Genomic DNA, 60,948 nt, shown 5'->3' on the forward strand with positions numbered 1-60,948 from the left:
GCAGTAAGCAGAGCGCTATCGATTTAAGAATAGCCCTGCCTAATAGAAAGGTACTATGAGCCACATGTATTTAAGAGTTTTTTTGGGGGGAGGAGGTACCAGGAATTGAACTCAGGGGCACTCGACCACTGAGCCCCATCCCCAGCCCTATTTTGTATTTTATTTAGAGACAGGGTCCCACTGAGTTGCTTAGCACTTCACTGTTGCTGAGGCTGGCTTTGAACTCACGATCCTCCTGCCTCAGCCTCCCAAGTCACTGGGATTACAGGCGTGGGCCACCACCCCCAGCTTGATTTACTTTTAATACAATTATAAATCACTTAGATTGTCTGTGAATCTTATAAGGAAGTCCTAGGTCCTCATGCTGGGGACGGAACCCAGGGCCTCATACACGCCAGGGAAGTGCTGTACACTGAGCTGCTCCCAACCCAGGAGCTCTCTTAACGCATGATACAGCTGGTGGGGATGAAGCAGCGGCTCTGTGTGGTGTGGCTTGGCCAGTGTGAGCAGATCCAAGTTCTTATTGGGCAGCCGGCACAGGCTCGGAACATTGCTGCGTTCTAATTGGATGAACAGCTGGGGATCTGGACACTGACAGGTTCTGATTGGGTAACAGCTACAAAGTAGGAAATTGGAGAGCTCTGATTAGGTGACAAGCACAGATCCACCCAGTGCTGAGCTTTTATTGGATGGCCTGTACAGGAACAGCCCATGGCTAAATTCTGATTGGCTAACTGGACTTCTGTCCAGACATCCTAGAAGCAGTTCAGGAGGTGCCTGTGCAGAGCAGCCTGCTGCAGAGACCCATCTAACAGCCACCGGAGGCTCTTGCTGGGTATATTTCCTCATGATATGTTCCAGTTTTATTGGTCTGATGAATGATTTGCCACAGCTAGAAAAATTAATTTGAGAAATGACAAGTCCAAAACCCGTATTCCTAAAAAAAAGAAAGAAAAAAAAAGGTTGAAAATAACTGCCTGCCCCTTGCTGACAGGAGCTATCACTTGTGGGCCAATCAGTTACCACAGGACAGGTGTGGAACTTCACAGGCCTTACCTCACTTAATTCCCACAGCAATCCTGTGGGGTGAGCATCCTAGTTGTCCCCGTTTTACAGATGAGGAGACTGAAGTTCAGAGGGGGCCAGAGGCTTGCCCAGAGGCTAGAAAGCATGTGTCTTGGAATCCTCGTTCAGATCGGCCTGATTTCTGATTTCTGAATCCAAGTTCTGATCTTTCCGCTAGGCCGATTTTCAGTTTGTAGATGAAACCAAAATGTGATCCTGGTCAGTCCCCAGCCCTCGGCTCCTCCGCCCACACCCCCAGTGGGCAGAACAGATGTCATTGGGGGCTTATATTCAGCGCCCCTGCATCTAAAAGGCCAGCAAAATGCTCAAACCTCTACTCCTCGCTTGGTAAGAAGTTTGCATCCTAACCCCCCCCCAGGGGCTCTCTCACCAACCTCCTTGACACCCAAGGTTCCAATCCCCAATTCTCAATTCTTCTAAGCTTCCCCAAAAGCCAGTGACTAAAGGGCAACACCTGGCCCTCTGGGGGACCTTGGCTGGTGCCATATGGCAGATTAGCTACTCTGTCACTCTGGGTGATGCAAGATCCATACTTGGCAGGCTGTGGAGAATCAGCTCCCCCACGGGACCTGGGCATCCTTCCTTCCTTCCCGTTTTAAGAATTTGCAGAGATCTGGCATGAAAGTCTGCTGTAGAACAAGCCCTCAATCCATAGAAGTATGTGACGTTGTTTTAAGTCTAAGCTGGATCTGTCCTTTCCAGAATATTCTGTATCCCAGCATTTCTCAAAGATGCTCAATAGCACTCTATGGAAAAAAAGAGAAAGAAAGAAAGAAGGAAGGAAGGAAGGAAGGAAGGAAGGAAGGAAGGAAGGAAGGAAGGAAGGAAAGAAAACCTGAAGTCAAGTTCATCTGGGAAACTGCAAATGCTTGGATATCTACGACGTCCATCAACTCTTCAGGGATCCAGGAAGGTCTGCCATGAAGAAGTTGAATGAGCATTGGTGAAGCCCTAAATCCTGCGGTGCCAAAGCTCTTTGACCCAGGGTTCCCTTGTGCTGGTGGGTCGGTTCTGGGCTGGGTAAACATGGATGGACGTCCTCCAAAAACATCTATTGCTAGCCAAATCCAAGACAGGGACATCAAGTAATGGTAGAGGCACGCACGTGTGTGTGTGTGTGTGTGTGTGCATGCACGCCTGTGTGAGGGTGCGTGTGTTTCACGTTTCACCTGCAAACTGGCTCCAGGGTGATTTCCAAGAGGGTCCCGAGCCCGGGGAGGAAGGGAGCTTCCGCTCTGCGTTTCCTGGGTGACTCTACCCTGCTTGGTCTCCCGCCCTCCCTTGAAAGGGGCTGGAAAGTGGTGACAGCCGCCGTGAGGGTGCGGTCAACCCGAGAAGGCTTCCTGGAGGGAGAGTGTGATGCCAGCTTAAGAGGAAGGTGGGGCCCGATGGCAACGCGGAGGTTGGGATGACACGCCCCACCCGGGACACTTGGCACGGCCACCCCGTGCCTGTCAATGCCAGCTGTTGGCTCTGCGCCCTGGCTTCTAGCTCCCCTGGCTCCCGGCTCCTCCCCCCCAGGTCTAGAACCATCTGCTGAGTCAGCCCAAAGCCTCCTGCTGAAAGGGAGAGGGTCGCCCTCTTGTGCGGGGCTGGCTTTAGGGCGGCTCCCTCCCTTGACAGCACTGGCCTCAAGGACACTGCGGCCCAGGGGGACCAGCCTGCAGCCCCGGGGACTTGGTTTGCTCAGTCCTGGGGCTGAAGCCAGGGCTCGGCGCTGCCTCCTGCTACCTCAGGGAAGAGGCAGGAACCTGGCGCTCAGGGCGGAGGGGAGCCCCAGGCTGGGACCTGGCTCGGTTAGAGGCAGGACCCTCCTTTCTCGCCCCTACGAAGGCCCCAGAGCCAGGCCTGGGAGGGAGAGGGGAGCACAGCAGGTGAGGGGCAGGAGGTGGGAGAGGCCGGCCTGGCCGCTCCTCCACCCCGCCCAGGGGAGCGGCCAGGGTCCTCCCTCCCTCCCTGCCCCTCAGCTGACTGGGCAGGGCCCCAAGAACACGCAGAGACCTGGAACCGAAACCGAGAGTGCTCACCTCCGGGACCCTCGCCTAGGCCAACCCCCAGCAAGCCCTGAACTACCCTGGAGCCTGCCCCGCCCAGGGCTGTGCCTCCCGGGAAGGGGGCCACTGTCCCCATCACAGAGCAATCAGTGGTAGAGGGAGAAGCCCATGGGCTAGGCCAGACAGGTTTACTGGGTACCTGTTCATTTCTGGGCCTGAGTTTGGCTGGAGACACACAACAGAGACCCAAATCAGACTTGGCTTCGTACAGGCTGTGTGACCTTAGTCAAGTCACTCCACCTCTCTGAGCCTCAGCTGCCTCTTCTGTAACAGGGGTTCCTAACACTGGGGCCTGGGTTGCGTTGGGAGTTAACTCACCTAAGCCTTGTACTGTAGGGCTGTAGCACCCCGAAAAGAGTAAGTACCTGATAAAGGGTGATTACTAAGGTGACAGACGCTGTGCTGGACAAAGGTCCTTTGGCAGAGGCCGGCTGGGCTCAGGTTTGCCCTCAGATGACTTCTAGATCTTCATCTCTGTGGCCCCAGGGGGACCTGCACCTTTTTGACCCGCAGTTCCCTCCCCTCTGCAAATGGGGTATCAGCTCTGGAGCCGGCTAATTCCCAGGATCAAATGAAAAGCAGACATCGGGCCCATGAGGCCGGGCCTCTCCCTGGGCGGGGTGTAGCTCAGGGGTCAAGCCTGTGCTTGGCGGGGCCCGGGGCCCTGCCCAGCGCCCCCAAGGAAAGGACGGGGGAGTCTCCCCGGCACATTCAGGGAAGGCACCACCCTTCTGCTTCTCAAACTTCAGGTCCCGACCCGTCACGAGTCTGAAGGCAAAGTAGTGGTCACAGCCGGCGTTTACAAAAATCAGCTAGAAAGGACGACAACATGGAGAGACAATCTCGGGCCGGGGCTGGGGCTCAGTGGCAGAGCGCTGGCCTGGCCGAGTGAGGCCCGGGCTTCCATCCTCAGCACCACACAACAAGAAGTAAATAAAACAGGGGCCTCTGTCCAGCCATGAACACACCAGTAAATAACACCCCCCGCAGTAGGACGTGTTTACTTCTTCTAATTTTTATTCCATTTAAATATCGGTGTGCATTTCCCTGGGTCACCATGCAAATGCACTCGCTGTGGACACGGGCACCTGGTGACAGGAGGAACACGGGCCTGCCATGGCTGGAGTGGGGTTAGAGTCCTGGTTCTGCCCCTCGCAGATGGACAGAGTCACGGCAAGTTATTGAGCCCTCTGTGCCTGGGTTTCCTCATCTGTAAAAGGGGACAGAAATAACACCAACCTCATCAGGAGGATTAAATGACGTGCTTAGAACAGGGCCTGGCAGGGGTCCCCCGAGTGTTGGTCACAGCTGCCAGCCTCAGACTGAGGATGAAGGGAGGCCTCAGAGGAGGGAGGCTGCGATCCCCTCCCTGGTGGGCAGAGCTCTTCGACCTCCCCATTTTACAGATGAAAAAGACAAAGGCCCTGAACCAGGGTTGGCTTGTCCAGCCACTGAGGAAGACTGCGGCCTGGCAGTCAGTCACCCAGGTGAGGGGGCTGAAGTTCAGAGAGGGGGCAGGTTAGGGGGCTGCGGATGTAGCTCAGCGGCACGGAGCTTGCCTATCGGCCGAGGTCCTGGGCTTGGTCCCCAGCTCTGCAGAAAAAGCATGCTCTGTGTGCCCCTCCCAAGGTGTCTCGGGATGGCGTCCAGGAGGCTGGTGACAGGCGCACCTTGGCTTCTTGTTTGTTATAATTATTCCACAGCTAACGTGTGTGGCTCTTTCGCGAAGGAAAAAAAGAGACGTTTCTATCAACATCAGAAAGAGCCACTGCCCACCTTGCCTGAGTCATGCGACATCTGCAGGCCAACCTGTGGGCTGACACCAGGCCATCTCCCCCCAAACCACCAGGGGTGTCGCTGTGGTTTGGGGCACTGGGGCACCAGGAGGCTGCTTTTCATCTTCTTTTTCTTCTTTGTTCCCAGTGACAGTAGATGACCTGCTGGTGGCATTATTCTGTAAAACAAACATGCCAAGGATTGCAGATGTCACACACGGGAGGTTGGGCAGGCCGTAAGTCACGCTGGAGTTTATCAGGAGATAAGTCCTGGCGTCTCTCGTCGCCACAACCTGGGCTGAGAGTGGAGGCTGCCAAGGGCCGGGGAGAGGGTTCTCGAGGCTCTGGGTGGCAAACCAGGAGCGGGGTGAAGAGCAGGGTGCGCAGAAGGGGCCCTGGGAGACGGCAAGGAGGAGGCGTCCCCAGCTGAGTCCCCAGGTGACTGGCCCTCTGCCGGGGCTTTCCCTGGAAGAGAGAGATTGGGTCAAGGAAGGAATACCAAGGCTTAGAGGCCGAGGGAGCCCACGCTGAACCCTGGATGTGGAAGATGGACCCTTTTGAAAAGGCACAGGCTTCCTGGTGAGGCTGTGGACTCCCCGGACACCCCAGAGGCCCAGAAGCCCATCTGCTGAGCCACCCTGGCTGCCTGTCCTCTCTCGTAGCACAGATAGAACCAACTAGGCCTCAGCGTGGGTGGCACTGCCTTCCCCCTCCCAAGGGAAGCTCCCTGAGGCCCAGCACGGAGTCCCCCTCCCTCTTGGTCTAGCCCAAGCCCAGTGCTGGGCTAGCCCAGTGCTGAGAAGAGAAAGTGCGTAAGGAACATCAGTGGAGTGCCCGAGCCTGGAGCCCGGCGGGGTCTGATGGTGACAGGCCTGTGTCGGGGACCCGCATTTGGGTTTCCCTTTAGCTTGCCCGTGACCCCAGTGTGGGGGTCTACGGAACACGGACCTCCCTTTAGTTCTGTCCTCACAGCGGACAGCGAGTCACAGCCACCTCCAACTCCAGAGAGGAGGAATGGGGGAAAGACACCACTGAGTAGAGGAAGAAGAGGCAGGACGCAGGGGCCAGCGTCCCAACAGGCACCACCTATCGAGGGAAGGTCGACCACACATGCCCGGTCACTGTGGGGAAACTGGCAGCAGCTGGCAGGATGGGGGGTCAGGTTGGCTGGATGCCTGGGGCCAGATCAGGTGGCTTGAGCTTATTAGCAGAAAGAGTGCAATCAAGAGCGGTGTCCAAGGACAGAGGGCCGAGACACTTGCTTGGGAGTCAGGGGTTCAGCTTATTGCACCAGGAAGGGGCCCAGAGGCTGCTACCAGGACACTCATCAGACACTGCGGCAGGAAAAACCGCCTCCCGCTCCCTGGATCTCAGCAGGCAATAGGGAAGTAAGGGCAACAGCACCTCCTGCTGGACACCCTCAGCATTACAATATCTATGTTGGAGAAGTCCAAAACAGCAAGGGAGATAAATTCTAGAATGTTCCATCTGGAATATCACGATTCAACAACTATTATTGCTGCTGTCGCTTTCTTTGATTAAACAATTAGAATATCCCCAGTGCTGTGCTAAGCACCTTTTTTGAATGATCTCATTTAATCTTTGCAACATCCCTATAACCATAATTCCTTTTTTTTAGATAAGGAAACTGAGACGGGGGGATCGTTTTTTGTCACGTCTCAAGTTGTTGGTAGCAAAATTAGCTCTCTAGTCAATGTCTCTGACTCAAGATCCACAGTTTTAAGTACCTTCTTGGCCTCCCTTTGGGTTACTTTCCTTCCTTGTGTGTCACTTTCTCAGGGCTAATGTCACAGCTGCCTAGTGGCCTTGTTACCTGTGCCCCTACCCTGACAGGCCCATCTCAGCCACAGTCATCCTTAGGCTTTCTCAGGATTTCAAAGCACTTTTGCCTAAGCTACTTACACACACACACACACACACACACACACACACACACATACACACATATGTAAAGTGGGACAGAGGATTGTCACTCCCAGTTGACAGATGATAAAATTGAGGCTCAGAAGAGTAATCGATTGACCACAGACACACAGCGTGGAGGCTGCAGCGAAGGCTGTCACCCCAGTGCTGCACATGCACTTTCTCTCCCCAACAAGTGCCTGATTCTCAGGCCCAGAGCTTCCTGTGGGCACATCCGAGGGTCCCCGGGAAAGCCTCAGGAGGTCAGGGCAGCAGAGAGCTGTCTTCTCTGCATTGGAGGGACCCCCAAAGCCGGATCGCCTGGTCCAACATCTCACAGCCTGGGTCACGTTCCTTCGGTGTGTGGCGCCCCCTGGCGTCCAGGCTTAGCAAATGCCGCTCGCTATCTAAGACTTCTTAGATGATGGGCGTTTCCAGTGATGGGGGCGGGGCGGGCTTTCTGACCACCTCCCAGGATCTTGCTCCCAGCCGGGCCCTTCAGCCCCTAGTGACCAGCGTGTGTCCAATAGGTAAGGACCACACTGCTCCTTTCAAAGCTTACCCATCCACCCCTTCTGGTGAAATTCAATTGGGTACAGACTTTCTGGACACAGTCCCCTTAAAAACTAAAATCAAGGCCTGTGGATGGGGCTATAGCTCAGTAGTTCAGCATCCCTGGGTTCAATCCTTAGTATCAAAAATCATATATATTTAGGGATGGTTTATGTCATTGTAACCATGGCCCCTTCACCTTCTGATGGTAGCTCTCATTGCTCTGAGGCTTATTTTTTTAAAAGAACACGTGTTTTCTCTGTTCTCCCCTCTCCCCTCCCTAGCAAGTTAAGGGACACAGTGTTAATTTTCTCCCCTAGTTAATTGCCCTCAACACACCCACTACAGGAAGGAGCTGCCTGCTGAGGATCTGGGAAGTATCTCCCCAATCAATAAGTGAATCCTAACACACCATTGGAGTGTCCTAGGGCCCCCTACCAGAGCCTACCTGGAATGTAACCCTTGAAGACTTCCTTTAAGCCCCCCATTGTTGAGAGCCACAGCCAAAGGGGCCCCAGCAAACTTCCAGCTGCCAGCAAACTTCCAGCTGCTGGCTGATGATTGGCTCACAGCGGCCCCAGCAACATCTAGCTGATTGGCTCCTCGGCCCCAGCAACATCTAGCTGATTGGCTCCTCTGCGGTGATGCTCATTGGACTGTTTCCCTGCCCTTTCAGACCACGGAGCTGCTCATTGGGGGACTTTTTTGGTTCCGCCCACGTGACCCAGCCAATCGGCCTCAAGAGCAGGAGGATTGTGGGAGGTGGAGAGAAGCTTGTGTGGGAGAGAGAGGCTTGGGGAAAGCCGGTGGTGGCAGTTGAGGCTCTGAGGGTTTTTCCTGAGAGACTATTTTGTTTGTCGTGTGTGGTTCTAAAAATAAAGTTAGTTTCTTTTGACAAGTGGCTCCTGATTGTGCCCAGCCAGACTGCGGCATTTGGTGGCTCGCACGGGGAGCGACTGAGGGTAAGTGAAACTGCTCGCCCCTGAGGGCAGGGCGAGAGGATGGGTAGCCATTTTAAGATTCTTCTTTTGTTATTTTGTTTCACTTTTGTTTTAAGTTGCCTGTCCCTGGAGATGAGTGAGACGGAAGAAAAACCGCTCACATCTGAGGAAAAACTATTTACGTCTGAGGAACAGATAGGGAGAAAGGACGGATGCCCATGTCAGGAGGATAGAAAGGCTATAATGACTTTTTGTTGTTCCCTTTTTATTTCATTCTGTCTCGGTTTTGTTTGGCGTCATCTTGTTGGGTTGTATTATAGTAGAAATACGGGATCAGAAATTAGTAAAAAACAAACTGAAAGAGTGTTAAGTAAATTGTTAGAGGAAGGAGGCATCCCAGTAAAATCAAGAGCAGTCAGGGCATACGTTGATACAATACAAAAATGTAGCCCATGGCTTTTTAAGGAGGAGTTGTTAAATATATCACAATGGAACCATCATGGTGAAGATTTAAAAAGAATAGAAAAGAAAAGCCCAGGGACTCTGCCAGTTGGCACATTGCCATTGTGGACGTTCATATCTTGTTTGCTTAGTCCAAAGCCTTCAGTTCAGACAATGGTAGAGGAAGGAGAAGACATAATGATTCAAGTAAAAGAGAAGGTCTCTCAAGTTAATCAGACAGAGAAAGAAAGTGTAAAACAGAAAAAGCCATCAGGGGGAAAGGTACAACAGGAGACTGCTACTAACACCTTTCTATCACCAGAGGGTGTAAGTGTCCAACCAACAGCGCCACCTCCATATGCTGGGAGGCCCCCAACCCCCGCAGTTGATAGTTGGGATCCTCAGACAAGATCTCAAATATTAACATGCCCTGTATTTGAGGCAGGAGGGCAGCGATTTTACCAAGTTTTAAATTTCAAAACAGTGAAGCAGCTAAAAGAGGCTGTAACAACCTATGGTCCTCAAGCACCCTTCACTGTAAGCTTGGTCGAATCCATTAACAACTTGAACATGACGCCAGCAGATTGGGCTAATATGTGTAAAGCTGTGCTAAATGGAGGACAATACCTGTTATGGAAGGTTGCCAATGAGGAATTTTGCAAGGAGACGGCTAGGCGAAATGCAGCAGCTGGTTATCCTCAGAGAAATCTAGATATGTTGTTAGGAAAGGGACCTTATGAGGATCAGCAGCAACAAATTGCATATGATCCTGGCGTATACGCACAAATTGCTGCAGATGCAATTAAGGCATGGAAGACTTTACAAGGACATGGAGGTTTACAAGGTCAATTATCTAAGGTAATACAAGGAGCTAATGAACCTTATGCTGAATTTGTAGATAGGCTTATTCAAACAGCTACCAGAGTTTTTGGGAATACAGAACAAGCAATGCCATTACTAAAACACCTGGCTTATGAGCAAGCGAATCGTTGGTGCAGAGATATCATTAGACCATGGAAACATGAAGATTTAAACACATATATTAAATTATGTAGAGACATTAATGAACAAGAGCAAGTCGTGGCAGCTGCAGTAAAACAGGCTTTAGATGCCAGAGACATTAATGAACAAGGGCAAATTGTGGCAGCTGCAGTAAAACAGGCTTTAGATGCCAGGCCAAGAACATGCTACAATTGTGAACAAACAGGACATTTTAAAAGGAATTGCCCCATTGGAGGAGGGTTTAACAAAACTAGGTATCAAAGGAGTAGAATACCAGGTATTTGCCCACGATGCCGTAGAGGGAGACATTGGGCTAATGAATGCCGTTCTCAAACCACCATAGAGGGTACTCCATTATCAAAAAACGAACAAGGACCAGGTGTTTATCCACGATATCGTGGAGAAAGGCATCGGGCTCCATTGCCAAAAAATGGACAGGGGGGCCCAATGCTCCGGGGCCCCAAACCACAAATATACGGAGCACTGGAGGAACCCAGCAACCCCATCAGGGTAGTGCCCAGGACACATTGTCCATCAGATCCCTCATCAGACAAACCAGAGGGAGCGCAGGGTTGGACATCTGCGCCTCCGCCAGAGCAGTACTAACTCCAGAGATGGGAGTTCAAATCATTCCCACAGGGGTGAAAGGACCTCTTCCCAAAGGAACAGTAGGCTTATTATTGGGACGCAGCTCTTCTACTCTAAAAGGACTTATGATAAGTCCTGGGGTAATTGATCCCGATTATGAAGGTGAAATAAAAATTATAGCCAGTTCTCCAAAGGGTATATCAGTAATTTCACCAGGAGATAGAATAGCACAGTTACTAATAATACCCAGCCTACATGATAAATTTTCCAGTCGTACTGTAGAAAGAGGTTCCAAGGGATTAGGCTCCACAGGTGTAGATTGGGCTATGCTTTCTTTAAATTTAGATTCTCGCCCCATGCTAAAACTAAATATTCAAGGACATGAATTTAATGGGCTACTGGATACAGGTGCAGACCTTAGCATCATCTCTCGTCAAGAATGGCCAAAACATTGGCCATTACAACAAGCCACTCAAACGCTTCGAGGCCTAGGAGTGGCGACTAATCCCCATAGAAGTGCAATGGTATTAGATTGGAAGGATCCTGAAGGATGTGAAGGAACTATACAGCCATATGTATTGGATCATCTTCCCGTAAATTTATGGGGACGAGATGTCCTAGATCAATTAGGTTTGACATTAACAAATAACATCAACCAAAATGCACCCACTATTATGACTAGACAAGGTTTTAGGAAAGGAAAAAGATTAGAAAAACAAGAACAAGGTATAGCAGCACCAATACAAATAGATCAAGGGAGAGACAGACATGGGTTGGATTTTCAGAAAGGGCCACTGAGACAATAAAAATTACTTGGAAATCAGAAAGACCAGTATGGGTTCCTCAGTGGCCCCTGACTAAAGAAAAGATACAAGCAGCCCATGACCTGGTCAAACAACAATTAGCAGAAGGACATATACAACCTTCTGTATCTCCCCATAATACTCCCATTTTTGTCATCAAAAAGAAATCTGGTAAATGGAGATTACTGCAAGATTTAAGAGCCATTAATAATGAGATGGTTATTATGGGACCTGCTCAATCAGGGATTCCTCAGTTATCTGCTTTGCCAAAAACCTGGTATGTTTTAGTTATAGATATTAAAGATTGTTTTTTTTCAATTCCAATTCATCCTGAGGATAGTCCACGTTTTGCATTTACTATCCCTGCACTGAATCATGAAGGTCCTGATCAGAGATATGAATGGAAAGTACTCCCTCAAGGGATGGCTAACAGCCCAACTATGTGTCAAATTTATGTTAACAAAGTAATCCAGCCACTTAGAAATCAAAATCCTGAACTACAAATATTTCACTATATGGATGATGTATTATTAGCACACAAAGATAAAAACACATTGCTAGAATGTTATGCCACACTTACAAACTTATTAAAAAATTATAATCTAGAGATAGCAATAGATAAAGTACAATTAAATTTTCCAATTAATTATTTAGGAGTTCTATTATCCTCAACCATGGTCCGTCCACCAAAAATTCAAATACGAGTAGATCAACTCAAATCACTTAATGACTTTCAAAAGTTATTAGGAGACATAAATTGGATAAGGCCTTATTTAGGTATACCAACAGGAGAGTTGGGACCTTTATTTGATATCCTACAAGGTCCATCAGATCCAAATTCACCCCGAATGTTAACGCCTGAAGCAAGAAAGGCATTAAAAATCATTGAAACATATATGGAAAATATGCATTTGGATAGAATTGATATAAGTTTGCCTTTATTATTTATTGTACTACCAACAAAAAATATTCCTACAGGAGTATTTTGGCAAGAAGGTCCATTATTATGGATACATTTATCTTATTCTCCTAACACTATTCTTACTAGGTATCCTGAGGCTGTAGGACAATTAATACTCAAAGGAATAAAAGCAGCAAAGGGAGTGTTTGGAATTTCTCCCAATAAAATTATTACTCCATATACTATGAATCAAATTGATGAGTTAGCTAATGAGTTAAATACTTGGGCAATAATCATGTGTAAATCTAATGTTTCATTTGATAACCACTTACCATCTAATCCTTTATTGTCTTTTTGGTCATCGCATCCTGTAATTTTTCCAAAAATGACAAGAAAAACACCTATCATGAATGCTCCAAATATATTCACTGATGGGTCAAATAATGGTACAGCAGCAGTAGTTACCCCTGATCAAACTTTTACATTTTTAGTACCCAAACAATCAGCTCAAAAGGTAGAGCTTAATGCAGTTTTACAAGCTTTTGTGATGTTTAAAGATTCTGTATTTAATTTATTTTCTGATAGTCAGTATGTAGTTAATGCTATAGTATCTCTTGAAGATGCTGGTAGGATTTCCCCTTCTTCTACTGTTTTCTCTTTGCTTTCCACTATACAAAGTCTAATCTGGGACAGATAAGATCCATTCTTTATAGGACATATCAGGGCACATACAGGATTGCCTGGAGCCCTTAGTTTGGGCAATGATTTAGCAGATAAAACTACACATGACATACATATTTTCTCTACACTAGAAGAAGCTATAAATTTTCATAAAAAGTTCCATGTCAATGCTAATACTTTACAAAAGCACTTTAAAATAACTAAGGAACAAGCTAGACAAATAATAAAACAATGTCAAAATTGTGTGACCTTTTTACCACAAGTTAATCTTGGAGTCAATCCTAGAGGATTGATACCTAACCATATTTGGCAGATGGACGTCACACACTTGCCAGAATTTGGAAAATTAAAATATTTGCATGTTACAGTTGATACTTCTTCTGGATTTTTGATGGGCTCCCTTCATGCCGGAGAAAAAACTAAAGATGTTATAGCTCATTGCTTACAAAATTTTGCCACTGTGGGTGTTCCAAAACAGTTAAAAACAGATAATGCCCCTGGTTATACTTCTACCTCTTTTAAACAATTTTGCTCAACATTTGGCATTACTCATATAACAGGAATCCCATACAATCCACAGGGACAAGGCATAGTTGAAAGAGCTCATCAAACTATTAAAATGTACTTATTAAAGCAAAAACAAGGAATTGGGAAGGGGTATATATTCCCCAAAGATAAACTTAAAATAACCCTTTTTACTCTAAACTTTTTAAATTTGGATTCATCAGGACTTAGTGCTGCGGAAAGGCATATGTGTCCAAAAAATGTACATAAGCCCAAGGTACTTTGGAAGGATATTCTAACAGGACAATGGAAAGGTCCTGACCCAGTAATTGTCTGGAGTCGAGGGTCTGTTTGTGTGTTTCCACAGGGAGAACAGCAGCCGATTTGGATTCCAGAGAGATTAACCAAGGTCCTGACCCAGTGATTGTCTGGAGTCGGGGGTCTGTTTATGTGTTTCCACAGGGAGAACAGCAGCCGATTTGGATTCCAGAAAGATTAACTAAAGCGATTTCTACAGACCAAAAAGAAGATGATTTGGCTCAAATCCATAACAACTGATATCCAAAACTCCAGTTTGGCTATTCTTACATCTGCAACAGAACCAGGATGCTTTTTTCAATATCTATTTTATTATTGCCCTTTGCCATATCATGAAGTTCTATTTTGTTTTTTGAGCTCATACAGACCTAGGTTAATGTTTTGCTGATCAGTTCTATTTTTTGACTATAGAGTTTTTAAACATTGCAATGGAGATTTCACCTGTAAAAAGTTATAAGGCCTTTACTATAATGTTATGTGTTGTATGTATTATATTATGTGTGCACACTTGTGTTTTGTGTTATATGTTTGAATGTACGTATGTCCATATATCATATATGATGAGCGCTCATGATAAAATGGATCCAAATATTTTTTTTTTCACGTGATTTATATGGTTTAATTTAAATTGGGTAAACAACTGTTGAGGATTGTTTTAATATGTAAACAAAAAAGAAGGTTAACAGATCTGTTTGTTTACTTTTACCTTTCCTTTTCATTATATTTAATAATTCTCTTAAAGATAATGTAAATTGTTAAGAAAATTGTTTTCTTTTAGTGCCTTCTGTAGTGTTACATAATTTTTTCTTTAGCCATTATTGCCAGAATTCCTATCTTCATCCCAGTGCCGGTGAAGACAATGTAAATTGTTAAGAAAATTGTTTTCTTTTAGTGCCTTCTGGAATGTTACATAATTTTTTCTTTAGCCACTATTGCCAGAATTCCTATCTTCATCCCAGTGCTGGTGAAGTGAAAGATAAAATCAATCTACAGCTTCTACAATAGCCATCACTGAACTGCTTGCAGAACTTGCCTGGACACATTGTGAGCTCACCTGTATGCATTGTGAACTATCTGTTGGTGCAGTGACTTGTGGTAGTGCTGGAGTATTTTTGCTGATGGTGTCACCGGTGGTACAATTTAGGAGCCCTCAATTGGCTTAATGTCATGGCATTTTGCATCCTCCTCTACTAGTGATGGTCTAAAATTTGGGGGCCAACAGAGGTGAGGCAAAGAACCTCACCCCCCCACAGGTGCAAAGGCCTATCCACAAGTATGGCTGTATGCTGGACCGGTAGTCAGTGACGGGTATGATCCAATTGCAGTGGTACCAACCTAAGACAGGAGGCTGACGCCTAGAGGTCAGTTCATCTGATGACGGGTAAGGACCATATGTTGAATTGGACTGCCTAACAGGCACGGTCCCTAAGCCACATGCTTGTTGTTTAAACAGAGAGGGGGAGATGTTGAGAGCCACAGCCAAAGGGGCCCCAGCAAACTTCCAGCTGCCAGCAAACTTCCAGCTGCTGGCTGATGATTGGCTCACAGCGGCCCCAGCAACATCTAGCTGATTGGCTCCTCGGCCCCAGCAACATCTAGCTGATTGGCTCCTCTGCGGTGATGCTCATTGGACTGTTTCCCTGCCCTTTCAGACCACGGAGCTGCTCATTGGGGGACTTTTTTGGTTCCGCCCACGTGACCCAGCCAATCGGCCTCAAGAGCAGGAGGATTGTGGGAGGTGGAGAGAAGCTTGTGTGGGAGAGAGAGGCTTGGGGAAAGCCGGTGGTGGCAGTTGAGGCTCTGAGGGTTTTTCCTGAGAGACTATTTTGTTTGTCGTGTGTGGTTCTAAAAATAAAGTTAGTTTCTTTTGACAAGTGGCTCCTGATTGTGCCCAGCCAGACTGCGGCACCCCATGTCCCTCCTGATGGGGAGAGTCACAGCCTCTGGGACAGGAGTCCCCTGTGTTTCTCCTTTGCTAGCAAAGCGATAAACCTTCTTTTCCCTTTTCCTCAAAACTGTGTCCTCGTTATTGGATTGGTACTGGTGACAAGGACCAAGTTTTTCGTTACAAATTTGGTGCCCAACGTGGGGCCCGAGAGCGCCGGAGCCCCTTTTTGTTTGGGGAGCTCCTGCCTGCCTCCCTGAGCAGTTCAGCTGCTCCACCCGGCTCTGCTTCGAGAAAAAGGAAACTGGACTCAGCAAAGTCGCAGCACCCTTGGCCACCTGGTAAGTCCCCCTGAGTGCGCACCGAGACCCTTGACTCCACACATCTTGTCCCTCTTCACAGGGACATCTCTGGGGCCACTGGGGTAAGAGCTCCGGTTCTGCAGGGGACTGGAGGACCCCAGGACGTGACTCCCTTCGCTCTGCTCTAGGTTCTCATCTGTTTGTTGGCCTCGGGTTCAGGAATCCCCTCTGGTCCCCTGTCTCTGTGTATGTTTTGTATCTGTCACCGAGGTCTGCCCAGGGGCCCCTTGGGAAAAGTCCTGGCTGAATGGGCTACACATAGTTATGAGCCTGTGACTAAGAAAAAGAAGGTGTTTTATTGTGACACAGCCTGGCTGACGTCTGTGCTGGAGGGAAGGCGGCCCCTGTGTGGATCCTGCAGCTGGAGCTGTTTGTTGGGTCAGAGGTCGGGAGAAGGAGAGGAAACCCCGGATGTGCAGACTGTCACGTGGCTACATAGCAAGGACTCTGAGGAAGGCACAGCCTCCTGTGCATGGGGACAGCAGAGAGTCCATGGAGAAAGCTGAGAAGATTTCATCAATCTACATAGAACGAACCCTTCCATCCTAATTGTCACTGCTGATTGCCCGGCCAGATGCCTAGCACCCCCTCTGGCCCCTACTGAGTGCCTCAGAGCCTCTCACTGGTGGCATCGCAGGGCTATGACCTGGGGTCAGGGATGGTCTCACCCTCAAAAACCCATCAGGGAAATTCTTTTGGCCCGAGAGCTCCTGTGGCTGGGGCAGGACAATTCCCACCAAGGCAAATACCCCTTTGGCATAAATCCATGGGCATATAGTCCCTTCTCAACCTCTGACCTGATGAATTGAACCCAAATTCTTGGGAAGATTAGCAGAAAATGACTGAGTTGTTTACTACCATTTTTGCCACCTACCACCCACCCCACCTGGGCAGACCCTGCTTGGCTTATTCCTCACGGCTGATGAGCGCCAACTAGTGACGGATCAAACAAGGGAAGAAGCTCAAAGGCTTCCTGATGAGGATCCAAATCAAACTCCTGCCCCCACAGAAGCCATTCCTATTAGGGAACCCAACTGGGACCCAAGTGTGGCAGCAGACAACGCCATGATAAGTCATCACTGGAGATGTCTCTTGGTGGGACTCGGGATAGGAGCACCCCCAACAAGAAGCTTCAATAAGATTCAGGAGTTAGAACAAGCTCCGTAAAGACCCCTCTGAATTTCTAGAGCCGATTTCCCAAGCGTCCAGGAATGACAGATGCAGACCCGGAAGCCCCCGGAAGCCTCCGTATGGTGAATCTGACTTTCATTTGGCAAAGTGTCCCGGGCATGAGGAGAAGACGATGGGCGATGGGCATGAACCCCTCACAGCTGACTATTCCCAGGAGGAACAGAGACAGACGTCAGCGCGTTTGATTGGCAGCCCCTGCGAAGGCGCATTAGGGGGTCCACAGGAAAGCAAAAGGACCGGCGCCCTCCGTGGAGGCAGATCAGTGTGCCTGCTGTGAGGAGGAAGGACACTGGGGACAACCTTGTCCATGGATGGCCTCCCAAATCCAAGGCTCAGATGACGAGTGACGGGGCCCAGGGCTCCAGGCCTTGTTGGAGGCCTCTGTACCAAGAGCCCCCGAGGAGCCCTTACTGGACTGGCCAGGGACCTCCCAGGGGGGATCCCTGACGGCAGTGAGTATTTTTCTGGCTACACTTTATTGCCCTGGTGGGGAATTGGGGCCCATCATTGGGTCCTCCGAAATCTGTCCAAAACTTTGATCACTCGGGCCAATGAGACAGCCTGGTCCCTTTCAAATTTACAAACCTCTCTGAACTCCTTGGCCAAAGTACTTTTAGATAACCAGGTGACTCTCTGTGAGCAGGGTGAGGGGGAGTCTGTGCTCTAGCTGAGCATCCTGCTGGGTTCATTTGGACACTCTTCACAAGTGGAGGCTGGTATCGAAAAGATCAGGCAAACAAGCAAATAACCCCGGTTATTTTGCTGCAACTTTTTTCCTGATAATCCTTCCTCCTCTGAACTTTCTTCTTTCTGACTAGAGTTCCTGGGCTTCCATCAACACATGCCCTAACTGCTCTTGGTTCCACTGGGGTGCCTTCTTCCCTTAGTAATTTACTTAACACCCCTTCCATATTTTCGTCACAAAGACAGTACAACATTTCAAAACAAGACACAAACATACTGTATCAATCTTCTCCATTTTCTCGAAATGGCCATTTTTCCTCTCTCCCTATCTAGGGACAAGCAGATTTGCTCCCGTCCTATCTAGGGTCGGGCAGCTTTTTTTTTCCGTCACTTACCCCCGAGTGTCCCGGGGCTCCCCGTACAGGCCACCATCTGCCGCAGTCCGGCTGCAGCAAAATAACCGGGGGGTGATGAACAACTTGTGTACATTGATACAGCAGGAGTGGGAGCCGTTTATTGTAGGACAGGAGGGGTATATATACATTCCACACAGCTTATCTTAATTCACATAAACTAGATACAGCAGTCAACCAATAAGGAATCTCCACACTTAATGGCTCGCTGGTGTTACTTCACAAACCACTCCCTCTGGCAAAATGCCAGGCGCCATCTTGACTTGTTTACAGACTCTAACACTTTTTTGTTCCTGATTCTCCCTTTGCAACTAAACAACCAACGACAAGAAGGAAGAAGGCAACCAGTGAAACCCTCCCATCATAAAGACCCCCTTCATGGCGCATTCTCAGCAGGAAACAGCTTGGAGATTTCATGGCCCACTTTTCCATAGAAAAAGGTAGAAATCGACGGGGGGGGGGGGGGATATAACCATGGTCCCCTTCACCTTCTCATGGTAGCCCTCATTGCTCTGAGGCTTAGTTTTTAAAAGAATGTGTTTTTTCTCTGTTCTCCCCTGTCCCCTCCCTAGCAAGTTTAGGGACACAGTGTTAATGTTCTCCCCTAGTTAATTTCCCTCAACACACCCACTACAGGAAGGAGCTGCCTGCTGAGGATCTGGGAAGTGAGTATCTCCCCAATCAATAAGTGAATCCTAACACACCATCCGGCATTCTGGGACCCCCTACCAGAGCCCACCTGGAATGTTACCCTTGAAGAGTTCCTCTAACCCCCCCATGTCCCTCCTGATGGCGAGAATCACAGCCTCTGGGACAGGAGTCCTCTGTGTTTCTCCTTTGCTAGCAAAGCAAGAAACCTTCTTTTTTTCCTTTTTCTCAAAATCCTGTCCTTGTTTTTGGATTGGCATCGGGGACAAAGACCAAGCTTTCAGTTACATCACTACAAAAATCATTATTAGAAAGCGATAAACTGGGCAGGTGGTGCACACCTGTAATCCCACAGGCTCCGGCGGCTGAGGCAGGAGAAGGGCAAATTCAAAGCCAGCCTCAGCAGCTTCGCAAGGCTCTAAGCAACTAAGTGAGACCCTGTTTCAAAATTTAAAAAAGGGGAGGGGGAGCTACGGATGCAGCTCAGTGGTTAAGCACCCGGTTTAATCCCCAGGACGAGAGGAAGGAAGGAAGGAAGGGAGGGAGGGAGGGAGGGAGGGACGGAGGGAGGGAGGGAAGGAAGGAGAAGAAGAGAAATACAAACTAAAGCGAAGCAAGCGAGGAGATTCCCCGGAGGATGCAGCCCCCGTAGGCCCACAAAGACCAGCTGTAGACCCGAGCCCCCACCCCCACCCCGCGCAGGCAGTGCCTGAGCTCAGGTCCCCGCTGCCAGTTCCCACAAGCCCCGCTTTCCCAGAAGGAGCCAGCAGGCCTCTGGGCCCTGGGCCATCTGGGCACCTGCGGTGTCTGCCCCTGCACGCCTGCCCACCGCTGGCCAGCACACCTGGGAGTGCCTGGGGCCTTCCCAGGCCTGGAAGGAGCAGATAAGGTGTGACAGTGCCTGGCTGTTCTTAGGGAGAGGGGTTTTCCGATGAGAACGGCCCTCCCCCTTCTCTCCCATCCCCTCTGCACCAGCCTGGAGCCTGGAGGGGTGTCCCCGCCACACACACACTGCACAGCGGGCTACGGCTGAGAACCAGGGAGGAAGAGGCTAGCCAAGGCCAGGGGCCAAGGTGGGAAATCTCTTTGACTCCTCCCCAGGCTGCCATGGCCCCGAGTTCAATCCCAGCTCCACTGTTCCCACACAGTGTGCCCATCACCACCCTCACCACCCCCACTTTTAATTGAGGTGTGATTCACATACCTAACATTCACCTTTTCAAGTATAGTTTAAATATATTCACTTAACTTCCTGATTTGAGGACATTGTCATCACTCGGGAAAGACGCTCTATACCCAGTGTCCGTCACGTCCTGCCTGCTGCCCGCCCCCAGCCCTGGGCAGCCCCTGCCTTTCCTAGGCTTGCCCATTCTGGAGATTTCATACAAATTAAATCAAATAATATGTGGCCTTTCGTGGGTTGGTTTTGTTGTTTGTTTTGTTTTGTTTTTGAGGTACTATTACCGAAAACCTTGTCCTTGTCCCCAGTGCCAATCCAATCACAAGCCCATGGTTTTGAGAAAAAGGAAACAAGAAGATTTATTGCTTTGCTAGCAAAGGAGAAACACAGGGGACTCCTGACCCAAAGACTGTGACTCTGCCCTTCAGCAGGAACAGAGGGCTTTTAAAGATTCAAAGACTATGTTCCACCCATCCTCCGCTGGAGTTGTGATTCTATTGTTAATTAATCAGAGAGAGTCATTTCTGAGGTCTTCGTGCCATCCCCAAAAGTCTGGATCACTTTGTTCCTGTGGTGGGTGTGTGCTCAAGGACAGAGAAATCTGCCCAGGAGGGGAAAAAGGTGATCCTGTTTCCTCTGAGATCAGGGATGGGGAGAGACAGGGGAAGAGAAAGAACCACGTTGTGAGGATGGCCTTGGACCTGTGCCTAGCAACTCCATTTTAAAACTCCAGTTTGAAACCTGCAGTCTCACCAGGCTCACCTAAGGGAACCCTCCAGTGTGGCCCTCAGGCCCAAACAAGTCCCTTCTCCCCACCCTCATAAACCCAGAGTGAAGCCTCTGGCAGGCTGTCCTCCCCCCAGATAAGGGGGAGAGGTGGGAAGATCAGGGTGGGGCCACCAGGCCAGATGTTTTAACTCCAGGGTAAATGAGGACACTGAGAGACCTGGTGGCAGCTGATAAGGACTGAAAGGGGGGGTCAAAAGCCCCCAAATTTGGTATAAATAGTGGAGCCAATGAACAGACACTCAGCCAGCCGACACTGGTGCCCTCATGCTGAGAGCCTGGTGAGGACCTGTGCTGACATCCCAGCTCTTCTCATCGTTTGCTGATCCTCTGCGTCTTCCTCACGGGTCTCAAACTTTCCAGCCACATCTTGACCCTGGTGACAGCCGCAACTTCCCCCTAGGACCCTCTCCTCAGCCAGCCATCAGCTCCACCCCAGGAGAAGCCTGCCTTCCTGACCTGATCACGGGATCTGAGTGAGTGTGCATCTGCTGGACTAGAGCCTAAGGCTTGAGACTTTAGATCTGACACTTGAGCTTAGCGGGCAGAGGAAATGTCTGTCAAGAGTCTGTCATGATTAAGAGTGTTTGCAGGGCTTAGAATTCATCTAGAATTGTTTGCTGTGGATTGATTATGTCTACTGCAGTGCCTAGCATTAAGGATGGTCGTTTCCTTGATTAAGAACCTAGAGACTGAAATTGTATTGAGTGATTTGAGTGAATAAAGCATTGGAAGGGGCAGAAGCACGTGGACATTCTTTATTTCTTCCCCTCGACTGCAAAAGTCACACCTCTTGCCAACGTGACCCATGTCCATTTTAAAAATAAGTTCCGTGGTAGAGCAGCAAGGCTGTATTCAGAGCATAAATTGGGCACTGTCTCAGTACTGGGGGTTGAACACGGGGAACACACACACTGAACTCCATCCCCAGCCTTTTTTAATTTTTGTTCTGAGATAGGGTCTCACTAAGTTACTGAGGTTGGCCTCAAACTTGCTGTCCTCCTGCCTCAGCCTCCTGAGTTGCTGGAGTGCAGACGTGCACCACTGCACCTAGAAAGACGTGGCCCTTTGTAGTTGGCTTTTTTTCAGTCAACATAGTGTGCTCCAGTTTATCCAGGAGGTGGGGTCTATTAGAACCCCATTCCTTTTATGGCTGAAGAGTAACCCATCGTCTGTACCACACTTGTTTATCCATTTGACAATTGTGGAAGTTGGGTGGCTTCTATTTTGGGGATACATGCTTAATTCTGTTATGAACATTCGTGTCGTTTTTGAGTGGATGTGTATTTTCAAATCTCTCAAGAATACCCCTAAAAGTGGAATTGGGCCATTTGATGATTTTGTTTTGCCCCCTTCGGGAACTGCCAAATGTTTTCTACAGCAACGGTACAATCTTATGTTTCCGCCAGGTGTATTTCCTAACCCCTCTGGACCTAAGCTTCCCGTTGGTGAAGCCTCATGTATCGGGTATCTACCGTATAGACGGGCCACAAGATTTAAATGAGATCCTATCAGAAAGGCAGCTAGGGCAGTAGGAGCTCAATAAATCAAGTCAGGATCTGTAACCCTCTGGGCTTGTTCCTTTGGTCTCCTTCCAATCCAAATGGGCAGCTGCTCTTTATCCTTCCCTCTTGTTTACCTAGTTCTTGAATCTCCCTTGATGGATTGGATTAAGCTCACCACATGTCTCTGGAGAGGGTCTGAGGAGTTCCCAGAGGAAAGGGGAGGTCTCAGAACCAGCAGGGCTCTTGGCATACATGAAAAGAATCTCCGCAGGAGCCAGACAAAGGCCCAGACAGGTTTATTTAAGGAGTAGATACATTCCAGGGAGAAAGCCGGCTGACAGGGGCTGGGGCTCCGATATTTATAGAAGGGCAGGATCAGGGGCCGGACTGGAGGTGGATCCAGGGAGGGGCTGCACGATTTCATGCCAGTTTTCCTTGTGCATGTGTTTCCCTCCTGTTACAAGGGCCTGGGTCAAGGGCATGGGCCAAGGGTGAGGGTCAAGGGCCAAGGTCAAGGTTGACAACTGTGCTTTCTGCATCCCAATGGCTGTGGTGTTTCCTTTAAGAGTCAGTATTTCCCTCTCTTTATCCTGAATCCCTGTCTCAGAACACAATGCCTGCTGCCTAGGCCCAGGTGCACCCACGTGCACACATACACACACAATTTAATAGGGGCCAAACTAAACAGGTGAAATTCCCCTCACCCCCCATCCTGCTTGGTACATTAGAGCTAAAATCAAATACTACAGTGATTCTCCAAGTGTGGAACCCAGACTGGCAGCACCATCACTGCTAGAATCACCCAGGAACTGGTTAAAATAAACCCTCAGTCCCTGTCCCAGAAAAAAAAAAAAAAATTGGAATCAAGGACTCTGGTAATGAGCTCCGGCAAATGCGGGTTTCAACACGCCCTACAGGTGCTTGGAATGCAAACTAAAGTTCCAAATTACAGATGAGAAAACTGAGGCCCAGAGAAAGGATATAACTTGCTCAAGGCCATAAAGAACAAGAGCCAGGGAACTGTGCACAACTGTGTGACCTTGGACAAGGCCCTCCCCTTCCTTTACTTCACTATCCCCATCTGTAAAATGGGGACGGCCGCCTCCGCCTGCCACCACAGCTTTCCCCATCTGCCCCCACAGCTCTCGAGGCAGCTGAGGGCTGGAGCCTGAGTTTCCTGCTTCCCACTCTGGTTCTCTTACTTCTGGAAGTTGACTCTCTGCACCATCTATGAGAAGGTTCTGGAAACTGTCAACATCCGAAAGGTGGACAGGGAGAGGAGGGTTTTGTTTGATTCTGAGACCCCCGAAGGAAGAACTCCATGAGCAGGGGAAGTTTCAGAGGTAGGTCTGTGTAAGGATGCCATTCCCAAGAAGAACTGCTCCAAGAGCATCAGCAGCCCCGAGATGCAGAGCCATCTGTCCACGGGGAGAGTCCTGGCAGCATCGGAGCCTGTCTTTCCCAGGGGGAGAGGAGAGACTGGGAGGAAGCTGGTGTGATCTCCTGGAGATCTGCTCCCCTGCCACTCCTCAGGGAGGTGAGAGCTGTTTGTCTTCACAGCTTCTCTGTCCCCTGAGAAGGGCAAGGGCAACCGCCCATACCTCAGACCACACTATTGGCTCAGGCAATAGAATGTGACCCAAGCCAGGCCAATCAGAATATTTCTCCGCCAGAGCATCTCACAGCCACATCCACCCTTGAACTTCCCAATCTGGTGAGCACCTGGGTTCCTCTTTGCTGAAGACTGTTCGGGGTTTCTCTCTTTGCAACTGACAAATTCTTACCAACCCCACATGAAAATAGGCCTGTCTCCTTCCAGCATGCCCTTCAAATAAGAGCAAGAAAAGCAAGAGTCAAAACAATAGCTTAAAGCCTTATAAAATATATACTCTCTTGGGGGAAAAGTGCCCAAAGGATATTCAGTTTCAACTCAGAGCCTAATGTTTTGAAATCCAGTTCCTCCGAGTCTTTTCAAACATTCATACTCTCCAGGGCAACTAAACCCTAAACTTGCTCCTTTCTTCTCCAAAAGCCCTAAAATCTCTTTACAAACCTACTCCCAGTTAGCTGTTACCTTTTCCTCCTCTCCTGCCTGTTCCAAAGTCTGTCACCCTAACATTGCTGGATACTTTGTGGCCCAGCCATAATTCACACTCTTGTTTTTTTTTTTTAATATTATTTTAGTTGTAGAGGGACACACCATATCTTTGTTTATTAATTTATTTTTTTATGTGGTATTGAGGATCGAACCAGTGCCTCACACATGCTAGGCAAGCACTCAGCCACTGAGCTAAGTCCCCAGCCCCCGTAATCCACACTCTTAGCCCTACTTTTTTTTGCTTTTGGGTATCGAGGATTGAACTCAGGGGCACTCAACCACTGAGCCACAACCCCAGCCCTATTTTGTATTTTATTTAGAGACAGGGTCTCACTGAGTTGCTTAGCGCCTCGCCATTGTTGAGGCTGACTTTGAACTCGAAATCCTCCTGCCTCAGCCTCCCCAGCCCCAGGGATTACAGGCAGGCGCCACTGCACTTGGATTTTTTTTGTTCGTTTGGATTAGTTTAGTTTTGTGGTGCCAATGATGAAACCCGGGACCTTGCTGTGAAGACTCTACCACTGAGCTACCCCCAACCATTGCATGATCCTCTCATTCTCTCTGGAGGCAGGAGAGAGAGCTACTGAATCCTTACACGGTAATATGGTTCTATTACAGAAATCAGACAAGAATCAGCAAACGGCACTTGAGAGTGAGAGAACTCAAACCCCATTTTAGCAGGTGGGCTCAGAAGAGCTCAGACTCCAAATTCTGAGTGCTTGTCACCAGTTTCTCACAAAATTTATAGGCTAGCTGGTGCCATAAAATTTTCCAGTCTACAGGATATGTGGTCATGCAGGGGGTCTCTGGCGGGAAGCATGTTAACAGAAGTAGAGTGGGATAAGGAGAAGAACTGGCCTTTGATAAATCTCTAGTCTTGGGCCAGAAGCCTCTGCAGGGGTGTTTACACTCCAAAGAAGAGCAGTTAGTTCCCTAGGGGTAGTTACTTACAATCCAAAAGCCAGGGTGGGTGATACGAATCAGGTTTCCTGAAGAAAGGCTGACTGGCAAGGAGAGGGGACTCTCGCTTTCCCAGGCACTAATTCTCAGGATTGTGTTCTTACAATTTATTGTACACCCAGGCCTGGTTCTCTCGTCCATTAGAGTTCTATTTCTCCAATGACACTCCCCCCCCCCCAATAGGATTCTCCTCCTGATGGTAGCCCTCATTGCTCTAAGGCTTATTTTCTTTTTCCCCCTCTGGTCTCCCCTCTCCCCTCCCTAGCAAGTGTAGGGACACAGTGTTAATGTTCTCCCCTAGTTAATTGCCCTCAACACACCCACTAAAGGAAGGAGCTGCCTGCTGAGGATTGGAAGTGAGTATCTCCCCAATCAATAAGTGAATCCTAACACACCATCGGGGTGCCCTGGGGCCCCCTACCAGAGCCCACCTGGAATGTAACCCTTGAAGAGTTCCTCTAAAGCCCCCATGTCCCTCCTGATGGGGAGAGTCACACCTTTGGGACAGGAGTCCCCTGTGTTTCTTCTTTGCTAGCAAAGCAATAAACCTTCTTTTCCCTTTTTCTCAAAACCCTGTCTTCATTATTAAATTGGCATTCAATGGCATTGGGGACAGGGACCGAGTTTTTGGTTACAAATTTGCTGAGGATGGAAGGGAACTTTCTGAGACTGACTGCTGGAAAGTCGGGCGACAGGCGAGCGTGTCTCATGTCTCGGGTCGAACCAGAGGAGCTATTCCTGTGAGAGTCAAGGGAGGGACGGAGGGACTCCCCGCAGCTGCTGAAGCCCTCCCACCTTCCTTCCCTGCACTGTAAGGGTCGCTCCATCTTGGTCTATTTTGAAAAAAGGGAACCTGAATGCAGAATTTAGCCATTTGGTAAGCTCCCCCAGGGTGATTGATTCTACTTTTCTGGTTCCCTAGTGGGAACGTCTGGTCCCCTTATGGGGACATCTGTGGTGCCACTGGTATGCAAGTCACAGTTAATTGGGAGTTGGGAACTTGGGGGATTTCCCCCCTATCTGGTCTGTTTTAAAGGTTCCCCTCTGTTTGGGATCCTCTCTAGTTTCTGTCTCTATGCTTTTTGTTTGTGTCTGTTTCTGGCCCTTTAAGACATGGGCAAGACTGTGTTGATGGGTCCCATAGATTGTTTCTTGGGAAAGAACTTGGCTGAATGGGCCACCTACAGATGTAAGTGTATCTAAGAAAAAAATGATGTTTTACTGCAGCAATGTGGTCTTTGAATGGTTTTCTGAATTATTACACAATCTTGCAGTTGGGAGTTGGTCTGTCAGAGATAAAATAAGTGGAAGATTCTGTATGTACAGGCATGTATGCCACTACATAATAAGGAGTCGAACAGTCAAAAACTAAGTTGGATGCAAAAAGTTCCTCCCTCTAATGTGTGAGCATAGCAGGATACCCAAGAAAGATTGAAAAAAAATCTTTTTTTTTTTCCTTTGAACCCAGTGCTTCTCAGCCTGGCCCCAGGCAGCTGCAAATCAACCTGCTGAGGGTCAGGAAAAAACTCAGGAAAGCTGCCTGGTCTCTAGAGAAATGGGCCAAGAGGACCTGGCCTCTACTCTGCTTCCCAGCCACTCTTTGCCCATAAGGATAGAACAGGGCTCAGTTTGCCACTTCTGCAGACAAAGGAAATCCATGTGCACTGAGGCCTCACTGATTTTCTTTCTGGGCTCTTGTCTCATGGGTTCAAAGAATGAAGTCCACGGATGATGGCAAAGACAAAAAAATTTAAAAAAAAAATAAATTAGCTTTGAAAGAGAGGAAAAAAAGATAAAACTTCCTGTGATATTAGGGGGAAACTGGTAGAAACTTTTCCACTTAAGTATACTAGTGTGGGGACTCAAAGGATAAAGCACTGATAGAGTCCATGCTGGGCAGACACCAAAAGCATTGGAACTAACTGTTGGAATCTGGGCCTCTGCGTTGCCCTGAGTATTCTCAGGGGTGCTGGACATGTTTTATGTTCTCTACTCTCTCACATTTCTATTAAGATATAATAAAGTAACTGAAGTTCCCGAAGGAGTGTACATTTTGTGACTTTTAAGTGGAGAAAGCAGGGTGGTGGCCTTGTTTTGTGTAACTCCAAGTCCGTATTATTTCCATTGTTTTTACTGTTTCTGAAACAGGAGGAAATTGCCTGCCGCGACTGGACACCTGCCTCCAGGAACCCAGAGACTCTGCCAGGTGCTCTTGGTTAATGCCTTTGAGACTGACTAAGAATTGCTCACTGATACAAGGTAGGGTAACAAGGGAAGTAAGCCATCTGAAGCTGTCATTGAAGACATTTTTTTTTCCCTGCTCATTTCCAAATCCCATGTGCCACCTCAAATCTGCTTTTTTTTTTTTTTAATGCAATGTTACTGAATTTAACTGAATTTCTGCCAAAGTCCCATTTCACCCATAGCTTACGTCCAGATTTCTCTACAACATCACACGGTCCTATTTATTCTAAACAAAGATGTCTGGAATAGTTCCAGTGATGTCTTTCCTGTTTTTCTGTTTGTGTATGCCACTTTGATAGATTTAAGCTTGCCATCCATGTTTCTACAAACCTATCATCTATTAACTACTTTTAGATTCTAGAGAATCCACCTTTTCATAGGATACATTTTAAAAAAACAAAAAAGGTAAGATTAAAAACAGGAGGAGGTAGAAGAAGAGGAAGAGAATTACAATAAGCAGATATACAACCAAGTTCTTGGAAGAATTATTGCTGAAAACATAATTATTACGCATTAACAGCAATCAGCTAGCACGAGTCAAAGGAAGCTGTATTCTCTAAGTACTTCAGACAATGTGGTATTCATTTATCAATTCTTTTTTTTTAATATTTATTTTTTAGTCATAGGTGAACACAATGTCTTTATTTTACTTTATGTGGTGCTGAGGATCGAACCCAGTGCCTCATGCATGCTAGGTGAGCGCTCTCCTCTGAGCCACAACCGCAGCCCTTATTTATAAATTCTTGATAGCTCTTTGGATAAAGCATGTAAAATAATTGTACAGCAGTCCATTATCTGACTGAATAATCCTTTTTAAATTATTTTTTTAGTCGTAGATGACACAATACCTTTATTTATTTATTTATTTATTTATTTTTATGTGGTGCAGGGGATCAAATCCAGTGCCTCGCGCATGCTGGACAAGTGCTCTACCACTGAGCCACCACCTCAGTCCCCAACTGAATATTGTTTAATTGTAGTTATAATATGTTTGAAATAATTTTTCCAAACCCTCAACATATTTCCATTCAAATATATGATCCACATTTAATGTAGCATTAAAAAGATTAAAATGGGTATAAAAAAAGTGAATGAGGCCTTTTAGTCCAAAAGGACCCTGAGAAAAGCAATCAAAACTGTTATCTTGGACTGGGGCTATAGCTCAGTGGTAGGTCACTTGCCTCACAAATGTAAGCCACTGGGTTCGATCCTTAGCACCACATAAAAATAAATACATAAAAAAGATATTGTGTCCATTTACAACTTAAAAAAATTAAAAAAAAAAAACTTGTTATCTTAACCAAGATTTTGTTTTGGGAGGAAATAACTTGCGGGCCAGCGGGGAGATAACCCCTTAAGAGAGAGACATTAAAGGGGATTTATGCTGTCTTCTGGGCAGTTGTCTAAAATGTGGATTGAGACAGCTTTGCCAGATATCCTACTTTGCCTATCCTGCCTGATAAAAAAACCCTCACTGATGAGTCCCAAGTTGTGCAAGGCTTGAGAGCTATAAAATATTAAAGTGTGATATCCATTGCTTTCTTAGGATTTTTCTTTGTTAGAAAAACAGATGACTTGCAATTTTGACCAAACTTGATTTTTCATGAATAACCTGAATATGTGTGACTAGAGATATGTATACAGCTCAAACTAAATATGTTTGAGCCTTATCTAAATGTTATGTAAAAGTTTATAAAATGAAAATGCATATAGGTTTATACATTGCATCTGCCATAAAAGGGCCACACTGCCATTTGAGAAACTGGCTTATCTCTCTCTGCTTTGACTAAGCCTAATTCTGATCATTAACACTGTTCCCTAAATGTATAAAAGATTTAAGGCTCTCCTTGATTTTTGCTAATACTGCTAAACTCTGCCAGCCTGTAATTATCTGTGGATTCTGAATTTTACTATAAAAATTAAATCTAGTTGATTTAAAGACATATGTGTAATGGTTATGCTAAATATTAGTTCTTTGTATATTAAGTATACTCATGTTCTTCTGATATACAAGTTTTAAAATATAAAGCTCAGAAGACACTTTACCAATCTGGTGTTCTCTAAACTAAAGTTGTCTCTAATGATAACTTTAGACTTATAAAAATAGCTAATTTAATTGGGGATCTATGTCATTTAATGTTCTATAACTGGACCTGTTATCAATAAGATGTATATAAAATTTTATATTATGGGGTAGAAATTTAAATGTATTTTTAAAAGATAACAAGAGCCTGATCTGTTTAAAGGTGGACATTGTAAAACATGAAAACATTTTGCCACTTTCCCACCAAAAAAGGGTTAAAAGCTCTCTTAGCTTTTCTTTGATTCATATTTCAGATGTAATAATGTATTGTGTTATTTGTGAAGAGCCTCATCTTATCTGAGATAAGGCTTTGCCTCCCACCTTACTCCACCTTAGAATGTCTCCCAAATAGGCTAGACTTAGCTCCTTTAAAGTTGTGTTCAAAAGATTGATTTTTGTTGTAAAGATTACTGTGATCTCAAACAGGGGATATAGTATATAACTAAGTAAAGGTTCAAGATTATAAAAGTTATTTTTCTTGGTTCATAGCTATTACACAAACTGAATGTTTAGGCTCTGTTAATTTCATTTTGTATTTTCCTTGTAAACTTTATAACTGTTGCCTGTTAGTGTTTTGCAGAGGTACTATATCTAAAAGGAGAAAAAAAAATGTAGGTTAATTTGAGAGAATAAGCAATCACCTACAGATAAATAGTGTATAATGCTGACTTCCAGTACTAATACTAACCCCAATTAAATGAAAGAGGTAACTATAAAATTATAGATATTGAAGTTACAACCTGTTACTCCCTCTTTAAGACTGGTGAAACTGGCTTGCTGGGTGTTTAAAACCAAAAACTTGGAGACCAAGCCAAGAAAGTAAAAGGGCCAAGGAAAAAAGGAGGTAATATTTGGCTCTTGCCTTCTAAGGTCAGCCAGCACCCAGAGAATGACAGGACCCTGTAAGGGCTCTGAAACTCCAGTGAGTCACCTGATCTGCCAGTCAGGGGGATCAAGAAGACCCTAAAGAACAGAATGCCAACAGGTGCACATTCTGTAAAGAGGAGGGTCATCGGAGAGGGAAATGCCTGATGCTTCCAAGAGAAGCCACATGTGGTCATCAAGACCCTGACCTGACCCATCCTGGCACATGACACCACTAGTAGCAGAAAGCTCAAGGAGCCAGCAGGCTTCACACATGTCCCCAAGAGTGGTCTCTGAAGAATTGCAGTTGATTCTTAAGAATAGATAAAAACAAGGTCAGTTTTGACCAACCTGGTCTTAAACACCTGGCAGGAGAGTACAGCCTGAGCACAGTCCTACATGGACATTTAAAAGGAAAAACAATGTTTTGTTTGTTTGTTCTGCTTTTTTTTTAATGTAACTTAAGATGTACACTTATGTCAGCCTTATCAAAATAAGTTAAGCTGCAGGCTATACGGAAGGGTTCTGTGGGAAGGCTTAATATTTAGCCCCACGAAGGACACTGGAGACACAAGTTTGTCCTGCATTTCAGTAACTGGCTAGAAACTAATTGTTTTTGTATTAATTGTTTACCAAAAAAGAAAAAAAGTAATGCTTTGTGTCTTGTTTCTTGTTGTCCCAGCATAAACTTAACCCTATGTACGCCTTGTCCAGTCACCTGCTACCTGCCACCTTGGAACTCTGGACTGCTATTATGCTGAATGCCCTTAACTGTCACTCCCCCGCCTGACAGAAAATAAGGACTTGGGGTCACTTCCCCCGAATTTCGCCCTCTCTCAGCATGAAGTGGCTTGGAGACGACGTCGCCCACTTTTCCTTAGAAATGGAAGGTGCAAATTGACAGTAGGGAAATGTAACAGGGGTCCCTTCACCTTCCGAATATGGCCCTCGTTGCTCTAAGGCTTTTTTTTTTTTTTAAAGAACATGTTTTAGGTGGCTGTGGTTGTGGCTCAGTGGTAGAGTGCTTGCGTAGTGTGAGTGATGCATTGAGTTCGTTCCTCAGCACTCCATTAAAAAAAATAAATAAAGGTATTGCATCCATCTACAACTAAAATACTAAAAAAAAGAAGAGGAAGAACATTTATTTTGTCTCTCCTCCTCTCTTCCTTCCCTAACAAGATTAGGGAGACAGTGTTCTCTTTTCCTCTTTTCTTCCCCTAGTTAATTGCCCTTGAACACACCCACTATGGGAAGGAGATGCCTGCTGAGGATCTGGGAAGTGAGTACCTCCCAAATTAACAAGTGAATCCTAACACACCTGGGACACCACCTCCCCACCCCCCCACCCCCAGAGCACACCTGGAATGTAACCCTTGAAGAGTTCCTTAAATTAAAACTACCCCCCACCTCCCTCATCCCCCATCCCCTAATCTCCCCCCCCCACACCCCTCCCTCCTGATGTAGAGAGTCACAGCCTTTGGGACAGGAGTCCCCTCTGTTTCTCCTTTGCTAACAAAGTAATAAAGCTTCTTTTTCCTTTTTCTCAAACCCATGTCCTCATTATTAAATTGGCATTCATTGGCATTGGGGACAGTGACCAAGCTTTTGTGACAAACCCAGGGGCATTTTACCACTGAGCCACAACACTAGCCCTTTTTATTTTTTTATTTTGAGACAGGGTCTCACTAAGCTACTGAGGCTGGCCTCTAACTTGTGATCCTCCTGCCTCAGCCTCCCCAGTCACTGGGATTACAGGTGTGCATTGCCATGCCTGGCTTTACACATCATTCTTAAACATATTATTCTTTAGGTTAGTGGAAGATGGAAAAATTCCAACTATGCTTTCAGAAGAGGTCCTGGGGTCTTGTAAGTATGAGTCGTATGAGAAGTTTAACTCTACCTAGTAAACACTGAGTGGCTATTAGGGCCCTTCTAAGAGCTAGAAGTAGTAGGGCTGAGTCATTTGGGGGACTATGGGATTGTGTTTGAATGAGCCCCAGACATTGAAGTTTTGCTTATGCACTGTTCATTGAGATTTGTTGTTTGTTTATTTGTTTATGTGGTGCTGCAGGTTGAGGTCAGGGCCTTGCACATACTAGCCAAGTGCTCTGCCACTGAGCTACCGCTCCAACCTTCACTGAGCAACTACTATGTGCCAGCCCTTAAGTCACTGAGGATATATCCAGGAAGAAGGATAATAAATGTACAAAACAACTTATTTCTATGAAATTGTGATTGTATACCACTAAAGAGACTGCTATGCTTAGAATGTGTCCCCTAAAATCGTGTTGGAGACAAATCCTCAATGCATCATCACCATTGGGAGGTGGGCCCTAAAGGAGATGTGTAGATCACGAGGGCTGAGCCTCATACATGGATTAATCTGCTGTGGAAAACACTTCTGGAGTGGGCTATCTCTCTCCTGCTTGTTTCCATGTGAGAACAGGATGCTTCTTCCCTCCAGAGGATGCAGAGCTCAAGGGGCCATCTTGGAAGCAGAGAGGGGGGCCCTAATCTTTTGGCACATTGACCTTGGACTCTCTAGCCTCCAGAACTGTAAGAAATAAATTTAAAAAAAAATTTTTTTTGGTACCAGGGATTGAATCCAGGGGCACTCAACCATGGAGAGCCACATCCCCGGCCCTATTTTGTATTTTATTTAGAGACAGGGTCTCACTGAGTTGCTCAGCAACTCACTTTTGCTGAGGCTGGCTTTGAACTTGCGGTCCTCCTGCCTCAGCCTCCTGAGCAGATGGGATTACAGGCATGTGTCACCCTACCCAGCCGAGAAATAAATTTCTGTTGTTCATAAACTACTTAGTCTGTGGCGTTCCATGATAACAGCACAAAGGGGACTAAATCAGAAAGACACATGGGGATTGGAAGCAAACCAAAGCCAAGGTTAAGGAAGTAACATAGACCTGAGGCTGAAGCAGTAGATTGTGATGGCCAAACCAGAGCCGGCTGTGAAATGAAATTATAAAAACGTTATGGTAAGAAACCAAGGCCTAGAAAGGGTCAGCTCCCCTCCCCTCCTCAGCCTTTCTCAGGAGGCCTAATGAACCATGGGTCCCAGCTTCTGCGTGGTAAGTAACTGCCTAGGAGTCCGACTACTCCTTGAAATGTAACCGACGCCTGGGGCGAGGGCCTGTCTTCCTCTCTCTGTCTGTGAGCACGCTTTGTGTTAGGGACCCTGCGCCAGGCCTGCGGCCCTGGAGATGACAATTTTTTTTAAAGAGGAAAAAAGCCCCAGTGATAGGATGGTTCTAAGATGACCCCAAATAACCTATAAATGTTGTGAGAAACTGTGGATCAGCGCTCAGAATTTGGAGTTTGTTTCCCTCTGGGCCACCAAGGTAAAATAAAGGCTGGAGTTCTTCTCCTTTCCAAGAGCTGCTTCTCCAGCAGTCTCTTCCTGCAACAAGATGTCCGCTACAAGACCAGTGTCCGGAAAGGCCAGGAGGCAAGAAAGAGGGCGCCTGCTGATGCTGTGGCTGTGCCCAAGACCCACAGGGGAGCTTCCATGGGCAGGTGAAAGAAAACCTTCGACTGCCTGGAAGAGACCTTGGGCCTGGTGGAACACCAGAGTCTCCGGCCCCAGGGCTTAGGGTGTGGTGTGCTCTCAATGGAAGAGCTTCAAGTATGGTGCCACCCATGTGGGCTCCTCTGACATCCACGGAAGGGGGCTTCTCCCACCCTGCGGCATGCTGGGGCTGGCACACAGGAGCCTACTTCCATTCAGGGCCTCGTGCTGCTAGACTCACAGTAGCTTCAGGATCCACACCTCCAAGTAGGGCTCCCATCAAACTGCTTCTACTAATAGCCCAACCCAAAAGGGAGGCTGGCATTCTGGTGCCCACGGTGCCAACTGAAAAGGCACTGCCCATCGCTAATCAGGAACTGATCAGATGGGGGATTTCCTTCTCATTTGCCCTTAATCATCTGAGACTGAATAGCAGAAGTCTAAACCACAGCTTTCAGTACAGACAGACCAGGGTCTAAATGTCAGCTGTCACTATAATTAGCCACGTGTCATAGGAAGCATCGTCACCTTTCTGAGTTTCATCTAATAAAAGACAATATGAGGGCTGGAGATAGAGCTCAGTGGGTAGAGTGCTTGCCTCCCACGCACAAGGCCCTGGGTTCAATCCCCAGCACCACAAAAACGAAACAGCAAAAAATACACAATATTAGCCTGGCACAGAAGAGCACGCCTGTAATCCCAGCAACTCGGGAGGTTGAGGCAGGAGAATCGCAAGTTTAAGGCCAGCCTCAGCAATTTAGCGAGGCCCTAAGCAACTTAGCAAGAACTCTGCCTCAAAAAATAAAAAGGGCAGGGATGCAGCTCAGTGATAAAATGCCCCTGGGTTCCATCATCCGCCCCCCCCCCCCCCGCCACAAATCCTATAAGTGCTTCAGTATACTGAGTGCCACTGTACATCAAGGACTCAATAAAAGTGTCCCTGGCTTGCAAAGAAGTGATATTAGCCCAATTATATTGTCTTACACAAATATGTAACCAATTCTATCATTATGTTCAACTCTAATGCACCAATAAAAAATAGGAACAAAGTGCTACTGGTAGTTTCCAATAAAAAGATATCAATAGAGATATACCCACCAATGAATTTATTATCAGCACCTGGCATACCTGGAAAGAAGCTGAAGCAGCCCACTGAGGACCACGGTAGAGCTGAGGCTGTGGTAACTGGCTGCAATCCCCCACTTGTATCCATATGACATTTTTTAAAGGTTTTGTCAGAGCCAACTTGCCCAAGCCTGTGGTCACAAAATGTCCTTTCAAGGACCCAGGCAACCAGACACAGTTTGCTAACTTGAAATTCCAAGGTGGGGAAAGGTAGAGCCGAATAAGCACGTGGCATATTTTGTCCCAAAGAGTCAGATCCAGAGGCACAGCACATGAGGTGGCCAAAGAGGACACCTGTGTCCCCACTGCCCTGCTGCTCTGGGCTCAGAGTCTGGCTCTGAGGGAAGAGTGCACTTTCTAGTTGGAAAATGAAGCCAAAATTTCCAAGGAGATCCCAAGACATCAAAGCCTTCTTCCACGTGAGGTCTCTTGTCTCTCCAGGCCTCAAAGACAGGGAACACATCTGAACACACCTCTGTGGTTCCTTGTGACAGACTGACTGAGCCAAAAGCATGATGCAAATTCCAGAACCTTCCTTAAACTTCCAAATATCTGCCACCCTGGCCAACCTCAGAGCAGTTTCTGGACTTACCAAGCTCTGGGATGATCCGTCTTCTCCCTACAGACTTGGGGGAGCCAATCTGGGAGCCGGCATTTGGCTTAAATATCAGCACAACTTTGTTTGGTTACACCTGACCGACGGTTGCTGATACCCAGAGAGAAAACAGAGCAATTACCCAGAGGAGGGTGCCATAGAGTCCCGCAAGCCTGAAAGTGGACCCAACCAAACTCCAGCACCTACCCAGGGCTCAAGCTCTCGGGGCTCTCAGACGACACTTCCCAAACCTGTAAAAAGGAGGCAATATATCTTTCAAGAATTGTGTAAGAGCCAGGTGCAGTAGCGCATGCCCGGAATCCCAGTGACTCAGGAAGCTGAAGCAGGAGGATCACAAGTTCAAAGCCAGCCTCAGCCACTTAGCAAAGCCCTAAGCAACTTAGCAAGACCCTGTCTCAAAATAAAAAAATAAAAAGGGCTGGGGATGTGGCTCAGTGGTTAGAGCCCCTGGGTTCAATCCCCAGCACCCCCCCCCAAAAAAAAAAAATTTGTGAAAGGACAGAATATATCATATTTCAAAAATAACAGCTGACAAAAGAAAAAATCTAGCTGGGGTTGTGGTTCAGTGATAGAGGGCTTACCTAGCATGTGTGAGCCCTAGGTTCCATCCCCAGCACTGCCAAAAAGATAAAGTCTAAGATGTTCTAAATCTAATCACCAAGGTTCACAAGATGGAGGTGAAAGAGGTGAGGAAGTTTATCAGACAGCACCTTTGGGCAAACTAATCAAAGACTGTCTCACCTTCTAGAATGTCTGAGGATGACTGGGTCCTGTTTACATATGAACCTTCTGGACTGGTTTTTGTTGTATGTTTGTGGGTTTGATTTTGGTACCAGGAATAGAACCCAGGGATGCTTAACCACTGAGCCACATTCTCAGCCCTTCTTTATACTTTATTTAGAGACATGGTCTTGCTAAGTTGCTAGTGTTGTAGGGACAAAGGAGGCAAGGCACCGAAGATCGCAGGAAGCAGTTTTATTTGGCTGCAGCCAGGTTCAGAGGGTACAGCCTTTGCTGTAATCAATCAATCCCCTGAACCCTGAGTTCAGGAAATTTCAGAGTTTTATACCCAGCGTGTAAGGGGAGGGGCTCAGAAGTTCACAGTCTGCAGAAGTTCACATAAAAGCAGCTTTTTCTTTCACTGTTCTGGGCAAGTTAACTCTTCAAGGACAACACCTGAGAAGGGGAGAGCTTCTTCTCCCCTTTCTTTCCTCCCCCTGCCAGCTGTTACCATGGAGCCCATTTGTAACTTATCTTAAAAATGTAGACATCTCTGTGAAGTTCAACTCAAGGCCAGAGGCCTTGTTTGCACATTTCTTCAAAGTACTATACTGGTTATGTTTGTGAAAAACTAGTAGGGGGGTGTCCAGCACCTGGAGTGCTGGTATCTTCTCGGCCAGTGGCCAAGTAAACAGGGTGACACAAAAATAGGAAGTTTATCTACAATGGACTCTTTTGCTGACAGTCCTAAAATCAGCCATGGTGTAGAAGGCTTTTCTGTGGAGAAAGGGGGTGCCACTTCACTAGGGCCTCACTAAGTTGCTGAGGCTGGCTTTGAAACTGTGATCCTCCTGCCTCAGCCTCCCAAGACACTGGGATTATAGGCATGTACCACCATGCCCAGCTGGACTGTTAACTCCAAATAATCCACATGCACCACATCTTCTAATGGACTTCCCTCCCATCTACAGCCCATGCGGGTTCAATGAAACAGTTTATGATTTCTCCCCCAAATATTCATTATAAAAATGTTTTTCCACCTGCTTTCTGACCTTACCGCTAGTGATTTCTGGAAACTTCTCAGGACCTGGGCCTTCCCTAACTAGCATCTATATAACTCCTTTTATTTCAGATACCCCTCAATCTTAACAGTTTTTTAATTAACACTGCCATAATTAATTTTAGAATAAAAATGAATTTTCTTGTTGGAAAAACAATACATATTATTGAAAAACCTGAAAACTACACATGATCAGAAAAAGAAATCTTTTTTTTTTTGGCACTTTTTATTTATTTTTTTAATTTGTTTTAATTAGTTACACATGACAGTACATGATCTTGACATATCATACATTTGAATAAGATGGGGTATAATTTCTCATTAGAAAAAGAAATCTTAAAAAGGAAATTGCAGCCCAGTGGTGACCCACATCTGTAATCCCTGTGACTGGAGGCTGAGGAAGGAGGCTTGTGAGTTTGATGCCAACCAGAGCAACTTAGCTAGATTCTGTTTCAAAATTTAAAAAATTTAAAAAGGGCTGGTAGTTTTGCTCAGTGATACAGCACCCCTGGGTTAAATCCCTAGGATCACAAAAAAACAAAAACAAACAAACAAAAATCTTATCAACTAGACCATCCAGAGGTAGAGATAACAACCATTAATTATTAATAAATTAGAAGGTATTTTATATTTGTATCTATGCATGTAGACACACACACACACACACACACACACACACCTTTAACAGGCTCAATTTTAGAACTTGTTTTTCTGCAAACATCTCACTACTGTTAAAAATTACAGGAAGCCGTGAACAGTGGCACACCCCTGTAATCCCAGCTGCTTGGGAGACTGAAGCAGGAAGATCCCAAGTTCAAAGCCAGCCTCAGCAAAAGCAAGGCACTAAGCAACTCAGTGAGACCCTGTCTCGAAGTGAAGTGGTTGAGTGCCCCTGAGTTTAATCCCCAGTACCAAAAAAAAAAAAAAAAAAAAATTACAGGAGGCCATTGTTGCACTGGACCTGATCAGACCAGACAAGAATAAAACTCTATAAGAGTCACCCATGCCAAAGTTTCAGTCACCAAACTGAAACTAAGTTGTTTATCTGACCTTCTCGGAAATCAAGAGAAGCGAGAGATAATAGCCAGATTGCCAAACAGGCCAGTTTTAGTTGGCATGATAATAAAGTTCCCTCTGAATTATTCCTTACACACAAAAAAGTAACCTGAGTTATTTTTCTGTCTCCTTGTCTCCACCTGACAGGAAAAGTCACTTTGAAATGACAGATATGCTTTTAAAATTCTTTTTTTAAAATTCTGCTTTCTTCAGTTTTTCCCTGTCTACAAAACCCACTTGCTCTGCTTGGCTCATTGGAACACTGACTCTGTTTTATGGTACTATTCTATAATAAAAATAAAAATATAATCATCATCATCATCATCATCATCATCATCATCAGCCAATCAGGGTCTTTAAATTTGTTTAACAGTGTCTTGGGACATTGCACAGCTTTTAATGACTGCAGATCACCTGCGTGTGGCTTGTGTTTTTTGGAAGCTGTTCCTATGCTGGTGAAGGGCCCAGGCTTTGGTGGCATCAGGGCACCCTGCCCCGCCCCCGTCCAGTCCAGGAAGTTCTAGAGTCCCACATCCCGGGAACGGAGCGTGCGGAGAAGAACCAGGCACCGACGACCCTTGCGGGCTTTCGGGAGAAAACGCGCGCGGAAGCTCGCGGCTCAGTTCCCCGCACGGAGCGCGCTTGGCCCCCGCCAGCGGTGTGTGCGCCGGGCTGCGCTGGCCCTGAACTCTGTCCCTAGTCCACGCTGGACTAACCCTAAGTGTGATTATTAATATAAACAGTTGACCGCCCCCCGCGACACGCCCCCGATTTACTGAAAAACGTCTGGTTTTCCACCCGGACGGTGCGCCACTGCCAGTAGAGGGCGGGGGCGCGGCGGGTCGCTCCCTCCCCGCGGGGCGTCCCCGGGGATCCCCGCCCGCCGCTCCGCCTCCGCTCGCGGCCGCCCGCGTCACCTGGCGGCCCTGGGCCCAAGGCGGGCGGCGGGGACCTGGGCCCGGGCCGGGCGGCCGAGATGTCCGCGCCCGGCCGGTGGGCGCCCCTGCTCCTGGGCCTGCTGCTGACCGCTCCAGGTAAGGGCGCGGGCGGCGGGGAGGGCGGGCGGCGGGTGTCCCCGGCCGGGCCGCGGCTCTAGGGAGGGCCAGTGGGCTGCAGTCGCCGCCGCCAAACCGGCTGGGGAACGGCCCTGCCCGCCCGCTCGCCCGCCGCGGGTTCGCGGCTTCCCGGGAGTAAGCAGCCCAGGATCTTGGAAATGCCCTTCCGGGAAGAAATGAGTTTCCCAATTCCAGCCCAGCTCCAGGTGAACTGGGAAAGAGACACAGTGGCAGCTGAAAAGGCATTTGTTGCATTTTTCAAGTTTCCTAACGCTCTGTTCCCCTGAGCTCAGGCCACTTTTGACCCACTTTTGACCCACTTTTGAGCGGCTGCGGGACAGAGGTAGCCTTCCCTGCCCCTCCTTTGTGGGTGTCACGCACCCCCCTCCCCCACTAGGAGGATGGAGCTCTGGCAGAGCCTGGGCCCTGCTGTGTGTCACCACCAGCTCCCCCATTGGTAATTAAGGTGGCAGGGTACAAAATACGAGGACTGGGACCCAGCCACCACTCCAACCAATCTAGGGAGGAGAAGGGCCAGAAATGTCTCCCCCCCCCCATGTCTTTCTAGTTTTAGACTCACAATTAAAAGAGCTGGAAGGGTCCTTGAACACAATCAATTACAAAAGCCAACCTATTTCGAGCAATGTCTTTGTGCTGGACACTGCATTATCTTATTTAAAAAGCATTTCAACCCATGAGCTGGATATTCTTCTTTATCATATGGGGAAATTGAGGCTTAGACCAGTGAAGGGAATCTCCCAAGAAGGCCAGCAGAGGGGAGGCACGCTGAACTGGGACTCCCGTGGGCAACTGGCACAGGGTGGTGCGTCCACTAGGTCACCTCCCAACTCTGCAGCAGTGTTTTTCCAGCTAAGGAGGGACAGTAAATGGGGGAGGTCTACGTTCCCCTCACAAACTGGTTGTGTAATCTTACATTATTTAATATTTGTCTCTGAGCCTAGTGCCCATTCCAGAAGGGGAATGAATGACACCTACCTTTAGGGTGGTTTGTCATCTGAGGTGTTGTGTATGAAGTGCCAGACCAGGGCCTGGAGCCCTTGAAGTCTCAGTCCCATGTGGCTACTTTAGCTATGAGTTTTCCACTGTGGATGAGCTTAGCCTTTGGACCTGACCTGTCCACAAGTGACTTTATGAGTGACTTGCAGACAGACTGGCCTCCTGCTGGGCACCTGCCAGGCAGTGCTAGAGCTTTGCATAATGGTAGCACCAGTCTAACTATAATCAAGGTCCAGCTAGAGGACACAGGATGGGGTGGAAGCAGGCATCCACACTTGGATCAAAATGTCAGGGGGAGGCAGCCGGGCTGGGAAGCTGAGTGAGCACCGTCAGGAGAATTGGGCCTTCCCTCCATGAATACCTAGAGGAGGAGGTAAGGTCAAGAGCTTAGACCTCGGAGTTGGCTAGGCCCGGATCTGAATCCTGATTCCACAGCTCATTACCTGAGAGGCCCTTGATCGTCCCACTTGTGATGTGAGGATCATGATTAGTACCTGCTCCCAAGGGTGTGGCAAAAGAAAATTTAGTTGAAGTGTTTAGCACAGCCTGTCTTGAAATGAAAATACAGTACGGGTCAGCCGCTATTATTATCTTCATCATCCTCATCATCAAAACCACTGCCTCTTGGAGATGTCGGGGAAAATCAGGGACAGTAAACCCAGGGGAGGAAACAGGATCGCGGATTTGTTACTCGTACATCCTGAGCAGGGAGGGCTTACAACCAGGGGTACCCCACGCAGGAAACTAGACATGTTAATCACATGATGATAACAAATTTCCTACACAGGTCAGCTTTAATTAGCATCCTGGTCACATTGCCTCTGCGTTAATTTGAATCAAGTCTTTCAAAGGTTAGACGGTGAGCATTAGGCAATTCTAGACACCTGGGTCCAAAGATATTTAAAAGAAGGTGGTGGTTTGGGGACAGCAGGAAGGAAGATTTGCCGCAGCCTGGTGAGCTTGTGTTGGGGGGTGTCAGGGAGACATTTGCTGAATGGCCAAGCCAGGCCATGCTGGGCAGGGCCTCATGTACCTCGATAAGGAACGTGGACTTTATTCCCAGAGCAAAAGAAACTCACGAAATTGGAGAGTGGTATCATCAGGTGTGTATTTCAGAAGAGAATGGTCAGCAGTGAGGAGGAGGCTGAGGAGGAGGAGTAGAGGCCAGTTAAAGGTGGCCAGAGAACTTGTCACTGAACTTGTCACTGACTGAGATAGGAACATGAAAGAGTGTGACAAAAGCCAGGTAAACGTTTGGGGGAGGATCATCACATGGAAAAGGAGGGAGCAAGGGGGGAGGGGCGGGTCAGGTTGGGTAGTGCCCCAGAGGTAACAGTGCAAACTTGGGAGTTTATTTGGAGTGAAATGCACGGAAGTCTCGAGATGGTTTAAACAGAAGAGGGACATGGCCAGACCTTTTCTTTTCTTTATTTCATTCTTTTTTTCTCCCCATGGTGCTGGTAATCAAACCCAGGGCTTGAACAAGCAGTGCCCCTGGCTTTGATTTTTATTTGAACCCTTGCTGCTATACAGAGGGACAAGGTGTTTTGAGAGCCCCCAGATAAGTTGGGGTTCTACCATGAGAGCAGTAGCAGCCCTGTCCCCTCAGGAAATGCAGGACATCTGGTCATGGATGCTGCTCATGTGCTTTTTTTTGGTACCCAGATTAAACTCAGGGGCACTTAACCACTGAGCCATACCCCCAGCCCCTTTTATATTTTATTTAAAGACAGGGTTTCACTGAATTGCTTAGGGCCTCGCTGAGGCTGGCTTTGAACTCACCATCCTCCTGCCTCCGCCTCCTGAGCTGCTGGGATTACAAGCTAGTGTATGCTTTTCATGGGAGACTTCTTGTGCCTGTCCACAATCTGAGGCCTGCTTGTCCAGCCCATGACCAGGGGTCCCTCATATGTGTTTATACTGGAAGATGTCCTGTGGGTCTTGCCTGAGCCAAGTTCATCTTATGCCTTCCTGATCTTTCCCTGGCACTGGGAGCCTCACCTGGTTTTTCAGATAAAGGCACAAGCCAACCCACTGCCACAGTAGGAAATAAGATCAAAGATTCATTACTTTCATATCCTGGTGCAGTGAATCGGGAGGGCAGTCCTCCGTCCCCAGGGGACGAGAGGCAGGAATGCAGAATCAGGCAGAGAGAGGCAACTGGCGGTGTGTCCAGGGGGGGACCATGTTGAGTCCATGGCAAATGGTGCAGTTAAAGGAATCGCAGGCCAGTGGAAGTGGGGATCCCCGTCTGCTTGGAGGAAAGGTCCTCCAAGTTCTTTCCCTGCCCTCCTCAGCACAGGCCATTTGGGTGTGTGGCTCTGCTTCTAAGGCCTGGGCAGTACCCTTTGCCGTTTCATTCCAGTTACATGGATGGGATGAGTCAAGTCATCATAATATCCATCCACTCAGCGAGTACTCATCAGGCACCTGCCGGGGGCCGGGACCACCCCAGGCAGGCCCCGGGGACTGCTGAGAACAAGAGCCCCTGCTCCTGGAACTCTTGGGGATGCTCTCTCCAGAGCCCAGTTCCCGCTCCATGGAGCTCCGGGACACTTGGGTGCCAGAGTAGACAGAAGCCTCCTTTCGTGGTACAGATGGGACGCTGAGGCCTGCAGGGTGTGGGCGGTGGCTTTTGGTTCCTCAAACTTGGTGAGCAGCTGACCACCTGTGGTGGCACTCTTCAGCCCTAAATGGCCCGTGTCCAGACCAGCCCAGAGCTCCAGGACTCATGACCTCTTGTCTCCACAGGGGGCTCCCGTCTAGCCCCTCCTCGGAACGTGATGCTGCTCTCCCAGAACTTCAGCGTGTACCTGACGTGGCTCCCTGGGCTTGGCAACCCCCAGAACGTGACCTATTTTGTGGCCTATCAAAGGTGAAGTGAATCTCCAGGCTGCTGGGTGGGAGACCAAGGAGGTGGGTAGGGGCCAGAGGGACTTCCCTGGGGTATCTGCTTGGGGTGTGGCTGATATTCAGTGGTTCTCTGGGTCCCCTGGGAGATAGCACGTGGCAGATGTTTGGGGAGGGGTTCTTGGTAAGGTCGCTGGTAGAAATGAGTTGAATAAACTGCGTGCAGGTGACAGGCGCATGGGATGGTGGTGGGTCTTGAGAAAAGTTGGAGCAAGCCTTGGGTGGAGCTTGAGGGCATGGGACAAGGCACTCCTGTACCCCTGGATGAGGTGCTTGGAGTTGTTCCAGCTGATTAGTGAGGGCAAACATAAGGCCCAGGGACGAGACTCCCTCCTGTAGCCTGCAAAATGCTGCATTGTTAGGAATCAGTTTCCCCTGGTGCTGGATAGGGCCTGGAGTGCTTCTCAATTTGGAAGCCCAGGCAGTCACCACCAACCCAGAAGAGCAGATGTGCCACCTTTGAACGTAGATGTAGATTATATGGAGTTTTTTGTTTGTTGTTTGAAGGTCTGGGGGTTGACCTCTGGCCTTATGCATGCTACTAGGCAAAGATCTATCACTGAGCTATGACCCCAGCACTTTTTAGTTTTTATTCTGAAAAGGGGTCTCTTTAAGTTGCCCAGCCTGGCTTTGAACTTGCAGTCCTCCTGCCTCAGCCTCCCTAGTCGCTGGAATTACAGGCATGTGCCACTGTGCCCTGCTCCTATAGAGTTCTTTTTTTTTTGAATACTGAGGATTGAACCCAGAGGTGCTTAACCACTGAGCCACATCCCTAGTTCTTTTTATGTGTTAGTTAGAGACAGGGTCTCGCCAAGTTGCTTAGGGCCTCAATAAGTTGCTGAGGCTGACTTTGAACTTGTGATCCTGCTGCCTCAGCCTCCTGAGCCACTGGAATTACAGGCATGCGCCACCGCACTTCACCATGTCCAGCCTATAGAGTTTTTAGTAGGACAGTGAGATGATAGAAGCGGATATGTGGGAAGATTAATCTGGAACTGGTGGTGATGGGGTGAAGCAGGAAGGAGAAGGAGCTATACATCCTCAGGTCCCAACCTAGGCCAGTGCTACAGGTGTTCGGGGGAATCTTTCTCTCCCAGGACCCTCAGGCAGCACTGTGTCCCCTCACTTTAGAGGTAATAAGATCCATCACAGAGAATTGCTTTCCCTGGCTAGTGATGGAGCCAGAGGAGGAACCCAACCCATCTGACCACAAAATATGTGCTCTTCCTGTTCCATCATATTCTCTGCCTCTGAGAATCCAGATATGAAAGACAGGACCCTGGCTTGGGCATGCACAGACTGCAGGAGAGCTGGCAAAAGCAAGAACCCGCCCAGGAGGCAGGAAGCTCTACCTTCCTGTGCTGCGCGGCAGGCAGCGTGTCAGCACCTAATTTTTTTTTTTCTTGTTTTGGTTTTTTCTGATACCAGGGATGGAACTCAGGGCCTTGTGCATACTAAGCAAATGATCTACCTCTGAGCTGCACCCCCAGCCCTGTGTCAGTACATTAAATGTATTTAATTTCACAGTAGCCCTGGGAGGACGGGTCCCATTCCCCACTTTACAGAGGAGGAGACTGGGGTGCTGCTGCAGGTGTGTCTCGCTCAAAATCACGCAGTGGGATGCAGTGTATTCTAGTGGGTTCCATCTAGAATAACTTTATTAAGGACTTGCAAGCCTCTCCTCTGGACTTTTGCAATATTTTCCTCCTTTTTTAATGCTTTTCTAAATACCTGTGAGGATTGCAAAATGCTTATACTCTAATTGTTGTTTTTCCCATTTGATAATTGGAATTATTTTATAAAAAGCTCTTTCCCCTCATTTAGTATTTGAAACACAGGTTTTCAAATAGGCAAGACAGAATAATTGGTTCCCTATCTTTCCCCAAAGGTGACTAATTAACTTCTTTTACAATTTTTATGAACTTCTTTTATTATTGTTGTTGTTTAGTTGTTGAGCATATCTAACCACGTCACTTCATTTATTGTATTTATTTATTTGGTACCAGGGGTTGAACCCAGGGGGAATTGAACCACTGAGCCACAAGACCACATCTCTTTTATTTTTTATGTTGAAACAGGGTCTTGTTAAGTTGCATAGGTCCTCACTATGCAAGCCAGCTGGGGCTGGCTTTGAACTCATGATCCTCCTGCCCAAGTTGCTGGGATGACAGGTGTGCACCACCATGCCCAGCTGATAATGTCAATTCAATTGTAATTTATTCTCTACTTTGAACCTTGAATTGTCCCATCTTTGGCCAATGCATTTCTTCGAGGTTATTTCTGAGTCTTTTTAACTTTAGCCAGGTACAGTGGCACATACCTGTAATCCCAACTATTCTGGAGGCTGAGGCAGGAGGATGGCAGACAGGTTCAAGGCCAACCCGGTAATTTAGCAAGACTCTGTCTAAAAAAAAAAACTGAGTCATTTTAACTTGACTCTGATAATCTTTGATATCTTTCTCACTGTTTGTTATGACAAGGTGTCCCAAGTTCATCTTGTGAGGTTCCTGACCTAAGATCTGCAGTGAGCCACTTCTCCATTTAATAGGAAAAGATTTTAAAGATCATAGCTTGGGGCTGGGATTGTGGTTCAGTGGTGGAGCGCTTGCTTAGCATGTGCAAGGCACTGGGTTCAATTCTCAGTGCTGCATATAAATAAATAAATAAATAAATAAATAATCCATCAACAACTAATAAAAATGTTTTTAAAAAAGATCATAGTCTGGGCTGGAAATGTGGCTCAAGCGGTAGCGAGCTCGCCTGGCATGCGCAGGGCGCTGGGTTCGATCCTCAGCACCACATACAAATAAAATAAAGATGTTGTGTCCACCGAAAACTAAAAAATAAATATTAAAAAATTCTCTCTCTCTCTCTCTCTCTCTCTCTCTCTAAAAAAAAATTTTTAAAAAAAGATCATAGTCTGTGTGCTGGCTATCTAGGTAGCTATGACTTCTAATCTTTTCAGGAACAGTGATATACATCATAGAGACACATTTGCCTCCCCTCTCCCTCTCTTTCTGCACTGGGGATTGAACCCAGCAGGGCTCTACCACAGAGCTATATCCCCAGCACGGTCTTGTTTTTATTTGGAGGCAGGGTCTCACTCTGCTGCCCATCTGGCCTTGAACTCTGCATCCTCCTGCTCCAGTCTCCCGAGGAGCTGGGGTTTCAGGTGTGAATCATCACGCCCAGCAGGACCGCACCTCTTAACACCGTCACCTTGGGGTTAAGTTCCAACCTGTGCACTTGGAAGGGACATCAACATTCAAACGTTAGCAGTGGCCCTGTCCAAGCCTCCCAGGGGCTCTCCATCACTCCCAGAGCAGACCCAGAGTCCTTAGCAAGACTGTGAGCGCCACCTGGCCTGCCCACCTCCCCTGCCACCCTGGTCTCTGGTCTGTCACGCCTGTCCCCCCTTGACCACTGGGATTTGACCCCACTGGCCTTCTTGCGGTTCTCTGACCAGGTCAGGCTCCCCCTTCCCATTGCGGGGCTTTAGTCCCTGCTGTTCCTTCCCCAGACCTTCAGCCGTGCCCTCCTTCTCCCTGTGGGGGGCTCCTGCTTCAGCGCCATCTTTCTGGCCTTTTCTGAGCCACCTTTTAGAGCAGTCACTCTGTGTTACCCTGGTTTATCACTGCACTTACCAGCTTCTGTTGGTATGATTATTGTCCTTTGTACCCCTCCCATCAGATGTAAGTCGCCAGGCACAGAACTTCATGTGTCATGCGTTACCAGTTCACCCGTGCCAGGAACAATGCCCAGTGTGCAGGTCTCTTCCCAGACCTCAGTGTTTTCAGGAGGTTGGAGTCATGGACCTGCACGTGGCCCTCTGAAATCCACGTAGCACTGAGCATGGCATACAGCAGGTGGTTTATAAGTGCCAAAATAAATAAACATATGGAAAACATTGACCAGTACTGGCCGTAGCTGCGGCTACAACAGCCCTGTGAGAGAATCGTGGCAGATGAGGCAACTGAGGCTTAGGGTCAGTGACCTGCCTAAGGTCCCAGAGCTAGTGAGAGGCAGGGCGAGGGTTCCAGCCACTCCCGTCTGCGCTCCCAAGCTGACCTCTCTTCCCCGTCTCAGCCAGGGGCTGCCTGGCTAGAAGAGGGCTGGTGGGTCATCTGGCGATGGATGGATGAGCAATCTCGTGCTTTCTAAATTCCCTAACCAGAGGCTGAGTCCGCGTCTCACCTGCTCCTGTCTCCCCCTCAGCTCTCCCACCCCCAGGAAGTGGCAAAAAGTAAAAAAGTGTGCAGGAACCCGGGCACTGGTGTGTCCCCTCATGTGCCTGAAGAAACAGGACCTGTACAACAAGTTCAAGGCTCGTGTGCAGGCGGCTTCTGCCCGTGTCCGGTCCCCTTGGGTGGAGTCTGAGTCCCTGGATTACCTTTCTGAAGGTAGGTCTGCAGGGGAGGGATGTGGGGACTTCACTCAGTGGCACGGCCATCCTGATGGTCTGTGTTAGCCACAGTTTTCCAGAGAAAGGAACCAATAGAATCTATGCAGTGATAGGAGAGATTGACTCCAACTGGCTCCTATCATCGCAAAGGCTGACAAGTCCCACAGTGGCAGCCTGCAGTGACTCAGTCCAAGAAACCAGAAGTCTCAGAAAGACAGACCAATCTGAGGCTGAAGACTCAAAAGCCTCCCTTCCCCAGCGGGTACAAGTCCCCCTTCAGCCACAGAAATGCACCTGCTCGAGAAGGGACAGCGAGAGCCAGAGAGGGAGTTTCCCCTTCTCTTCCCCTTTCCAGTTCCATTCTGGTCCCAGCCTACTGGGTGGGTCCTCCAGACGCAGTTGGCTGACCTGCCTGCCAATCTTCTTTGAAACACCCACACAGACACGCCCATAAGTATGCTTCACCAGTTCTATAGGCATCCCCCCCATCCAGTCAAGGTGACACTCTATATGAGTGTCACATCACCTGCCTGCCGCTTCCCTGAAGCAGGGGACACCTGACTGGGGCAGCCCTCCGTGGCCCTGGCTCTGAAGCAAGCCTTGGTGAGAAAGGGCCACCAGGGGCCAGCACAGCTGGGGCCATAGCTGGCAGCCTGGCTTCATGTAGGGAGTTAGGGGACCGGCAGGGGGCGCCAGAACAGCCGCTGCACCCCCTACAGCGCGTGCTTCACGGGCCCTCCCTTGGTGCTGTACTTACTCCCATTTTTTTTGTTGTTGGCTTCAACTTCTCTAAGAGATCATTTTTTTTTAAATCGATTTTTTTTCTGTACACTAGAAATTTGGGGGACAAAGAAGATAATTAGGTGGTGGTGGTGGGGAATCCCCCTACCATGCTTATCACCAGCAACCACAAGTGTTCACACTGGGTGAGGAGAGCACTTTTTTCCAATAGATTTTTATTTCTCATCCTCATAGCAAATCTATGAGGTTCATTTGCATGTTTTTTTAATATTCAAAGCAAGACTCAAAGAAGCTGGGTGCCTTGTCCGGATGCACTGCTAGTAATGGGTGGGTAGGATGGGAATCTGGATCTTGACCCTGGATAAGGTGGAGTGACAGGAGGGAGGTGCCCAGGGAGGGTGAACACTCGGACAGGAGCCCACGAAGCTTCGCTCTGTCCCCTGCCATCCAGGTTTTCCAAAATGAGAGCAGAATAGGGTTCCAAGCCAGGAGGATGGGGTTTGAATGGAGAATGGCAGGAAAGGTCAGTGGGGAAGGGAGAAGAGAGGATTGAGGTGTACTAGGCTGGGTGGGTGGTGGGTGGATAAAAGGAGGAACAGGTTTGGGTAAGAAGGAAGGATGCACAGGGTAGAGGAGGAGGGATGGGAAATGGGAAGGAAGGAAGGGAGTGAGGAGGGGAGGAAGGAGGCTGGATGAAGGCCAGGTAATGATTAAGAAAGAAGCCAGCAGAGAAGGGGAGGCGGGCATGAAGGCGGGTGTCAGTCAAAGTTCCCCAGAGGACCCCACCACTAGGGCAGCTGTAGGTGTGCTAGGAGACTTATGGTGAAGTGGTCCCCAGGAGATCCACGGAGTTCCTGAAAACTTTATATCCATAGCTGCCAGCTCAGACTCACAGGGACAGAGAAAGTCGGAAGTCACGATGGACTTTGCCATTTCTCCTGGGAGATGCAAACTGATAAAAACTGTTTGGGGGCCAGATACCTGCTGCCCTTAATGAAAAGGACGCGTGACTCAGAGGGCGGAGCCAGGAGCTCAGGACAGGGCTAGGAGCCAAGCAGAAGGGCTCCAGGCCTGGGCACCTCATGGAGTTCTTGTGGCTAGAATTCGAAGCCACTTTGGACCAATGACACATTCTATCTTTCCTGTCCCCCGTTTGAACGGGAAGGCCTGGGACTGCATCCTGGGCCTCTCCCATCATTCTGTCCTCAAGTTTCAGCAGCCCATAGAGAGGATTTGTGTCCCACTGATGGATCATACTGAGTCTCATCTGCATCTGGTTTCGATGCTGTCGATGAAATTTGGGGATTTGAACTGATGTTGTAATGAGATGAGAGCCTTGGGACGGGGTGAATGTGTTATGCATTTAAAAGGGACATGATTTGGGGAGGCTGAAGGAAAGACCTTGGTAGGCTGACTGGCCCTCCAAGGACGTTCTGGCCTCATACCCGGGATCTGCAGATGTGTTGGATGTGTGTACTCTGCGGCAAAAGGAATTTTGAGGTTATGGGTCTTGAACGAGTGAGATTATTCTGGATTGTCCAGATGGATCCACTATCATCCCAAAGCCCTTAAAGCAGAGAACTTTCTGCAGCTAAAGGCAGAAGTCACAGAGCAGCAGAGGAAGTCAGAGGGATTTGAAGGGTGAAGAGGGTTCAGTTGTGCCATTCCTGGTTTGGAGATGGGGGCAAGGTGAGAGGAAAGGCAGGTGCCTTTAGGAGCCGGGAGAGGCTCTCAGCTGACAAGCAGTGAGGTAACAGGGACCTCAGCTGGACAAGCTGAGTGACCCTCAAGTGAACTTGTCCCAAAGGGTCCATGTGTGAGACCCAGGGCAAAGGTGTGGTCATTTGTTATAGCAGCCAACAGGAAACTAATACGTGTGGGCAGGATTCTGAGACCCCAGTGGCATGTAAAGGGCACCCAGGTGGAAGAAACCATGAGTAAGGGCAGGTCTCCCGAGAGCTCAGCCAGGGTATTTCACCCCTCCAAGCCTCAGTGTCCCTTCTGTAGAAAGGGAACGTGAACCTTCCCTCCAGGGTCAGTGCGAGGCTGTCAGATGCATGGTGCATGGAGGTGCTTGGCAGGAGCTAGCACTGTTCCCCCTTCCCAGGGGGCTCTCGGGACTGGGTGAGGGCTCTGACAGGTCCTGCTGTTTCTTCCAGTGGAACCAGCCCCGCCCATCCTGGTGTTCACCCAGACCAAGAAGATCCTGAGGGTCAACGCCACCTACCAGCTGCCCCCCTGCATGCCCCTTGTGGACCTGATATACAAGGTGGAATTCTGGAAGGAGGGCACCACAAACAAGGTGGGCAGTCCCTCCCCCGCCCCCAGGCCAGGTTCCCGCTACCGCTCCACAGCCCAGTGTGCCTCAGGCTCCCGCTGCTCCCTGATCCCGGTGTGCTGACACCCCTGACTCCGGGGAGCCGGCCCCTCACCAGTGTAAGTGCCCTCGGCCTGTCCACAAGTCATGCCTCATCTTTTTTTTTTTTTCCCAATAAAATCTGATGAAAGTGTGATGGCTGCAGGAGGCTTACTTGTCAGGTCATTGCAGAAAGTACAGATAAGCTCTAAGAAACAATCCCAAAGAGCCCAGAGATAAATAACCCTGGATAACATACGTCCACAAATCACCCCTGGGTGTACGCCCAGCTTCAGACCTGACTTCAGTGCAGGCCTGGGAATATGTTTATTTATTTATGGCAAAGTTTGGCAAACTTCCTCTGCACAGGGTCGGGGTCTGTCCAGTGGGATCTGGCCCAGTGACTGAACTCTGCAGCCAGAGCTCAAACGCAGCCACAGACAAGGTGGAAATGAACGGGCCCCGATGGGTTGCTGCAACTGTTTCCAAAATCAGGTGGCAGGAAAGGTGGCACCCAGCGCCTGGTTTGCTGACCCCTGCTCTGGTTCACTCTTTCTTCCACAAAACCAGAACTCACCCCCGGCCCCGCCATCCTAGGGATGTAGCTCTGGGTCCAGCGAGGTTCCCGTCTTCCAGAAGCTCCCAAGAATGTCAAAACATCACACACCGCCCACACCTGTACGATTTTTATGAATCGATTTCAAAATTGAAAAGTACCTTGTGAATATTCTAGACCAGCGCTGTTCAAAAGAAATATAATGTGAGCCACATATGTCATTTTATAAAAAATATTTATTTTTTAGGTGGACACAATATCTTTATTTTTACATTTATGTGGTGCTGAGGATTGAACCCAGTGTCTCATGCATGCTAAGCGAGCTCTCTGAGCCACAACCCCAGCCCCCACATATGTCATTTTAAATATTCCACATTAATAAAATAAATAAACAGGATTAAATAAAAGGAAACAAGTGACTTTTTTTGTTTGCTTTGGGTGGTGCTGGGACGGAAGCCAGGCCCTCATGTGTGCCAGGCCAGTGCTCTACCACAGAGCCGCACCCCCCCACCCCCAAAAGACTTTAGTTTTACTGACAGATCTTATTTCATCTGATAGAATATTGTCATTTCAACATGAAATTAATACATAAAAATCATGGAGCTGTTTCACCTTTTTTATTCCCTAATTCTATGGAAGCGGGTGTTTTGTACTTGGGCCAGTTGCTTCAACGGCTTGGTCACCTCGTGTGGCCACCACCTACTTTACTGGACAGAGCGGCTGGAGACTTTTCTGAGCCTGTAACTGCTGACTGGCCTCACCCCCAAGAGGTTGGGAGGCTCAAGCGAAGAAGGCCTGAGGAATCTGCTTCTCAAAGTGGGACCCACTGGCCCTGGTGGGGTACACCCAGGAGTGACCCCAAAGGACAGGCTGCTTTGGAACTGCAGACATCCCTAATTTGACACTCAGCCAAAAAGAAACAGTGTTGGGAAGTACACCCCCAGACCTGGCCCTCAGTGTAGGAAAAGAAAAGAAGGTTCGGGATCCGCATCCTAACCCGCTTGCCAATGCTCCCCAGCCCGACCGTATGGAACGGGGTCCCCTCAGAAGGTCCACTCGTCTCTGTTTCTTTCTCCAAACAGACAGTATATCCAGCCACCCCACATGGCCAGACAGTCCAGGTGCCCCTACCGCCAGCCACCAGCGGACGCTACTGTCTCAGCGCCAGAACCATCTACACCTTCATTTCCCCTAAATACAGCAACTTCTCCACGCCCATCTGCTTCTTCCTGGAGGCCCCAGGTAGGTACAACGTGGTGCTGTCCAGGGGACTTTCCTCTGGGGCCTTGAGAGTTTCATGTTGTAGTGGTTAAAAGTCAGAATCTAGAGACAGACTGGCCCAGTTGAAAGTCCCAGCTCTGCCACACTCCCTGTGTGTCCTCGGGCCACTTACATAATCTCTCTGAGCCTTGGTTTCCACGTCTGTAGGATGGGGTTATTCTCATGAGGACTGAGTGGGAAGATGGACGGGAAGCACACTGATAGGGGAGCACCATTGCACGTCTGAGGGTAGATGTCATTTTTCCTGCCTAGGACCCATCTGGACAGTCCTGGTGTTGCCGTCACTTCTGCTGCTGCTGCTGGTGGTGGCCTCGGTGGGTATGATCTGGAAGAGTCTTCAGGGAAACCCCTGGTTTCGGCAGTCCAAGATGCCACAGGCCCTGGTATGGCAAATCTGGGGGTGTGCGGCAGGTGGGAAGGGAGGGGGACTGAGAGGCAGGAGGTGGGGCTGGAGTTTGAGTAGCTGGGAGAGGCTGTCGAGGTGGCCCAGACGGAAATGTGTCAGATCCTGTGTCTAAGTTTCCACCATTAGTGATGCATTCCTTTGGCACTGAATAAAATACCCATCTGTCCCTGAGGGAGAAGTGACTTTAGATCCTTTTAGTTAAGCCACTTTACTAAAGATTTTTTCGGGTGCAGAGAGCTGAGCCCTCAGGCCTGAGACTCTGGAACCGTGGCCAGAAGGGGTGGGGGAGACAGGAGTGCCCAAAGGGGGCGACTCAGCGGGCTCTCAGTGCTTAGTCCACAATTTAACCAAGGTCAAGACTTGCCCAGGCCGACCTTGGGGTACTAACCACTCCCTAAGGACCTGGCGGCCAGCGGGGACAGGGAGGAGCTGCAGGGGCCAGATGGGGTGCGCTGCTCAGACCAGGGCCTGGCTGTGGGCGAGGCCCAGGAGAAACTCGGGTGCGGTTAGGGACTTTAAGGATGGATTCTCAGTGTCCCCATATCAGCAGGGTGGCAAGGGAGTCTTTTCAAAGCCCCAACCTTCAGACCTGTGGGAAGTCCTGCTAACCACCAAATGCCTTGCCCCACGGCTCGGCCTGCCTGGACTCCAGCCCCTGCCCCCCTGCGGGTTTTCTCTGCCAGCACACCCATCAGGGAACAGGCACCCCCAGCAGCCCTTACGTCCCTCAGTGACATCCGAGGGTCTCATGGAGAAATACCCAGGTGCCTCCACCCTCAGAGGGGCCGCTCTGGGGTGCACGTGCCCTAGCTCCCTGGGTTCCTGGCAGGATCAAGGTCCAGATGCAGTTTCCTGCCAACAATGTAACAACTCGAGCCCTGCCCCCGTCTGTTTCTGGGGGGCCTCATCCTGTGGAAAGCCCTAATCACCTTCTCCTCTCTCCCCCTCCCCGTATCAGGACTTTTCTGGATGCAGACGCTCTGTGCTAACCTTCCAGTCCAGTGGACCGGAGTCCCTAGATGACTTATTCCTCTGTCCCCAAAAGGAACTCATCAGAAAGGTCAGGCCGGCCCCTCAGGTCAGGGCCTCAGACGCTCTGAAGGCAGGGTCAGAAGAGAAACTGACTGAGGACGAAGATGACAATGTCAGCTTCCAGCCCTACATTGAACACCCCACCTTCCTGGGTCAAGAGCTCCGGGTCTCAGGGCACTCTGAGGCAGATGGGTCCGGCGTGGACTCAGGAAGGCCCTGGACACTTGTGGTCCCTGGAGAAGGCTCCTCTGCTTGGGATTCTTCAGACGGGAGCTGGCCCAGCACCGTATATTCCTCACCCTGGGACGAGGCTGGGTCCTCCAGCTATTTGGCCAAGAAGCGGCCGGGTCAAGGGCTTAGCCGGGACCAGCATCCGGAGCTTCTTCCATACCCAGAATTCCCTGAGGACTTGGGCTCCCTGGAAGAGCCCCTGCAGGGTGACCTCTTCGGGTGGACCACCTGGGGCTCCTCCTCCCCAGGGAGGAATCTGCTCCCCGGGGAGCCCCAGGTTTCTCTTCGGACACTGACCTTCTGCTGGGACAGCAGCCCAGACGAGGAGGAAGAGGAGGGTGAGAGGGAGGCGGAGGTGGAGGGCCAGCTCAGTCCAGTGGACTGGAGCACCGACAGCTCGGGGGCCGGGGGCTGCCAGAGGACCGAGGTCAGGAGTGGGGTGCTGGGGCACTACATGGCCAGGTGAGCGGGCCCTGGTTTCCCCGCCAACCTCGCGCTGCAGCTTGGCTGCCCCACTGCCCTGGAACCCAGACACCAGAGTCCTGAGAGCCTAGCCTCCCTCCCTGGCTGAAGCAGCAGAGGGTCTCCCAGCACTTCGGGGGTCCCCTCCAGAGGCTGGCTGGCATCTGGGCTGAGTGGTAGGATGCCACCTTTCCTAGGAGGCACCAGCGTTAGGCCCAGCTGCAGGAGGGATGGAGACAGGGTGGGCCGTGATCAGAGGTCTGTTGGGTGTCAGGTCAGAGCATTGCCCTGGGTGACAGGCAGGGTCAGGTCACTGTGGATGTCAAGGGCTGACACCATCAAGGGATCATCTGGGAGGGAAAGGGATAGTCACACTGGAGGGACATCTGGTGGGCCAGGGTCTCCTGCCTTTCCCAGCCTGGAGCTCCCTCGTCCTGCAAGTCTCATCCTCCTGATTGGCTGATTGGGGAGTCCCCTAGAGTGGGCCCCTGATCAAGATCCAATTGGCTGAGGGAGCTGCAGGGAAGGAAAGGGAAGCTGTCCTTCAGAGCCTGATTTTCAGAGTCACACATTGCAGACTTTTTAATATCAGACAGATCTGGATTCGAATCCCTGCCCTGCTGTTTACCAGTTGGGTGGCTGCGTAAGTCCCCCTCATTATCTACCTCAGATTCTCCAGGGGCAGCCACCAACTAGGGGTGGTGAGGCTCAGGGGGATCTCTGATGTGTGTGGCATGGGGCCTGCCACATCACTGGTGCTGCCTCCATAGTGGCTGGCAGGCTCCTCCTTCTACACAGGCTCCAAGGAGACCCCAGACATCCTCATCCCAGCCACCAGGAATACCTGCCTTTTAGCCTGTGGCACCTCTGTGCTCCGCCCCCACACACACTTCCACCCTTGCTGGTCCTGCACGTCCAGGCCAGGGGACTGAGCTCACAGAAGCCAGAGTCCCGTCAAGGGCAGCCCCGGCCGCTCCTCTTCCCAGCAGTAGGAGCCCTGCTTCCCATGGCAGGAACCCCCGTGACCCGCCTTGCAGGGGCCCCAAGCAGGGCCTGGACTCCAGGACCCGTGATCCCTGTTTTGGACAGCACTTGGGATACTGTTGCCTGCTGTGGCTGTAAAGGGGTCCCAGGTTCCTGCTCTACTGGGAGCAGGTGGCTGTCCTTTCCAGGGAGGGGGATCGTCAATTCCCCTACCCCCACCAGGATGTGGCCAGGCAGAGCTGAGTGGCTACCCCCAGGATGGACATTTTTGAGTGTTTCCAGGCTGAGGATCTGGACAGCTGTGACTGGGCAGCCCAGGCCCTGCCACTGAACCTGCGAGGACCTCACTGGGAAGGAGGACCCTCCCGGGCAGCGTACCCAGGGAGCAGCATTGTGCTGGAGCAGCTGAGGACACAGTGGTGCTCAGGACTCGCAGTCTGCTGCCAGGTGTTCTCCTGTCCCATTTCCGGGAAGCTGAGGTCCCGAGTGGCAAAGGCACTTGCCCAAGGTCACCCAGTAGCATTTCTCTGGTGACTTACACCATGTACTCCCAGTGGTGAAATCCATGGTCTCTGCCCAGCCAAGCCAACCCTTGACCCCTTGGCCATCTCAACAAGATATAGAGGTCTCTGCCAGAATTTCCAAAGGCCAGTAAGCTGGCAGGAGGCCCTCACCAGCGTCCACACGCACACACACACGGGCACACACACATCTCCCTGGGAATTTGACCTTCAGTGAGACTTATCCACATGATTGTAACCATGGCTCCGGGAAGGCCATGGCTAAGGGTCAGGTCCTGGAGACCCCCGACCCAAGACTGAGGTTCTATCTGGGCCTGCATTGAGATGCTTCATGAAGGTAATTTCAGAAAACTCGAGGTTGTCATGGCTACAGTGTTATCTCAGGCTTGAACAAAATACCCTTTTGATTTCTATTCTTTAATCTTGATGTTTTTAAAAGGGTTTTTCCCCCCCGATGTTGAATTTCTGGGGTTTTTCATGACTCTAAATTCCAACTCCTTTCCAGTCATTAACAACAACGACAAAAAACTCGGGAGGTGCAGGGGGATCGCCTCTGACATGAGGAAAGGGCACACTACGCAGGAAAGTGTGTGTGTGTGTGTGTGTGTGCGCGTGCGCGCACGCGTGTGAGCATCTGAGGGTTTACAAGGTTCTCTCACCTACACAGCAGCTGCGGGTGGGTGGCCCCCCCCTTGAAGGGCATCGGGGAAATGTGTGTCACCTCAGGTTAAAGTGTTATATTGTTCTTTTGAGTGCTGAGAAGATTATATATTATCTTGATATATTTATATTTATGTCTAATTTTATTCTTTGTATTGTATTTAAATAATACCCTAATGGTCTATGACCCCAAACTGTTTAAATAAAGAGCTGTATTTTTATAGAGAAAAACGTATAATGGAATGGAAATGGGGGTGCTCTATCTTTCCTCACCTCTCAACACTACAGGGGTCTTGGGTTGGGTCACGGGAGCAGACCTGAGACCTGGGTACAGACAGCACATGATTCCATGTGACCCCAGGGAAGTGGAGGAACGAGGTGGGGAGGGGAGGCTGCCACTCGGGTGTGCAATCACACAGGTCCCTCGGTGGGCACCTGGGGCTCCCCATCCTTGGGGAAGTCGGTGTCAGGCCCTCTTGCCATTCCTTGCTCTGCTGGGACAGGAGCTGGGGGATTGGTCACGGGTGCTGCGTGGAGGATTCCCTGTCCCCCACCCCACCTGGGCAGAGCAGCGGGGTCTGGCAGTCTGGATTGTCATGCTGCTGAGGAAGGCACATGTCCCAGGGCGGGGTAGGGGTCTCTGACAGCCTCTGCCGCAGTGAGGCCGAAGCTGTGCTCCCCGCCCCCACCCGCAGCTCAGCCAGTGGCAACTGTGGCCCGAGGGAGGACACGGAACAGCCTCTGCGTGGCCGTGCACACCCACTCATTCCACCTGCTCTCTGTTGGAAAGGGTCCTCCCACCTCCAGTAACTCTCCCAGAGTCACACTGTCCATGTCCAACATTGTGCCTGCCTTTGTCACCATTCACTGGTGGCAGGGTGGGCACCAGACCTAAGCTGAGCTGACCCAACAAGTCCCTGGCCCTGGGATTCCGAGTCTTCCTGGCTGGCTGGGCCTGAAACGTCACCTTCCTGCCTGCCATGGCCACGGCTTGCACTCAGGAACCGGAAGGCCCAGTCTGCAGAGGAGACAAGAACGAGGCCATCACATGAGCTTCCAGCATGATCAGTGGCAGACCGTGGGGCCGGTCTATCCCTGAGGTCCAAGGAGCCTTGGCCGTGGTGCCCCTGCATCCTCATTTTAAGCCAGGGCCTTGTCACCCATAACCAAATGTCCTCACTGAGTCACAAACAGTCAGTAAACATCCCAACTTGTGGCCAGCTTCAGGTACCTGCCTCCTTGATCGAATGTACCGTGAAGGCTTTCCAGAAAAGCAGGCAGAGCTTCCTCTGCAGGTGACCCCAACCACCTCCCACCTGGTGCCCTCCTCTGCCAAGTCTCTTTTCAGGCATCTCTTGGCCTGAGTGCTGCCACTTTCTGGACAGCGGTGGGATGGCTTGAGTGTTCTAAGGCGGTGCTCAGGAACCTGGAGTGGGCGGGGGAGCCAATGTTATCTCCAGGGACCTCCATTAGGGGAGGGATTATTTTCCACCTGGCACAACACCTGGCAAAGGGTGGAATCTTGGCATTGGACAAATGAACGAAAGAATAAATGAGCAATTTGATGCGTGAGTGGGGGTCAATAGGCAGCTACACATATGGAGTAGAGTCCTGCCTCCCCCCGCATCTGCTCTAAGTGGGCGACAAACCAGGACCTTAGTCCCCTGACTGTGACTTACCCTTCCTAACTTCCTGTTGCCCATGTGATCTAGGACTTGATTATGCTGCTTCAGTGACCGAGTCGTCCATGAGCTCGTTCCTATGGGCACAAAGTGGGGCTAATGTCATGAAGGTTAAAGGTTAAAGCTTAAAAAGAAAAACAAACCATAAGTTCTGTCTATATCCGAATGACTGAGTCAGTTCCCTGAGTCTATTACTCAAAAGATACTGGTCGGCGCCAGGACCCACCCAGCCCAAGGGACCCCGCCCCTCGGGCTGCGGTGATGCAGGACAGGGAGGAGCAGTGGCTTCACAAGAGCCCCTCCTTTCCCTTCCCCCTTACTGCCTCTTTAGGTGGGTTAGGAGGAGAAGGTGGGGGTCCCCAGGAACCCTGTCCCCAGGGGCAAAGCCATCAGCAGGAGTTCTAGGGGGGTCTCTGGGTATGGGGGGCCTCTGGAATGCAGACAGTTCCACCCACTCTAAGCCTCGGTGTCTCTGGACACTCGATGGGCCAACTGCAAAGCCAGATTTCAAAAGGGTCTTGGAGCCCCTCCCCCGCTTAGCCACAGGCCCTTTCATGGACCTTCCTCCTCTAAACAACCCTAACTCCTGGGGGGCTCAGCTGCAGGTGCAGCCGGCACTTGCCATTCCTGGAATTTGGCCTCAGAAACTACTGCCAACCTGAGCGTCTGAGTCAACGTGTGACACTGTCCTCGTCGCCACCTCCCTCCATCCCTACACTCACACACCCAGGTGACTTGGCAAAGCCTCACTTTGACCTCAGTTTCTCATTTTGTAAACAGAGGCCACCTGCCACAGGAGACCTCTTCATTAACTGTCCAGAGAGGGCAACACAGCAGCACTGAGCAGTGGACACCATGACTTCCATTTCGTAGACAGGAAAGCTGAGGGCACAGGGTAAGGGACCCGCACACAAGGGACAGGGGCAGAGCTAGGACTTGGACCCAGTCTGTCCGCCCAAAGCTCATTTCCTTCTGCTTCCCCCGGCTCCCGGGAGACGTCCTGAGCTCTCCCCCCAATCCTGGCATGAGACGCAGGATGTTCGTATGTTCTTAATGTATTTGTGATGGAGCGCGTCCTCAGAAGCATCTAATGAGCAGCTGGGAGGCCAAACGGCTCCGGGAGAGCTGAAATTAGAAGCAGCATCAATAAATGCTCAGACGAATTTGTGGTGTCAGTGACAAGAGTCATGAAAGGAACTCTGGGATGTCGAGGAGATTTCCAACCCCAGAGTGGGAGAGAAGCAGAGCTCATTCACTCGAGTTCCCAGAGCCCGTGGAGGACTTCTAGACCACCAGCCTTTACACACAGAGAAACCGAGGCCTACAGAGGAGACAGGACCCCTCCACGGAATCAGAGGGATCATCCCCAGGATCCTAATCTGGGACATCTAGGTCAATGCCCCTGATTGACCCAGCTCATGCTTTGTGGTCAGATGTCCTTTGGGCCAGACTCCAAAGTATCTGATTCTCTAAGAGGCAGGGGGGAGGGAGGAGCCAAACCCTTATTCTTTGCTCCTTCTGTCCAGAGTGGTTGGGGACCCCTCCAGGATCTCCCCTGCTGAGTTGGTTGCCCAAGGCAGCACTCTCATCTCCCCCACAGACTTCAGGTAAACACCCGCTGCCTTTTTTTTGGGGGGGGGCCAGGAATTGAACTCAGGGACCCTCAACCACTGAGCCCCATCCCCAGCCCTATTTTGTATTTTATTTAGAGACAGGGTCTCACTGAGTTGCTTAGGGCTTCACCATTGCTGAGGCTGGTTTTGAACTTGTGAACCTCCCGTCTCAGCCTCCTGAGCCCCTAGGATTGCAGGTGTGCGCCACTGCACCTGGTCACCTGCTGCCTTTTGAGGTTCTTGCTTCTGCATAAAAGCTTCTGGCATCCCTGGGTGTTGGGAGAAGGGACGGGAGCAGGTCACAGATCTGAGTAACTATCACTTCAGGATGTGCTTTTCCTACAGCTCCAGGGTGTTTCAGGTTGTGTTAAAGCCCTGGCCAGTGCCCCCACCCCAGCACACTCAGTCCATCAGCAAACGTGAGGAGAGTCTGCTCTGTGCCCACCCATGCCAGACACTGCCACACC

General features: G+C 49.2%; 1 protein-coding gene and 2 long non-coding RNA genes across 4 annotated transcripts; 2 read left to right on the forward strand and 1 right to left on the reverse strand.

The window, feature by feature from the left end:
- Positions 1-4,139: 4,139 nt before the first annotated feature.
- LOC124075375 (uncharacterized) lies at positions 4,140-40,754 on the reverse strand. 2 transcript variants are annotated; one of them, XR_009224351.1, is made up of 3 exons: positions 40,624-40,754; positions 4,917-5,380; positions 4,140-4,350 (listed from the first exon to the last, which is right to left on the reverse strand). It is a non-coding gene; the product is annotated as an uncharacterized LOC124075375 (long non-coding RNA). The 2 variants fall into 2 exon arrangements; XR_006846015.2 differs by having other exon boundaries at positions 4,140-5,380.
- LOC124075376 (uncharacterized) lies at positions 18,083-33,288 on the forward strand. The gene is made up of 3 exons (XR_009224352.1): positions 18,083-18,544; positions 27,430-27,540; positions 31,155-33,288. It is a non-coding gene; the product is annotated as an uncharacterized LOC124075376 (long non-coding RNA).
- Positions 39,486-57,417, forward strand: Ifnlr1 (interferon lambda receptor 1). The gene is made up of 7 exons (XM_046418907.2): positions 39,486-39,606; positions 43,396-43,519; positions 47,770-47,954; positions 50,857-50,999; positions 52,692-52,851; positions 53,143-53,273; positions 54,255-57,417. The coding sequence occupies exons 1-7, from the start codon at positions 39,549-39,551 to the stop codon at positions 55,023-55,025; spliced, it is 1,572 nt and encodes a 523-aa protein (XP_046274863.1). The 5' UTR covers positions 39,486-39,548; the 3' UTR covers positions 55,026-57,417.
- Positions 57,418-60,948: the final 3,531 nt, after the last annotated feature.

This window comes from Marmota monax, unplaced genomic scaffold, assembly GCF_021218885.2.
Source record: "Marmota monax isolate L192 unplaced genomic scaffold, Marmota_monax_Labrador192_F-V1.1 WCK01_AAM20220418_F8-fsc00008, whole genome shotgun sequence".
In the NCBI taxonomy this organism is placed as follows: Eukaryota; Metazoa; Chordata; class Mammalia; order Rodentia; family Sciuridae; genus Marmota; species Marmota monax.

Excerpts from the sequence above, each read along its gene's own strand:
- Ifnlr1 (XM_046418907.2), top strand. The coding sequence starts at position 39,549 with ATGTCCGCGCCCGGCCGGTGGGCGCCCCTGCTCCTGGGCCTGCTGCTG. Across the intron at positions 51,000-52,691 it reads AGGAGGGCACCACAAACAAG|ACAGTATATCCAGCCACCCC; the intron begins GTGGGCAGTCCC and ends TTCTCCAAACAG. Across the intron at positions 53,274-54,254 it reads CCAAGATGCCACAGGCCCTG|GACTTTTCTGGATGCAGACG; the intron begins GTATGGCAAATC and ends TCCCCGTATCAG.